Source organism: Lactuca sativa, chromosome 6 (genome assembly GCF_002870075.4).
Source record: "Lactuca sativa cultivar Salinas chromosome 6, Lsat_Salinas_v11, whole genome shotgun sequence".
Classification (NCBI taxonomy): Eukaryota; Viridiplantae; Streptophyta; class Magnoliopsida; order Asterales; family Asteraceae; genus Lactuca; species Lactuca sativa.
Window position 1 is genome coordinate 29,885,544 of NC_056628.2, and position 72,089 is coordinate 29,957,632.

Here is a 72,089-nt window from a genome sequence, read left to right on the forward strand (position 1 = left end):
AGCTTGAAGCAAAAGGGTACGAATGATGTTGTTGATGGTACGTATCATTCTTTCAGATTTGCGGTCTTGTTTTTGCGATGTGTGTGGGCATGAGTAATGAAATTGGGTTCCTTGTGTGGCAAAGTGGTCATGAAACTATTGGTTATTGTATTCTCTCCTATTGTCACATTGTATAATTTTGATGGTTTTACCGAATTGAGTTTGAGGAATTTTAGTGAATTCAAGATATTTTGTAACCCTAAAAGCTTTGGATCTATGTTTTCTCTAATTGTACATGCAATATTGTTTCCAAAGCTTTAAGCCTACAACTAATATACAATTGATAAAAACAACATAGAAATGAGTTATAGAGTTACCTCTTTGTTGTAGCTTGTAGAACTTCTTGAGTCTGGCCTTTAAGAACTTAGTGCCCCAAGTGTTGCACCTCAAACAGAATCACACAACACCACCAACAATGGAGGACTTGAGAGAGAATACATACACTCTAAAATCAGCTATAGCTATTCCAAGAACACTAGGGTGCCAATTTTAGGAGCTAATGGGTTTCTTATATAGTGTTGAAAAAGTAGGATTACACCATGTAAACCCTAATGTGCATGACCCTCCATATTCCTTAGGCTCCATGGGTTTAAACCTCCATGGATCATCCATAGGTTCTCACATGGGTTTATCCCAACCTAGGGGATCATGGATCATTGGCCCACACCATAAGAATGAATGATTTTACCAAATCAACCCCTTATATTTAATTATTCTCTTTTGATCACAAAATTAATTCTTGATCAATACTAATTAAATAATATGATTTCATATTAATATATTAGAACTTATAATATATATTAATAAATCATGAATATCCTCTTCTCAAAAGTCCATCCTTACAAATTGGTTTGGTGCAATGCAACCCAAATGGACCATGCTACTCTCTTTGGTCAAGTACATACCAATTATAGTTATGGGCTTAGAAACCTAATCCAAAACTACTGACCAGAAGGTCAGATGTGCCCTGAACCTGTGAGGTCTGGGGCAAAGGACTAGTGGAGATTGATGACTGGATCGTATTCTGATGATTAGAGAGCCGCAATTACTTGGGAGTGTTTCCGTGATATGATCCGCGCTCGCTACATTCCACGTGTCGAGTGGGAGCGACTAGCTCAAGAGTTTTTGGATTTGAGACAGGATGGTGAGACGGTGATGGAGATCATCCGCATGTTCACGAAGAGGTCGATGTTCTGCCCGAAGTTTGCTTCTGAGCAGGCTCAGATGATATGTTATTTGAGCATGCTCAAGACTAACATCTGTCAGTTTGTTGCTACTCAGCGATGTGATACTTTGTTGGAGTTACAGGAGGCCGCTAGGCGGCATGAGTTGGAGATTGAGCTGCAGTTGAGGGAGCAGGGACTCGCCTTCCAGCTTACAGCTGAGGAGGCCAGGGCAGCACCAGACATGGTTTTTGGTATGTTTATATCCCTTATCTTACTGATTATATATGTTTTATGCTTATATGGTTGTACCTGTGAATAGGTACGTTTTTAGTGAACTCCTTACCTGTTTTGGTATTATTTGACTCGGGGGTGATTCGGTCGTTTATCTCTCAGTCATTTAGTAGGGAGTTCGGTTTGCCAGTAGGAGAGTTAGAGTGTCCGTTGCGATTCTCTATCGTCAACGAACACGTGGTTTTTGCTTCTTCAATTTATCAGGGTTGTGTGTTAGATATCTTCGGGGTATCTTTTCTGATCGATTTGATTCCGATTCCCATGGGGGACGTGTGTGTGATCGTAGGTATGGATTGGCTTAGTCTCTTCGGTGTCATCATTGACTGCGAGGGTCAGCGAGTGGTAGTTCGAACCCCAAGTGGGGGAGAACTGATTGTGTATGGCGAGGGGACCAGATTGGGATCAGGGTTTTGTTCGGCTGTCAGGGCTCGTCGGTACATTCAGCACGGGTGTGCGGGTTATCTAGTGTATGTGGTGGATACGTGGGTCAAGGAACAGGGTTCAGTATTACATGTTCCAGTGGTAAGAGAGTTTGCTAGCGTGTTTCCGGAGGAGTTACACGGAGTGCCTCCGGAGAGGCAGGTCGATTTTAGAATCAACCTAGTGTCAGGTGCGGCCCCTATCGCCAAGGCGCCGTACCGATTAGCACCACCAAAGATGCAGGAATTGTCATAACAGCTGCAGGAGCTGCTGGGAAAGCAGTTTATTCGTCCGAGCAGTTCTCCATGGGGAGCACCGATACTCTTCGTCAGGGAGAAAGATCGTTCGCACCGGATGTGCATTGACTACCGGGAGTTGAACAAGTTAACGGTGAAGAACCGTTATCCACTCCCGAGGATAGATGATCTTTTCGATCAGTTTCAGGGTGCGTCATGGTTTTCCAAGATAGACTTGAGGTCTGGATATCACCAGGTTAGAGTTAGGGAGGAGGATGTGGAGAAGACCGCGTTTCGGACGCGTTACAGACATTACGAGTTCGTGTTGATGTCGTTTGGGTTCACCAATGCGCCAGTAGTGTTTATGGACCTGATGAATCGGGTCTGCAGGCCGATGGTCGATCGTTCGGTTATTGTGTTCATAGACGATATCTTGGTGTATTCCAACACCCGAGAGCATCACGAGGAACATCTATGGGAGTTACTGGGAGTTTTGAGAGGGGAACGGTTGTATGCAAAGTTCTCGAAGTGTGAATTTTGGTTACGAGAGGTCCAGTTCCTCGGACACCTCGTTAACCAGGAAGGGATTTTGGTCGATCCGGCCAAAATCGAGGCAATTATGCAATGGGAGGTTCCGAAATATCCCTCGGACATCAGGAGCTTTTTGGGATTAGCGAGATACTACCGGAGATTCATTCGGGATTTCTCCAAGATTGCGGTACCCCTCACCTGACGTGGAAGGGGGTAGATTTCCGGTGGGGACCTAAGCAGCAGAGGGCGTTTGAGATCCTCCGACAACGATTGTGCAAGGCCCCTGTCTTGACTCTGCCAGAAGGAGTCGAGGATTTTGTGGTGTTCTGTGATGCGTCTATCACGAGACTAGGGGCAGTCCTCATGCAGAGGGTACAGGTGATAGCTTATGCATCGCGGCAATTGAAGTCGCATGAGACGAGGTATCCTTCTCATGATCTGGAGTTGGGGCGGTGGTTTTCGCCCTCAAGATATGGAGACATTACCTATATGGGGTCCGTTGAACCATATACACAGACCAAAAGAGCTTGAGACATATCATGGATCAGCCGAACCTGAACATGAGGCAGCGCAGGTGGCTGGATGTAGTCAAGGACTACGATTGTGAGATCCTTTACCACCCTGGTAAAGCGAATGTGGTTGCGGATGCTTTGAGCCACAAGTCAGCTGGGTTTTCCACTCCAGCGGTATGTTTGAGGATAGCAGTGGACTCTCCGCTGGTGAGTCTAATCAGAGATGCCCAGGTTGAGGGCATGCGACCGGAGAATTGGAAGCTGCAAAGGATCAAGGATGAGAATACCCGGTTTGAGCAGGATAATCGGGGATTATTGACCCGATGTGGCCGATTTTAGGTTTCGATGTCTAGTGGGGTTAGGCAGATGGTTATGGAGGAGGCTCATAAGTCACACTTCTCTATTCACCCGGGGGCCACCAAGATGTACCCGGATTTGAGTTTGAGCTATTGGTCGTCGTGTATGAAGCGCGAGATCGCTTGGTATGTCGAGAGATTTTTGACCTGTAGGATGGTCAAGGCTGAGCATCAGAGGCCGCATGGCAAGCTGCAGCCCTTGGAGATTCCCATGTGGAAATAGGAATAGATCAGGATGGACTTTATCACAAAGCTGCCAAGGACGGCGAAGGGGTTTGATTCCATTTGGGTCATCGTGGATCGATTGACCAAGAGTGCCCATTTCTTGGCCATACGGGAGAGTTCATCGGCCGAGAAGTTGGCCGACGTGTACGTCCACGAGATCGTGGCTCGCCATGGGGTTCCGGTCTCCATTTTCTCCGACCGGGATGTTAGATTTACCTCCCATTTCTGGAAAAAGTTCCATGAGGAGCTGGGCACGCGGTTGCACTTCAGCACAACATTTCATTCGCAGACTGATGGTCAGAGCGAGTGGACCATTCAGACCCTCGAGGATAAGTTGAGGGCATGTGTCATTGATTTTGGTGGGACCTGGGATTCCCACCTACCGCTTGCAGAGTTCGCCTATAACAACAACTATCATTCCATCATTGGCGCCCCACCTGTCGAGCTGTTGTACGAGCGGAGATATCGCACCTCGATTTGTTGGGGGTGAGGTTGGCCACTGGGTGATGGGTCGGACGGAGGTAGTCTTGCAGACTACCGAGAAGATTCAGGAGATTAGGCAGCGGCTGCAGACCGCTCAGAGTCGGTAGAAAAGTTACGCCGATCGGCGCCGATCCGAGCTAGAGTTTCAGGTCAGTGACATGGTACTCCTGAAGGTCTCGCCCTGGAAGGGTGTGATCCACTTCAGGAAGAGGGGAAAATTGGATCCCCGATATATTGGGTCGTTCAGGATCATTGCCAGGGTTGGAAAGGTGGCTTACAGGTTAGAGCTGCCAGAAGAGCTTAGTCGAATACACAACACTTTCCACGTTTCGGAGCTGCGAATGTGTATCATGGATCAGAAGGTGGTGGTGTCGCTTGATGATATTAAGGTCGATGAGCGCTTGTATTACGTGGAGACAAAGGTGAAGATTCTGAGGATCAAGGAGGTACCAATGGTGAAGGTACAGTGGGAGCATCGGAGAGGGTCCGAGTGGACGTGGGAGCCAGGGGCGGAGATGCGGGAACACTACCTAGAGTTATTCGCTACAACAGACTTCGAGGACGAAATTTAAGTTAAGTGGGGGAGAATTGTAACATCCCAACCATCAGGTATCTTGATTATTCCTTTTAGATTTCATTTTTTTAACGTCTACTTGATGAGTTGACGTTGTGACTCGTCGACTAGCAGCGGGCCAGGACATGTCATTTAATGAGTGACTCATCGAGTCGGCATGGGGGACTCAACGAGTAGGAGCTGGAAGTGGAAAACCCTAAATTTCAGGGTTTTTCACCCTATATATTGGACCATTAGCGCCTCCCACTATTCTCTATCACCCCTTGAGAGCCGGAAACCCTAATTTTCGTGAGTGGGAGCTTGCAGAGTGTTTTAAGCTTTGAGAAGTGAATTTTGTGAAGGAAACTTGTATATCAAGAGGCTAGCATCAACGATTTCGTGTGGATCCAGAATCCACTCTAGCTTGGGCACGTTTTGGGAGGTAATAAGCTGTTACCTTAACCTCTTTTCTTCTATAATCATTCATATGTGGAGGCTAGGGCTTTCTTTGTTTATTCATTAAGGGATTTTGTTATGGGAGCTAGATCTTAAGCTGAAACTTCAGATCTTTTGAGTCCTAAGTCCATAAAGTTTCCAGCTCTTGCAAGGATGAGACTCTCCTAAGGTGTAAAGCTACATTAAAAACTTAGATTGGTCATTTAGAGCCCCTAGGGCCTTGCAAGCACGTAAAGTTTGCAACTTTATGTGATATACATGCCCTAGAAACTTGGATCTGCAATATGGAGCCGCTACATGGCTTAAAAAGCGTCTGTATGGATGATGGAATGAAGGGACTCAGCGAGTCGCAAGGTCGACTCGGCGACCCACATGAAGATGGCCATGTACTCGACGAGTTGGATGAACAACTCGGCGAGTCGGCTAGGGTTCCTCCCAATCCCTGGACACGTATGAATTCAACGAGTTAAAGGAGAACTCGATGAGCCAATCAAGGATTCGACTAGTCGGTAAGCTACACTCGACTAGTCGAGTCAACATGTATTGTTGACTTTGACAATGGACTTTAACTTTCACCTAGAGTTGACCAGTTGACTTCTGAGGGTATTCTGGTAATTTGGAGATTTATGAAAAAGGGGTTTTATAGTAACTATAGGTGGTGAAGTTCGTGTTTGTGATCCGAAAGTTGAGCTTTCTATTTCGGACGACAGTTGCGAGGTGAGTTATCCTCACTATACTAAGGGGTCTAAGGCACCAAGGTCGGCCCATTGGATATGTTATCCTATCAGTGTTAGATGCTGAATATGAGTTGTTGTTGCATGCTAGTGGTTATGCCAGTTAGGTAGACATGTAGGACTACCTGTGATGTTATATGATTATTGCATGTTAAGTAGTTATGTTATATGTTATGTGGGTTGGGTTGAGGTTGTACTGCTCCATTCGGTAGCCAACAAACCCTAGAGTATTCCAGATATGAGCTGAGGACCCGGTAGGCATTCCAGACTCGTACTAAGAACTCGATGGCATTCCAGATACGAGCTTAGGGCCCGGTAAGCATTGCAGACTCGTACTGAGGGCCCAGGGGTAGTCCAGCTTGTAAAGGTGTGTACCATTACATGTTGTTTCAGGTTATTATGATATGTTATTGTTGATATGGTTATGTGGACTATATGTGTATCGGTATTTTGGGGGTAACTCACTAAGCTTTCGAGCTTACAGTTTTAGTTTATTGTTTTAGGTATATCAGGGGATCGCGGCAAGGCGAAGGCGTGATCGTACAGCTCCTCATATTATGGTTATGTTTCAAGGAAAACTCTGATAATTAATATTTTGAAAACAAAGTTGTAATGTTTTGATGAACTTGACATGTTTTTAAAAGTTTAAATTGGTTTGAAATTTTGGGTGTTACACTACCAAGATGATTCAGCAAACCAGATAGCGGTTGCAAAATACACAGAGTCTCCAGAAGAGTTATGTCGACCAGCGCCGATCTTAGTTGAAATTCCAGGTTAGTGACATGGTACTCCTGAAGGTCTCATCGTGGAAGGGTGTGATTTGCTTCAGGGAAAGGGGGAAGATGGGTCCCTAATACATCGGACCATTTAGGATCATTTCCAGGGTTGGAAAGGTAGCATACATGCTATATCTTCCGAAGGAGCTTAGTCAGGTCCACAACACTTTCCATGTGTCATAGTTGCGGAAGTACATTGTAGATGTGGGGGAAGCGGTATCATTTGACGATATTCAGGTCGATGAGCGTTTGAATTACGTGGAGAGGCCAGTGACCATTCTAAAGAGGAAGATAAATGTTCTACAGAACAAGGAGGTACCTTTGGTAAAGGTACAGTGGGAGCACAGCAGGTGATCCGAGTGGACATGGGAGTCGGAGGCAAAGATGCGGGAGCACTACCCACACTTGTTCGCCGCAGCAGACGTCGAGGACGAAGTCTAATTCAAGTGGGGGGAATTGTAACACCTCGACTCCTAGGTACAAGTTTTAAGCATATTATAACATAAATATGGACCTACTCGACGAGTTGCTTGCCCCCCAACTCATCGTGTAGAGGCGGGTTAGCCCGTGTAGATTATTGGATCTACTTGACGAGCCGGACGACCCGGACTCAACGAGTAGGAACTGGGAGATGAAACCCCAATTTTTAGGGTTTGCACCGTATTTAAAAGACCTTAAGTCCCTTCCTCCAATCCTTTACCACCCCCTTGATGGCTGAGAGAAACACTAATTGATATTACCTTGTTCTTGAGTGTTTGTGAGGTTTAAAGAGTGATTTTGGTGCATTTTGTGAAGGATGTGTGAAGTATAAGAAGCTTAGGGCAGAGAAGAGCTTGTGGATCTGACACTACTTCAGCTTGGCATCATTTTGAAGGTATCAAGTCGATACCTTGGCTTATCTTTAGCTAAATCTCTTCATGTTTGGGTTTAGTCTTTAGAACATTTGGGAGTCATTTCGAGTATTGGGGTAAGATTTGAAGTTGTAACTTCAGATCTGAACTCCCCTTGGTCCCTATACCTATAAAGTTATGAGATTTGGAAAACTAAGGCCCTTCCTTTTAGGTTAAACCTTCCCTTTCACTTGGTTTTGACATTTAGGGCCATGCATGTACTTAAAGTTTGTAACTTTACATGGAAAACATGCCCTAGGAGGTTGGATCTGTAATATAGAGCTTTGGGATGGCTTAAAAACATCTGTATAAGTAATGGACTGCATGAACTCAACGAGTCGCTTAGCCGACTCGGCAAGTCGGATGAAGGTTGCCCGTATTTGACTCTACATAAAATCGGCAAGTCAGTAAGAGGACTCGACAAGTCAGTTAGGGTTTTCCCTGACTTCTAGACACGTATAGACTCGACAAGTTGCTTGGAAACTCGGTGAGTCGGTTAGGGTTTTATGACTTTCTGAGTTTTTAAGGAACTCGACGAGTTGCTAGCTACACTCGATGAGTTCGGTCAACGTGGGTTGTTGACTCTGACCGTTGACTTTGACTATGATCATGGCTTGACCAAGTTTGACTTATGGGGGATATTTTGGTAATTTGGGAATTTATGGAAGAGGATCATCGGTGGATGTAAGTGTTGGACTTAGAGCTACACTTGGTGGAGTTTGACTTTATCGATTCGAGCAACTTGTGAGGTGAGTTCTCCTCACTATATCAACTAGGTCTAAGGCACCAATGCCCGCCCTTATCAGATTTGTATCCGGGTTCATTGCATGATATGCATATTGATTTACATCTTGGTAGTTAGGATGGTGATATGCTTAGTGACCTGGTTAGGTCAATATCCTGGTATATGAGATGATGCTATGTTAGTGACCGGTTAGGTCTGTATCCTGGTTATAGGATGTTGTTATGAGTGGTGATATGTTAGGTCGGTTTCATTGTTATATATGCTAACATATGATATTTATGTGCACATGTTTGTTTGATTGGGGGTTGGGTTGAGGCAGTCCTGCTTTGTGCTGAAGCCCAACATACCTAGCGCGGTCCGGATAGATTGAAGGTCTTGCAAGGGGGTTCAGTCAAGACGAAGGCCCGGCGAGCGGTCCGGATAGGTTGTAGGACCTGCGAGGTGGTCTAGACATGCCGAAGGCTCGAAGAGCAGTCCAGATAGGCTGAAGGCTTGCGAGGATGTCCAGTCAGGCTGAATGCTCATTATGCATGTTGTTTGTTTATATGTTTATATGATATGGTTATATCTGTATGGTGTTGGTATTTTGGGGGTAACTCACTAAGCCTTCGAAATTACATTTATAGATTATTGTTTCAGGTACTTCTGATGATCGCAGGAAGGCAAAGGCATGATCGTACAGCTCCTCATATTTCATGATTTTATGATTTGATTCTGGGATACTCTGTTAATATACTATTTTGAAAACAAGTTTTGTAATAATGTTTGGTTTTGAAATGTTTTAAAAAGTTTAAATTTGGCATGATTTTTATGAACGTTACAATGTTGTCAAATACTGCCACCTCATATTTTAACATTTTATAACATGAAGGGGGGGGGGGGGGGGGTCCCATGTTATAACATGATGTTAAGAGGAGACAGAGAAAGCGAGAAAAAGATACGGAAATAATTTTATTGGGTATTGCCTCTCGTGTTCATTAGCACATTTCATAACGTCACATCTCATAACTAGAGGCGGGGGCGGTACGTGTTCCAGCCATTGTAACGACATTAAGGAGCCTCCACGTAGGCAAAAACGTCCCACCACGGGCGCGTACCGAATAGTCTTAAAGACATTATAACCCATAATAACATCCAATTATAATATTGAATAGTGGAAATAAAAGGGCATTTTTGTCCATTTATTATGAAACATTGTTATTTTGGTCTTTTTAAGTTTATATAACATTCCTTTGGTTGTGTATTATAAAGTATTGCATCTTTTTTGTTTAACTAAGTATTATTTTTATTTATGTCATTACTGTTATATTATTTATTACTTTTTTATTTAACTAAGTATTATTTTTATTTATGTCATTACTGTTATATTATTTATTACTTTATAATTTCCTGCACACACAACACATACAAGTACCATTTCTATAAGTTTTTATGATGGGTACCAAATTTGTTTTATAGAAAAAATAGGACTATAACTCTATAAAGTCGATATTTTTTATTTTCTTGTAGTAAATGACTCTTTTACCCCTAAGCTTACAGCACTATTAAAAACATTTGAACCCATAATAACATCCGATATTTTTACTGTAGTTATTAATTTTTGTTGTCTATGTAAAAAATTTAATTGTACTACCCGTGGTTTCTACGAGTGGTAATATAGTTTAATATGCATTCTAACTTTTTGTAAGCAATATTACTTCAAAGAAGAAAAAAAAAGCATCTTAACTAGTATTGGGTGGTTGTTTATTTCTTAGGTGGTAACGGCGAACACCATATTCAAATCACAGTCAAACAATATATATAGCAATATATATATTGGTCAAACATTTTTATGAAATCGTATCTTATATAAAATCTAAAAGTTATTTGGAGACGCAAAAACGACTTATATTTCCTTACACAAAGATACTCCTGATGATAAATATATGTACATATAAATGATAATCAACTCGATCCATGCATTAATTTTGAAGTGGGAGAATCTAAATTTTCATACATATGATCTAGCTAATCCATCATTTTCTCACAGTATTTATAGGAAATGAATGGAGGGGGCATGGCAAGTGTAATCAAAACACAAGATCAGAGTTACCTGCTTCAATTGATTTCAAAGAAATGGTAAGATAATTGATTGTCCATGAATGGATGCTTAAAAATGCAATACTATTCTTCAGTACTCCACCTTTTCTCGATCTGCAGGGTTTCTTGATGGTAGTCTTGTTGAGCATGTCTTGTTTATCATTTGGCTCGAAAATCACAAGTGTTGCCACCTACGATGTAACATCTTATGGTGCAAAAGGAGATGGAAATACAGTGACTCCAGTGTAATTAAATTAATAATATCTTCAAATTTTGAATCAAAAGAGATTGATGTATCATGCAAATTAAAGAACGCAAAAATCAGTTAACCTTTTTCTATGTACGTTCATTGTTGCAGGCTTTCCTTCGAGCATGGGACGATTTATGTGGAGATATGTCGCCAGAACCGACATTGATAATTCCATCAGACAAGACATTTTTGATAAACCCGGTGGCATTCAATGGTCCATGCAAATCCCAAAATGTAAATATTAAGGTAAAATGAACAGTTATCTATCTTTTCATTTGAGGCTATGATGTTAATTCATAAAAAAAAAAAAAAATATTAATCTAATATTTTTTTAAATGATGGGTAGCTGTTGGGTAACATCACTGCACCGAAGATTCTCGATGGATGGAAAGGTTGCATTAAGAATAACATTTGGATATACTTCACATCCGTGCAAGGACTCAAGATCCAAGGACCTGGTCAAATTGATGGCCAGGGATCCATTTGGTGGAAAAAGGAGGTCGAATTAATTTAATATTAAACGAAAAAAAAAAAAGTAAAAACCATCCAATTAATTCATAGTTCCTTTTTATTTGCAGGGGCAAACTAAAACCAATGCATGCAATCGCCCAACTGTAAGCCGTCTTTTTTTTTTAAAAAAATGTTAAGGACTTGAAAGAATTTAAGTTTCGTGATAACTGACATGTATACATTTGTTTAGGCTTTACACTTTAATTCTTGTAACGGCCTTCAGTTGAGTGGTACAAAACATATCAACAGCCCGAAGATACATATGAGTATCAATGGTTGTGAAGGTGTAGATGTTGGAAATATTCAAATTTTTGCTCCTGGAGTCAGCCCCAATACTGATGGGATAGACATCAGTTATTCTTCCCATGTTAATATCCATGATTCTAACATTCAAACTGGTATGAGAATAATTACATCCTAATTATTTCTTAATGAGTTATTCTATAATGTATAAAAAACCATTTATAATTCACTTCTTTTTGTGGAAACTAAAACAGGTGATGATTGTGTTGCTATAAATGGTGGCACGTATGATATTAACGTAACAAGAGTGTTCTGTGGACCTGGTCATGGCATAAGGTACTAGAAAATGATATTTATATCTCGATAATCACTTTTACACAAATTTTCCTCTACTAAATGAATGTGATTTTGCAGTATCGGAAGCCTTGGGGAAAACGGTGGTCACGACACAGTTGAACAAGTTCGTGTAGAAAATTGTAACATCTCAGGAACAACAAATGGGTTACGAATCAAAACGGTGCCGGTAAAATTAGATATAATAACTTGATGAACATCTTTGGAGTTTTTAACATAATATTCAATGGTTACTTGAAATCAATCAATTTATTATATCTTATACAGTATGGAACGGGGTATGCTAGGGGGATTGTATTTCAGGACATTCATCTGGTAAACATTGAAAATCCAATTATAATTGATCAACATTACTGCACTAATTCTGAAAATTCGGATTGCCCCGCACCGGTATGCTTATTATCCATAAAAATACTCTCATCTCACCAAATTAAGATGCAATTCCATATCTAACTTTTACTGATTTTTTTTAATGTATCAGCCAGATGCATCGGCTGTAAAAGTGAGCGATGTTACGTATACGAATATATATGGGTCATCGGCAACAAAGCAAGCTATTACTTTCAATTGCAGTGGAAAGTACAATTGTACTGAAATTGTAACAAACGAAGTTGGAATAACGGGACTTAACGAAATTTCTTACTGCCAAAACACTCAAGGAAAATTTATTGATACCACCCCTCCTATTAATTGTTATTAGATTGTTACCAGCCAGATGCTGTGTTAAAATCCATGTATTTCAACATATTCTACTGATAACCAAGCTATATATATATTACTTTCCATTTAAAACCTTAACTCTCCTCTCTCGGCTCATTAGCTAGTTACATAATATATACAAACATACATGATAACATAAATTTACTTACGCCTAAATATTTACATGATCGATATCGAGCAATACTGGGAAAATATTCTCATGTCCTTCAAACAAGGAATAGAACAAATATATATACAATTACAACAATACATGGGCCTGGAATATACACTAGGTGGGCTAAACTAATAATACAATATATTTATCCACTAACATCCACCCACAGTTTGATTGGGATGATTATGTCGGACGTTTAAATTGGTTCAAAATTATGAGAAGAGCGAAGTAGGTAGACCCTCGGTGAAGATGTCAACATACTGATCAGTTGAGGGAGTACGGAGAACTCGTATGTGGCTTATGGCGACTCTGTCTCGAACAAAATGAAGATCAATCTCTATGTGTTTGGTGCGTTAATTTTGCATAGGGTTCGAGGACATGTATATGGCGTTGATATTGTCACAATGAACAACGATGGCTTTAATTTTGAAGAGGAAAATGTAGTTCATGAAGAGGGTCACGGAGCCAGCAAGTTTTAGCGACTGCATTGGCAGCACCACGATATTTGGCCTCTGCACTAGATCGAAAGATGACACCCTATCATTTTGATTACCATTAAATGAGGTTATCTCCCATGAAGACACAATATCCAGATGTAGATTGTCGTGTGGGCAGATAAGCACCCCAATCAACATCAGAATAAGTGGTGTCAGAAGTTGTTTTGGAGGCATGTATTTGAAGACCAAGGTCAATGGTACAACAAACATCTTTGAGGATCCTTTTCAGAGCATTCAGGTGTTGATCTCGGGTGTCATACATAAAAAGACAAATATGTTGTACTGTGAAGGATATATCTAGTCGGGTGAAGCTTAGGAACTGAAGAACCCCTGCAAGACTGCGATATAGAGTCAGGTCGACAACTAGTGGACCTAAAACATCTATTTCACAAACTAGTTTAGCCGGAGTACGACATGGATTGCAATTAAGCATATTAGCTCGCCGAAGAATGTATGTCGCATATTTTGGTTGAGATAAAAACAAGCCGGATCGAACAACAGAGAATCCCAAAAGATAAATTAGAGCACCTAAATCGGTCATGGAAAACTCATAACTGAGTCGAGATATGATGTGTTGTAGGAAACTAGTATTGGAAGTTGTGAGAATGATGTCGTCAACATATGAGAGAAGATAAGTCTTAATGTTACCTAGTGTGATTCTATTGAAATCCAGTGGTGGTAGCAATTTAAGCAAACCGATGATACCAAGATCGTGGGGCTTGTTTGAGGCCAAAAAGGGAACTCTATAGAAAAAAACATGATCTGGGAAGCTATGATAACGAAAACCTGGTGGCCGATGCATCTAAACAGTCTCCTGAAGGTAGCCGTGGAGAAAACCATTCCTCACATCAAGTTGGTGGTTAAGCCACTTTTTGGATATAGCGATGCTAAGAATAGTGCGTATAGTGGTCGGTTTAACAACTAAGCTAAAAGTCTCATCACAATCAATTTCCTGCAGTTGGTTGCGACCATTAGCTAAAAGGCGAGCCTTGTAGCGAGAAAAGGATCATTCATCATAAAATTTGTGGCGAAAAGCCACGTAGATCTAACAATGTTGACCACATGAGGACGTCGTACAAATTTCTAAGTTTCATTCGATATTACAACATTATAATCGTCATGCATAGCCTGACGCCAGTCATGTAATATGATCGGGGGACAGGAGAATCGGAAGAGACATGACGGTTGAGACGAGTGACAAGTTTGAAAATGCCACTGCACGCCCAAGTGGTCATGGGGTGTGTGGGTGCAATTAAGGATGGTATGATAGGGACTATGGCAGAATGGGTGGATTTGTAATAGGGGTCCGAGAGAGAAGGAGATTATGTATTTGATGATGGGACCGGTCCAGAGAGTGAGGTTAAGGTTGGGTATGAGGATGTCTCGGTAAAGGTGGTATGTTGTTGAGTGGGTGAAATTGTTGCATAAATAAAGCTTCATCCGAATAGGTAGGGGGAATGAGGTTTATAATATCCATGGTTCTAACATTCAAACTGGTATGAGAATAATTACATCCTAATTATTTCTTAATGAGTTATTCTATAATGTATAAAAAACCGTTTATAATTCACTTCTTTTTGTGGAAACTAAAACAGGTGATGATTGTGTTGCTATAAATGGTGGCACGTATGATATTAATGTAACAAGAGTGTTCTGTGGACCTAGTCATGGCATAAGGTACTAGAACATGATATTTATATCTCGATAATCACTTTTACACAAATTTTCCTCTACTAAATGGATGTGATTTTGCAATATCGGAAGCCTTGGGGAAATCGGTGGTCACGACACAGTTGAACAAGTTCATGTAGAAAATTGTAACATCTCAGGAACAACAAATGGGTTACGAATCAAAACGATGTCGGTAAAATTATACAAAATAACTTGATGAACATCTTTGGAGTTTTTAACATAATATTCAATTGTTACTTGAAATCAATCAATTTCTTATATCTTATACAGTATGGAACGGGGTATGCTAGGTGGATTGTATTTCAGGACATTCATCTGGTAAACGTTGTAAATCCAATTATAATTGATCAACATTACCGCACTAATTCTGAAAATACGGATTGCCCCGCACCGGTATGCTTATTATCCATAAAAATACTCTCATCTCACCAAATTAAGATGCAATTCCATATCTAACATTTACAGATTTTTTTTAATGTATCAGCCAGATGCATCAGCTGTAAAAGTGAGCGATGTTACGTATACGAATATATATGGGTCATCGGCAACAAAGCAAGTTATTACTTTCAATTGCAGTGGAAAGTACAACTATACTGAAATTGCAACAAACGAAGTTGGAATAACGGAACTTGACGAAACTTCTTACTGCCAAAACACTCAAGGAAAATTTATTGATACCAACCCTCCTATTAATTGTTATTAGATTAGCCATCCCGATGATGGTGTTAAAATCCATGTATTTCAACATATTCTACTGATAACGAAGCTATATGTATTACTTTCCATTTGAAAGCTTAACTCTCCTCTCTCGGCTCATTAGCGAGTTACAAATTAAATACATACAAACATACATGATAACATGAATTTACTTACGCCTGAATATTTACATAATCGATGTTGAGCAATATTTGGAAAATATTCTCATGTCCTTCAAACGAGGTATACAACAAATATATATTCAATTACAACAATACATGGGCTTGGAATAGACACTAGGTGGGCTAAGCTAATAATACAATATATTGATACACTAACATCCCCCCATAGTTTGATCGGAAGGATTATGTCAGACAATCAAACTAGTTCAAAATTATGAGAGGAGCGAAGTACTAGTAGGTAGACCCTTGGTGAAGAAGTCAACATACTGATCAGTTGAGGGAATATGGAGAACTCGTATGTGGCTCATGGCAACTCTGTCTCGAACAAAATGAAGATCAATCTCTATGTTTTTGGTGCGTTGATGTTGCATCGGGTTCGAGGACATGTATCCGGCATAGATATTGTCGCAGTAAACAACAATCGCTTTAATTTTGAAGAGGAAAATGTAGTTCATGAAGAGGGTCATGGAGCCAGCAAGTTTCAGCGACTGCATTGGCAATACCACGATATTCGACCTCTGCACTGGATCGTGAGATGACACCCTGTCATTTTTATTACCATAAACTGAGGTTATCTCCCATGAAGACTCAATATCCAAATTTCGATTGTCGTGAGGTCAGATAACCACCCCAGTCAGCATCAGAATAATGATGAATAAGTGGTGTCAGAAGTTGTTTTGGAGGCATGGATTTGAAGACCAAGGTCAATGGTACAACAAACATCTTTGAGGATCCTTTTCAGAGCATTCAGGTGTTGATCTCGGGTGTCATACATAAAAAGACAAATATGTTGTACTGTGAAGGATATATCTAGTCGGGTGAAGCTTAGGAACTGAAGAACCCCTGCAAGACTGCGATATAGAGTCAGGTCGACAACTGGTGGACCTAAAACATATATTTCACATACTAGTTTAGCTGGAGTATGACATGGATTGCAATTAAGCATATTAGCTCGCCGAAGAATGTATGTCGCATATTTTGGTTGAGATAAAAACAAGCCGGATCGAAGAACAGAGAATCCCAAAAGATACATTAGAGCACCTAAATTGGTCATGGAAAACTCATAACTGAGTCGAGATATGATGTGTTGTAGGAAACTAGTAGTGGAAGTTGTGAGAATGATGTCGTCAACATATGAGAGAAGATAAGTCTTGATGTTACCTAGTGTGATTCTATTGAAATCCAGTGGTGGTAGCATGTTGAGCAAACCGATGATACCAAGATCGTGGGGCTTGTTTGAGGCCAAAAAGGGAACTCTATAGAAAAAAACATGATCTGGGAAGTTATGATAACGAAAACCTAGTGGCGGATGCATCTAACAGTCTCCTGAAGGTAGCCGTGGAGAAAATCATTCCTCACATCAAGTTGGTGGATAAGCCACTTTCTGGATATAGCGATGCTATGAGTAGTACGTATATTGGTCGGTTTAACAACTAAGCTAAAAGTCTCATCACAATCAATTTCCTGCAGTTGGTTGCGACCATTAGCTAAAAGGCAAGCCTTGTAGCGAGACAAATATCAATCATCATGAAATTTGTGGCTAAAAACCCATGTACATCTAAGAATGTTGACCACATGAGGACGTCGTACAAATTTCATAGTATCATTCTATATTACAATATTATAATCATCATGCGTAGCCTGACGCCAGTCAAGTAATGTGATCCTGGGACAGAAGAATCGGAAGAGACATGCCACTACTCGCATGAGTGGTCATGGGGTGTGTGGGTGCAATTGAGGATGGTATGAAAGGGACCGTGGCAGAACGGGTGGGTATGTAAGAGGGGTCCGAGAGAGAAGGAGCTTATGTAGTTGATGAATGGTTCGGTCCAGAGAGTGAGGTTAAGGTTGGGTATGAGGATGTCTCGATAAAGGTGGTATGTTGTTGAGTTGGTGAAATTGTTTCATGAAGGTGGGAGCAAATTATTAGGGAAATTTCCTCTACGTTATCAAGAAATGAATATGAAGGTGGGTCATTGGTTGTAACAGATCGAAAACGGAATGAGTTTTTGTCAAAAACGACATGACCAGGTGTGATAAAAATATGCAAGGTGAGGTGTGAGGGGATAATTTATGAAGTGTGAAAATATGTGGGAAACACACACACAACCGAATACTTGTAGGTGATTGTAGGTGGGATGAGCTTTATGGAGGCGATAGTGGGGTGTTTCAATTTTATGGATGTAGAGGGAATGAGGTTTAGTAGGTGGATGGTCATGTATAATGCTTCATCCCAATAGGTAGGGGGCATGTGAGCTTGAAGCAAAAGGGTACGAATGATGTTGTTGATGGTACGTATCATTCTTTCAGATTTGCGGTCTTGTTTTTGCGATGTGTGTGGGCATGAGTAATGAAATTGGGTTCCTTGTGTGGCAAAGTGGTCATGAAACTATTGGTTATTGTATTCTCTCCTATTGTCACATTGTATAATTTTGATGGTTTTACCGAATTGAGTTTGAGGAATTTTAGTGAATTCAAGATATTTTGTAACCCTAAAAGCTTTGGATCTATGTTTTCTCTAATTGTACATGCAATATTGTTTCCAAAGCTTTAAGCCTACAACTAATATACAATTGATAAAAACAACATAGAAATGAGTTATAGAGTTACCTCTTTGTTGTAGCTTGTAGAACTTCTTGAGTCTGGCCTTTAAGAACTTAGTGCCCCAAGTGTTGCACCTCAAACAGAATCACACAACACCACCAACAATGGAGGACTTGAGAGAGAATACATACACTCTAAAATCAGCTATAGCTATTCCAAGAACACTAGGGTGCCAATTTTAGGAGCTAATGGGTTTCTTATATAGTGTTGAAAAAGTAGGATTACACCATGTAAACCCTAATGTGCATGACCCTCCATATTCCTTAGGCTCCATGGGTTTAAACCTCCATGGATCATCCATAGGTTCTCACATGGGTTTATCCCAACCTAGGGGATCATGGATCATTGGCCCACACCATAAGAATGAATGATTTTACCAAATCAACCCCTTATATTTAATTATTCTCTTTTGATCACAAAATTAATTCTTGATCAATACTAATTAAATAATATGATTTCATATTAATATATTAGAACTTATAATATATATTAATAAATCATGAATATCCTCTTCTCAAAAGTCCATCCTTACAAATTGGTTTGGTGCAATGCAACCCAAATGGACCATGCTACTCTCTTTGGTCAAGTACATACCAATTATAGTTATGGGCTTAGAAACCTAATCCAAAACTACTGACCAGAAGGTCAGATGTGCCCTGAACCTGTGAGGTCTGGGGCAAAGGACTAGTGGAGATTGATGACTGGATCGTATTCTGATGATTAGAGAGCCGCAATTACTTGGGAGTGTTTCCGTGATATGATCCGCGCTCGCTACATTCCACGTGTCGAGTGGGAGCGACTAGCTCAAGAGTTTTTGGATTTGAGACAGGATGGTGAGACGGTGATGGAGATCATCCGCATGTTCACGAAGAGGTCGATGTTCTGCCCGAAGTTTGCTTCTGAGCAGGCTCAGATGATATGTTATTTGAGCATGCTCAAGACTAACATCTGTCAGTTTGTTGCTACTCAGCGATGTGATACTTTGTTGGAGTTACAGGAGGCCGCTAGGCGGCATGAGTTGGAGATTGAGCTGCAGTTGAGGGAGCAGGGACTCGCCTTCCAGCTTACAGCTGAGGAGGCCAGGGCAGCACCAGACATGGTTTTTGGTATGTTTATATCCCTTATCTTACTGATTATATATGTTTTATGCTTATATGGTTGTACCTGTGAATAGGTACGTTTTTAGTGAACTCCTTACCTGTTTTGGTATTATTTGACTCGGGGGTGATTCGGTCGTTTATCTCTCAGTCATTTAGTAGGGAGTTCGGTTTGCCAGTAGGAGAGTTAGAGTGTCCGTTGCGATTCTCTATCGTCAACGAACACGTGGTTTTTGCTTCTTCAATTTATCAGGGTTGTGTGTTAGATATCTTCGGGGTATCTTTTCTGATCGATTTGATTCCGATTCCCATGGGGGACGTGTGTGTGATCGTAGGTATGGATTGGCTTAGTCTCTTCGGTGTCATCATTGACTGCGAGGGTCAGCGAGTGGTAGTTCGAACCCCAAGTGGGGGAGAACTGATTGTGTATGGCGAGGGGACCAGATTGGGATCAGGGTTTTGTTCGGCTGTCAGGGCTCGTCGGTACATTCAGCACGGGTGTGCGGGTTATCTAGTGTATGTGGTGGATACGTGGGTCAAGGAACAGGGTTCAGTATTACATGTTCCAGTGGTAAGAGAGTTTGCTAGCGTGTTTCCGGAGGAGTTACACGGAGTGCCTCCGGAGAGGCAGGTCGATTTTAGAATCAACCTAGTGTCAGGTGCGGCCCCTATCGCCAAGGCGCCGTACCGATTAGCACCACCAAAGATGCAGGAATTGTCATAACAGCTGCAGGAGCTGCTGGGAAAGCAGTTCATTCGTCCGAGCAGTTCTCCATGGGGAGCACCGATACTCTTCGTCAGGGAGAAAGATCGTTCGCACCGGATGTGCATTGACTACCGGGAGTTGAACAAGTTAACGGTGAAGAACCGTTATCCACTCCCGAGGATAGATGATCTTTTCGATCAGTTTCAGGGTGCGTCATGGTTTTCCAAGATAGACTTGAGGTCTGGATATCACCAGGTTAGAGTTAGGGAGGAGGATGTGGAGAAGACCGCGTTTCGGACGCGTTACAGACATTACGAGTTCGTGTTGATGTCGTTTGGGTTCACCAATGCGCCAGTAGTGTTTATGGACCTGATGAATCGGGTCTGCAGGCCGATGGTCGATCGTTCGGTTATTGTGTTCATAGACGATATCTTGGTGTATTCCAACACCCGAGAGCATCACGAGGAACATCTATGGGAGTTACTGGGAGTTCTGAGAGGGGAACGGTTGTATGCAAAGTTCTCGAAGTGTGAATTTTGGTTACGAGAGGTCCAGTTCCTCGGACACCTCGTTAACCAGGAAGGGATTTTGGTCGATCCGGCCAAAATCGAGGCAATTATGCAATGGGAGGTTCCGAAATATCCCTCGGACATCAGGAGCTTTTTGGGATTAGCGAGATACTACCGGAGATTCATTCGGGATTTCTCCAAGATTGCGGTACCCCTCACCTGACGTGGAAGGGGGTAGATTTCCGGTGGGGACCTAAGCAGCAGAGGGCGTTTGAGATCCTCCGACAACGATTGTGCAAGGCCCCTGTCTTGACTCTGCCAGAAGGAGTCGAGGATTTTGTGGTGTTCTGTGATGCGTCTATCACGAGACTAGGGGCAGTCCTCATGCAGAGGGTACAGGTGATAGCTTATGCATCGCGGCAATTGAAGTCGCATGAGACGAGGTATCCTTCTCATGATCTGGAGTTGGGGCGGTGGTTTTCGCCCTCAAGATATGGAGACATTACCTATATGGGGTCCGTTGAACCATATACACAGACCAAAAGAGCTTGAGACATATCATGGATCAGCCGAACCTGAACATGAGGCAGCGCAGGTGGCTGGATGTAGTCAAGGACTACGATTGTGAGATCCTTTACCACCCTGGTAAAGCGAATGTGGTTGCGGATGCTTTGAGCCACAAGTCAGCTGGGTTTTCCACTCCAGCGGTATGTTTGAGGATAGCAGTGGACTCTCCGCTGGTGAGTCTAATCAGAGATGCCCAGGTTGAGGGCATGCGACCGGAGAATTGGAAGCTGCAAAGGATCAAGGATGAGAATACCCGGTTTGAGCAGGATAATCGGGGATTATTGACCCGATGTGGCCGATTTTAGGTTTCGATGTCTAGTTGGGTTAGGCAGATGGTTATGGAGGAGGCTCATAAGTCACACTTCTCTATTCACCCGGGGGCCACCAAGATGTACCCGGATTTGAGTTTGAGCTATTGGTCGTCGTGTATGAAGCGCGAGATCGCTTGGTATGTCGAGAGATTTTTGACCTGTAGGATGGTCAAGGCTGAGCATCAGAGGCCGCATGGCAAGCTGCAGCCCTTGGAGATTCCCATGTGGAAATAGGAATAGATCAGGATGGACTTTATCACAAAGCTGCCAAGGACGGCGAAGGGGTTTGATTCCATTTGGGTCATCGTGGATCGATTGACCAAGAGTGCCCATTTCTTGGCCATACGGGAGAGTTCATCGGCCGAGAAGTTGGCCGACGTGTACGTCCACGAGATCGTGGCTCGCCATGGGGTTCCGGTCTCCATTTTCTCCGACCGGGATGTTAGATTTACCTCCCATTTCTGGAAAAAGTTCCATGAGGAGCTGGGCACGCGGTTGCACTTCAGCACAACATTTCATTCGCAGACTGATGGTCAGAGCGAGTGGACCATTCAGACCCTCGAGGATAAGTTGAGGGCATGTGTCATTGATTTTGGTGGGACCTGGGATTCCCACCTACCGCTTGCAGAGTTCGCCTATAACAACAACTATCATTCCATCATTGGCGCCCCACCTGTCGAGCTGTTGTACGAGCGGAGATATCGCACCTCGATTTGTTGGGGGTGAGGTTGGCCACTGGGTGATGGGTCGGACGGAGGTAGTCTTGCAGACTACCGAGAAGATTCAGGAGATTAGGCAGCGGCTGCAGACCGCTCAGAGTCGGTAGAAAAGTTACGCCGATCGGCGCCGATCCGAGCTAGAGTTTCAGGTCAGTGACATGGTACTCCTGAAGGTCTCGCCCTGGAAGGGTGTGATCCACTTCAGGAAGAGGGGAAAATTGGATCCCCGATATATTGGGTCGTTCAGGATCATTGCCAGGGTTGGAAAGGTGGCTTACAGGTTAGAGCTGCCAGAAGAGCTTAGTCGAATACACAACACTTTCCACGTTTCGGAGCTGCGAATGTGTATCATGGATCAGAAGGTGGTGGTGTCGCTTGATGATATTAAGGTCGATGAGCGCTTGTATTACGTGGAGACAAAGGTGAAGATTCTGAGGATCAAGGAGGTACCAATGGTGAAGGTACAGTGGGAGCATCGGAGAGGGTCCGAGTGGACGTGGGAGCCAGGGGCGGAGATGCGGGAACACTACCTAGAGTTATTCGCTACAACAGACTTCGAGGACGAAATTTAAGTTAAGTGGGGGAGAATTGTAACATCCCAACCATCAGGTATCTTGATTATTCCTTTTAGATTTCATTTTTTTAACGTCTACTTGATGAGTTGACGTTGTGACTCGTCGACTAGCAGCGGGCCAGGACATGTCATTTAATGAGTGACTCATCGAGTCGGCATGGGGGACTCAACGAGTAGGAGCTGGAAGTGGAAAACCCTAAATTTCAGGGTTTTTCACCCTATATATTGGACCATTAGCGCCTCCCACTATTCTCTATCACCCCTTGAGAGCCGGAAACCCTAATTTTCGTGAGTGGGAGCTTGCAGAGTGTTTTAAGCTTTGAGAAGTGAATTTTGTGAAGGAAACTTGTATATCAAGAGGCTAGCATCAACGATTTCGTGTGGATCCAGAATCCACTCTAGCTTGGGCACGTTTTGGGAGGTAATAAGCTGTTACCTTAACCTCTTTTCTTCTATAATCATTCATATGTGGAGGCTAGGGCTTTCTTTGTTTATTCATTAAGGGATTTTGTTATGGGAGCTAGATCTTAAGCTGAAACTTCAGATCTTTTGAGTCCTAAGTCCATAAAGTTTCCAGCTCTTGCAAGGATGAGACTCTCCTAAGGTGTAAAGCTACATTAAAAACTTAGATTGGTCATTTAGAGCCCCTAGGGCCTTGCAAGCACGTAAAGTTTGCAACTTTATGTGATATACATGCCCTAGAAACTTGGATCTGCAATATGGAGCCGCTACATGGCTTAAAAAGCGTCTGTATGGATGATGGAATGAAGGGACTCAGCGAGTCGCAAGGTCGACTCGGCGACCCACATGAAGATGGCCATGTACTCGACGAGTTGGATGAACAACTCGGCGAGTCGGCTAGGGTTCCTCCCAATCCCTGGACACGTATGAATTCAACGAGTTAAAGGAGAACTCGATGAGCCAATCAAGGATTCGACTAGTCGGTAAGCTACACTCGACTAGTCGAGTCAACATGTATTGTTGACTTTGACAATGGACTTTAACTTTCACCTAGAGTTGACCAGTTGACTTCTGAGGGTATTCTGGTAATTTGGAGATTTATGAAAAAGGGGTTTTATAGTAACTATAGGTGGTGAAGTTCGTGTTTGTGATCCGAAAGTTGAGCTTTCTATTTCGGACGATAGTTGCGAGGTGAGTTATCCTCACTATACTAAGGGGTCTAAGGCACCAAGGTCGGCCCATTGGATATGTTATCCTATCAGTGTTAGATGCTGAATATGAGTTGTTGTTGCATGCTAGTGGTTATGCCAGTTAGGTAGACATGTAGGACTACCTGTGATGTTATATGATTATTGCATGTTAAGTAGTTATGTTATATGTTATGTGGGTTGGGTTGAGGTTGTACTGCTCCATTCGGTAGCCAACAAACCCTAGAGTATTCCAGATATGAGCTGAGGACCCGGTAGGCATTCCAGACTCGTACTAAGAACTCGATGGCATTCCAGATACGAGCTTAGGGCCCGGTAAGCATTGCAGACTCGTACTGAGGGCCCAGGGGTAGTCCAGCTTGTAAAGGTGTGTACCATTACATGTTGTTTCAGGTTATTATGATATGTTATTGTTGATATGGTTATGTGGACTATATGTGTATCGGTATTTTGGGGGTAACTCACTAAGCTTTCGAGCTTACAGTTTTAGTTTATTGTTTTAGGTATATCAGGGGATCGCGGCAAGGCGAAGGCGTGATCGTACAGCTCCTCATATTATGGTTATGTTTCAAGGAAAACTCTGATAATTAATATTTTGAAAACAAAGTTGTAATGTTTTGATGAACTTGACATGTTTTTAAAAGTTTAAATTGGTTTGAAATTTTGGGTGTTACACTACCAAGATGATTCAGCAAACCAGATAGCGGTTGCAAAATACACAGAGTCTCCAGAAGAGTTATGTCGACCAGCGCCGATCTTAGTTGAAATTCCAGGTTAGTGACATGGTACTCCTGAAGGTCTCATCGTGGAAGGGTGTGATTTGCTTCAGGGAAAGGGGGAAGATGGGTCCCTAATACATCGGACCATTTAGGATCATTTCCAGGGTTGGAAAGGTAGCATACATGCTATATCTTCCGAAGGAGCTTAGTCAGGTCCACAACACTTTCCATGTGTCATAGTTGCGGAAGTACATTGTAGATGTGGGGGAAGCGGTATCATTTGACGATATTCAGGTCGATGAGCGTTTGAATTACGTGGAGAGGCCAGTGACCATTCTAAAGAGGAAGATAAATGTTCTACAGAACAAGGAGGTACCTTTGGTAAAGGTACAGTGGGAGCACAGCAGGTGATCCGAGTGGACATGGGAGTCGGAGGCAAAGATGCGGGAGCACTACCCACACTTGTTCGCCGCAGCAGACGTCGAGGACGAAGTCTAATTCAAGTGGGGGGAATTGTAACACCTCGACTCCTAGGTACAAGTTTTAAGCATATTATAACATAAATATGGACCTACTCGACGAGTTGCTTGCCCCCCAACTCATCGTGTAGAGGCGGGTTAGCCCGTGTAGATTATTGGATCTACTTGACGAGCCGGACGACCCGGACTCAACGAGTAGGAACTGGGAGATGAAACCCCAATTTTTAGGGTTTGCACCGTATTTAAAAGACCTTAAGTCCCTTCCTCCAATCCTTTACCACCCCCTTGATGGCTGAGAGAAACACTAATTGATATTACCTTGTTCTTGAGTGTTTGTGAGGTTTAAAGAGTGATTTTGGTGCATTTTGTGAAGGATGTGTGAAGTATAAGAAGCTTAGGGCAGAGAAGAGCTTGTGGATCTGACACTACTTCAGCTTGGCATCATTTTGAAGGTATCAAGTCGATACCTTGGCTTATCTTTAGCTAAATCTCTTCATGTTTGGGTTTAGTCTTTAGAACATTTGGGAGTCATTTCGAGTATTGGGGTAAGATTTGAAGTTGTAACTTCAGATCTGAACTCCCCTTGGTCCCTATACCTATAAAGTTATGAGATTTGGAAAACTAAGGCCCTTCCTTTTAGGTTAAACCTTCCCTTTCACTTGGTTTTGACATTTAGGGCCATGCATGTACTTAAAGTTTGTAACTTTACATGGAAAACATGCCCTAGGAGGTTGGATCTGTAATATAGAGCTTTGGGATGGCTTAAAAACATCTGTATAAGTAATGGACTGCATGAACTCAACGAGTCGCTTAGCCGACTCGGCAAGTCGGATGAAGGTTGCCCGTATTTGACTCTACATAAAATCGGCAAGTCGGTAAGAGGACTCGACAAGTCAGTTAGGGTTTTCCCTGACTTCTAGACACGTATAGACTCGACAAGTTGCTTGGAAACTCGGTGAGTCGGTTAGGGTTTTATGACTTTCTGAGTTTTTAAGGAACTCGACGAGTTGCTAGCTACACTCGATGAGTTCGGTCAACGTGGGTTGTTGACTCTGACCGTTGACTTTGACTATGATCATGGCTTGACCAAGTTTGACTTATGGGGGATATTTTGGTAATTTGGGAATTTATGGAAGAGGATCATCGGTGGATGTAAGTGTTGGACTTAGAGCTACACTTGGTGGAGTTTGACTTTATCGATTCGAGCAACTTGTGAGGTGAGTTCTCCTCACTATATCAACTAGGTCTAAGGCACCAATGCCCGCCCTTATCAGATTTGTATCCGGGTTCATTGCATGATATGCATATTGATTTACATCTTGGTAGTTAGGATGGTGATATGCTTAGTGACCTGGTTAGGTCAATATCCTGGTATATGAGATGATGCTATGTTAGTGACCGGTTAGGTCTGTATCCTGGTTATAGGATGTTGTTATGAGTGGTGATATGTTAGGTCGGTTTCATTGTTATATATGCTAACATATGATATTTATGTGCACATGTTTGTTTGATTGGGGGTTGGGTTGAGGCAGTCCTGCTTTGTGCTGAAGCCCAACATACCTAGCGCGGTCCGGATAGATTGAAGGTCTTGCAAGGGGGTTCAGTCAAGACGAAGGCCCGGCGAGCGGTCCGGATAGGTTGTAGGACCTGCGAGGTGGTCTAGACATGCCGAAGGCTCGAAGAGCAGTCCAGATAGGCTGAAGGCTTGCGAGGATGTCCAGTCAGGCTGAATGCTCATTATGCATGTTGTTTGTTTATATGTTTATATGATATGGTTATATCTGTATGGTGTTGGTATTTTGGGGGTAACTCACTAAGCCTTCGAAATTACATTTATAGATTATTGTTTCAGGTACTTCTGATGATCGCAGGAAGGCAAAGGCATGATCGTACAGCTCCTCATATTTCATGATTTTATGATTTGATTCTGGGATACTCTGTTAATATACTATTTTGAAAACAAGTTTTGTAATAATGTTTGGTTTTGAAATGTTTTAAAAAGTTTAAATTTGGCATGATTTTTATGAACGTTACAATGTTGTCAAATACTGCCACCTCATATTTTAACATTTTATAACATGAAGGGGGGGGGGGGGTCCCATGTTATAACATGATGTTAAGAGGAGACAGAGAAAGAGAGAAAAAGATACGGAAATAATTTTATTGGGTATTGCCTCTCGTGTTCATTAGCACATTTCATAACGTCACATCTCATAACTAGAGGCGGGGGCGGTACGTGTTCCAGCCATTGTAACGACATTAAGGAGCCTCCACGTAGGCAAAAACGTCCCACCACGGGCGCGTACCGAATAGTCTTAAAGACATTATAACCCATAATAACATCCAATTATAATATTGAATAGTGGAAATAAAAGGGCATTTTTGTCCATTTATTATGAAACATTGTTATTTTGGTCTTTTTAAGTTTATATAACATTCCTTTGGTTGTGTATTATAAAGGATTGCATCTTTTTTGTTTAACTAAGTATTATTTTTATTTATGTCATTACTGTTATATTATTTATTACTTTTTTATTTAACTAAGTATTATTTTTATTTATGTCATTACTGTTATATTATTTATTACTTTATAATTTCCTGCACACACAACACATACAAGTACCATTTCTATAAGTTTTTATGATGGGTACCAAATTTGTTTTATAGAAAAAATAGGACTATAACTCTATAAAGTCGATATTTTTTATTTTCTTGTAGTAAATGACTCTTTTACCCCTAAGCTTACAGCACTATTAAAAACATTTGAACCCATAATAACATCCGATATTTTTACTGTAGTTATTAATTTTTGTTGTCTATGTAAAAAATTTAATTGTACTACCCGTGGTTTCTACGAGTGGTAATATAGTTTAATATGCATTCTAACTTTTTGTAAGCAATATTACTTCAAAGAAGAAAAAAAAAGCATCTTAACTAGTATTGGGTGGTTGTTTATTTCTTAGGTGGTAACGGCGAACACCATATTCAAATCACAGTCAAACAATATATATAGCAATATATATATTGGTCAAACATTTTTATGAAATCGTATCTTATATAAAATCTAAAAGTTATTTGGAGACGCAAAAACGACTTATATTTCCTTACACAAAGATACTCCTGATGATAAATATATGTACATATAAATGATAATCAACTCGATCCATGCATTAATTTTGAAGTGGGAGAATCTAAATTTTCATACATATGATCTAGCTAATCCATCATTTTCTCACAGTATTTATAGGAAATGAATGGAGGGGGCATGGCAAGTGTAATCAAAACACAAGATCAGAGTTACCTGCTTCAATTGATTTCAAAGAAATGGTAAGATAATTGATTGTCCATGAATGGATGCTTAAAAATGCAATACTATTCTTCAGTACTCCACCTTTTCTCGATCTGCAGGGTTTCTTGATGGTAGTCTTGTTGAGCATGTCTTGTTTATCATTTGGCTCGAAAATCACAAGTGTTGCCACCTACGATGTAACATCTTATGGTGCAAAAGGAGATGGAAATACAGATGACTCCAGTGTAATTAAATTAATAATATCTTCAAATTTTGAATCAAAAGAGATTGATGTATCATGCAAATTAAAGAACGCAAAAATCAGTTAACCTTTTTCTATGTACGTTCATTGTTGCAGGCTTTCCTTCGAGCATGGGACGATTTATGTGGAGATATGTCGCCAGAACCGACATTGATAATTCCATCAGACAAGACATTTTTGATAAACCCGGTGGCATTCAATGGTCCATGCAAATCCCAAAATGTAAATATTAAGGTAAAATGAACAGTTATCTATCTTTTCATTTGAGGCTATGATGTTAATTCATAAAAAAAAAAAAAAATATTAATCTAATATTTTTTTAAATGATGGGTAGCTGTTGGGTAACATCACTGCACCGAAGATTCTCGATGGATGGAAAGGTTGCATTAAGAATAACATTTGGATATACTTCACATCCGTGCAAGGACTCAAGATCCAAGGACCTGGTCAAATTGATGGCCAGGGATCCATTTGGTGGAAAAAGGAGGTCGAATTAATTTAATATTAAACGAAAAAAAAAAAAGTAAAAACCATCCAATTAATTCATAGTTCCTTTTTATTTGCAGGGGCAAACTAAAACCAATGCATGCAATCGCCCAACTGTAAGCCGTCTTTTTTTTTTAAAAAAATGTTAAGGACTTGAAAGAATTTAAGTTTCGTGATAACTGACATGTATACATTTGTTTAGGCTTTACACTTTAATTCTTGTAACGGCCTTCAGTTGAGTGGTACAAAACATATCAACAGCCCGAAGATACATATGAGTATCAATGGTTGTGAAGGTGTAGATGTTGGAAATATTCAAATTTTTGCTCCTGGAGTCAGCCCCAATACTGATGGGATAGACATCAGTTATTCTTCCCATGTTAATATCCATGATTCTAACATTCAAACTGGTATGAGAATAATTACATCCTAATTATTTCTTAATGAGTTATTCTATAATGTATAAAAAACCATTTATAATTCACTTCTTTTTGTGGAAACTAAAACAGATGATGATTGTGTTGCTATAAATGGTGGCACGTATGATATTAACGTAACAAGAGTGTTCTGTGGACCTGGTCATGGCATAAGGTACTAGAAAATGATATTTATATCTCGATAATCACTTTTACACAAATTTTCCTCTACTAAATGAATGTGATTTTGCAGTATCGGAAGCCTTGGGGAAAACGGTGGTCACGACACAGTTGAACAAGTTCGTGTAGAAAATTGTAACATCTCAGGAACAACAAATGGGTTACGAATCAAAACGGTGCCGGTAAAATTAGATATAATAACTTGATGAACATCTTTGGAGTTTTTAACATAATATTCAATGGTTACTTGAAATCAATCAATTTATTATATCTTATACAGTATGGAACGGGGTATGCTAGGGGGATTGTATTTCAGGACATTCATCTGGTAAACATTGAAAATCCAATTATAATTGATCAACATTACTGCACTAATTCTGAAAATTCGGATTGCCCCGCACCGGTATGCTTATTATCCATAAAAATACTCTCATCTCACCAAATTAAGATGCAATTCCATATCTAACTTTTACTGATTTTTTTTAATGTATCAGCCAGATGCATCGGCTGTAAAAGTGAGCGATGTTACGTATACGAATATATATGGGTCATCGGCAACAAAGCAAGCTATTACTTTCAATTGCAGTGGAAAGTACAATTGTACTGAAATTGTAACAAACGAAGTTGGAATAACGGGACTTAACGAAATTTCTTACTGCCAAAACACTCAAGGAAAATTTATTGATACCACCCCTCCTATTAATTGTTATTAGATTGTTACCAGCCAGATGCTGTGTTAAAATCCATGTATTTCAACATATTCTACTGATAACCAAGCTATATATATATTACTTTCCATTTAAAACCTTAACTCTCCTCTCTCGGCTCATTAGCTAGTTACATAATATATACAAACATACATGATAACATAAATTTACTTACGCCTAAATATTTACATGATCGATATCGAGCAATACTGGGAAAATATTCTCATGTCCTTCAAACAAGGAATAGAACAAATATATATACAATTACAACAATACATGGGCCTGGAATATACACTAGGTGGGCTAAACTAATAATACAATATATTTATCCACTAACATCCACCCACAGTTTGATTGGGATGATTATGTCGGACGTTTAAATTGGTTCAAAATTATGAGAAGAGCGAAGTAGGTAGACCCTCGGTGAAGATGTCAACATACTGATCAGTTGAGGGAGTACGGAGAACTCGTATGTGGCTTATGGCGACTCTGTCTCGAACAAAATGAAGATCAATCTCTATGTGTTTGGTGCGTTAATTTTGCATAGGGTTCGAGGACATGTATATGGCGTTGATATTGTCACAATGAACAACGATGGCTTTAATTTTGAAGAGGAAAATGTAGTTCATGAAGAGGGTCACGGAGCCAGCAAGTTTTAGCGACTGCATTGGCAGCACCACGATATTTGGCCTCTGCACTAGATCGAAAGATGACACCCTATCATTTTGATTACCATTAAATGAGGTTATCTCCCATGAAGACACAATATCCAGATGTAGATTGTCGTGTGGGCAGATAAGCACCCCAATCAACATCAGAATAAGTGGTGTCAGAAGTTGTTTTGGAGGCATGTATTTGAAGACCAAGGTCAATGGTACAACAAACATCTTTGAGGATCCTTTTCAGAGCATTCAGGTGTTGATCTCGGGTGTCATACATAAAAAGACAAATATGTTGTACTGTGAAGGATATATCTAGTCGGGTGAAGCTTAGGAACTGAAGAACCCCTGCAAGACTGCGATATAGAGTCAGGTCGACAACTAGTGGACCTAAAACATCTATTTCACAAACTAGTTTAGCCGGAGTACGACATGGATTGCAATTAAGCATATTAGCTCGCCGAAGAATGTATGTCGCATATTTTGGTTGAGATAAAAACAAGCCGGATCGAACAACAGAGAATCCCAAAAGATAAATTAGAGCACCTAAATCGGTCATGGAAAACTCATAACTGAGTCGAGATATGATGTGTTGTAGGAAACTAGTATTGGAAGTTGTGAGAATGATGTCGTCAACATATGAGAGAAGATAAGTCTTAATGTTACCTAGTGTGATTCTATTGAAATCCAGTGGTGGTAGCAATTTAAGCAAACCGATGATACCAAGATCGTGGGGCTTGTTTGAGGCCAAAAAGGGAACTCTATAGAAAAAAACATGATCTGGGAAGCTATGATAACGAAAACCTGGTGGCCGATGCATCTAAACAGTCTCCTGAAGGTAGCCGTGGAGAAAACCATTCCTCACATCAAGTTGGTGGTTAAGCCACTTTTTGGATATAGCGATGCTAAGAATAGTGCGTATAGTGGTCGGTTTAACAACTAAGCTAAAAGTCTCATCACAATCAATTTCCTGCAGTTGGTTGCGACCATTAGCTAAAAGGCGAGCCTTGTAGCGAGAAAAGGATCATTCATCATAAAATTTGTGGCGAAAAGCCACGTAGATCTAACAATGTTGACCACATGAGGACGTCGTACAAATTTCTAAGTTTCATTCGATATTACAACATTATAATCGTCATGCATAGCCTGACGCCAGTCATGTAATATGATCGGGGGACAGGAGAATCGGAAGAGACATGACGGTTGAGACGAGTGACAAGTTTGAAAATGCCACTGCACGCCCAAGTGGTCATGGGGTGTGTGGGTGCAATTAAGGATGGTATGATAGGGACTATGGCAGAATGGGTGGATTTGTAATAGGGGTCCGAGAGAGAAGGAGATTATGTATTTGATGATGGGACCGGTCCAGAGAGTGAGGTTAAGGTTGGGTATGAGGATGTCTCGGTAAAGGTGGTATGTTGTTGAGTGGGTGAAATTGTTGCATAAATAAAGCTTCATCCGAATAGGTAGGGGGAATGAGGTTTATAATATCCATGGTTCTAACATTCAAACTGGTATGAGAATAATTACATCCTAATTATTTCTTAATGAGTTATTCTATAATGTATAAAAAACCGTTTATAATTCACTTCTTTTTGTGGAAACTAAAACAGGTGATGATTGTGTTGCTATAAATGGTGGCACGTATGATATTAATGTAACAAGAGTGTTCTGTGGACCTAGTCATGGCATAAGGTACTAGAACATGATATTTATATCTCGATAATCACTTTTACACAAATTTTCCTCTACTAAATGGATGTGATTTTGCAATATCGGAAGCCTTGGGGAAATCGGTGGTCACGACACAGTTGAACAAGTTCATGTAGAAAATTGTAACATCTCAGGAACAACAAATGGGTTACGAATCAAAACGATGTCGGTAAAATTATACAAAATAACTTGATGAACATCTTTGGAGTTTTTAACATAATATTCAATTGTTACTTGAAATCAATCAATTTCTTATATCTTATACAGTATGGAACGGGGTATGCTAGGTGGATTGTATTTCAGGACATTCATCTGGTAAACGTTGTAAATCCAATTATAATTGATCAACATTACCGCACTAATTCTGAAAATACGGATTGCCCCGCACCGGTATGCTTATTATCCATAAAAATACTCTCATCTCACCAAATTAAGATGCAATTCCATATCTAACATTTACAGATTTTTTTTAATGTATCAGCCAGATGCATCAGCTGTAAAAGTGAGCGATGTTACGTATACGAATATATATGGGTCATCGGCAACAAAGCAAGTTATTACTTTCAATTGCAGTGGAAAGTACAACTATACTGAAATTGCAACAAACGAAGTTGGAATAACGGAACTTGACGAAACTTCTTACTGCCAAAACACTCAAGGAAAATTTATTGATACCAACCCTCCTATTAATTGTTATTAGATTAGCCATCCCGATGATGGTGTTAAAATCCATGTATTTCAACATATTCTACTGATAACGAAGCTATATGTATTACTTTCCATTTGAAAGCTTAACTCTCCTCTCTCGGCTCATTAGCGAGTTACAAATTAAATACATACAAACATACATGATAACATGAATTTACTTACGCCTGAATATTTACATAATCGATATTGAGCAATATTTGGAAAATATTCTCATGTCCTTCAAACGAGGTATACAACAAATATATATTCAATTACAACAATACATGGGCTTGGAATAGACACTAGGTGGGCTAAGCTAATAATACAATATATTGATACACTAACATCCCCCCATAGTTTGATCGGAAGGATTATGTCAGACAATCAAACTAGTTCAAAATTATGAGAGGAGCGAAGTACTAGTAGGTAGACCCTTGGTGAAGAAGTCAACATACTGATCAGTTGAGGGAATATGGAGAACTCGTATGTGGCTCATGGCAACTCTGTCTCGAACAAAATGAAGATCAATCTCTATGTTTTTGGTGCGTTGATGTTGCATCGGGTTCGAGGACATGTATCCGGCATAGATATTGTCGCAGTAAACAACAATCGCTTTAATTTTGAAGAGGAAAATGTAGTTCATGAAGAGGGTCATGGAGCCAGCAAGTTTCAGCGACTGCATTGGCAATACCACGATATTCGACCTCTGCACTGGATCGTGAGATGACACCCTGTCATTTTTATTACCATAAACTGAGGTTATCTCCCATGAAGACTCAATATCCAAATTTCGATTGTCGTGAGGTCAGATAACCACCCCAGTCAGCATCAGAATAATGATGAATAAGTGGTGTCAGAAGTTGTTTTGGAGGCATGGATTTGAAGACCAAGGTCAATGGTACAACAAACATCTTTGAGGATCCTTTTCAGAGCATTCAGGTGTTGATCTCGGGTGTCATACATAAAAAGACAAATATGTTGTACTGTGAAGGATATATCTAGTCGGGTGAAGCTTAGGAACTGAAGAACCCCTGCAAGACTGCGATATAGAGTCAGGTCGACAACTGGTGGACCTAAAACATATATTTCACATACTAGTTTAGCTGGAGTATGACATGGATTGCAATTAAGCATATTAGCTCGCCGAAGAATGTATGTCGCATATTTTGGTTGAGATAAAAACAAGCCGGATCGAACAACAGAGAATCCCAAAAGATACATTAGAGCACCTAAATTGGTCATGGAAAACTCATAACTGAGTCGAGATATGATGTGTTGTAGGAAACTAGTAGTGGAAGTTGTGAGAATGATGTCGTCAACATATGAGAGAAGATAAGTCTTGATGTTACCTAGTGTGATTCTATTGAAATCCAGTGGTGGTAGCATGTTGAGCAAACCGATGATACCAAGATCGTGGGGCTTGTTTGAGGCCAAAAAGGGAACTCTATAGAAAAAAACATGATCTGGGAAGTTATGATAACGAAAACCTAGTGGCGGATGCATCTAACAGTCTCCTGAAGGTAGCCGTGGAGAAAATCATTCCTCACATCAAGTTGGTGGATAAGCCACTTTCTGGATATAGCGATGCTATGAGTAGTACGTATATTGGTCGGTTTAACAACTAAGCTAAAAGTCTCATCACAATCAATTTCCTGCAGTTGGTTGCGACCATTAGCTAAAAGGCAAGCCTTGTAGCGAGACAAATATCAATCATCATGAAATTTGTGGCTAAAAACCCATGTACATCTAAGAATGTTGACCACATGAGGACGTCGTACAAATTTCATAGTATCATTCTATATTACAATATTATAATCATCATGCGTAGCCTGACGCCAGTCAAGTAATGTGATCCTGGGACAGAAGAATCGGAAGAGACATGCCACTACTCGCATGAGTGGTCATGGGGTGTGTGGGTGCAATTGAGGATGGTATGAAAGGGACCGTGGCAGAACGGGTGGGTATGTAAGAGGGGTCCGAGAGAGAAGGAGCTTATGTAGTTGATGAATGGTTCGGTCCAGAGAGTGAGGTTAAGGTTGGGTATGAGGATGTCTCGATAAAGGTGGTATGTTGTTGAGTTGGTGAAATTGTTTCATGAAGGTGGGAGCAAATTATTAGGGAAATTTCCTCTACGTTATCAAGAAATGAATATGAAGGTGGGTCATTGGTTGTAACAGATCGAAAACGGAATGAGTTTTTGTCAAAAACGACATGACCAGGTGTGATAAAAATATGCAAGGTGAGGTGTGAGGGGATAATTTATGAAGTGTGAAAATATGTGGGAAACACACACACAACCGAATACTTGTAGGTGATTGTAGGTGGGATGAGCTTTATGGAGGCGATACTGGGGTGTTTCAATTTTATGGATGTAGAGGGAATGAGGTTTAGTAGGTGGATGGTCATGTATAATGCTTCATCCCAATAGGTAGGGGGCATGTGAGCTTGAAGCAAAAGGGTACGAATGATGTTGTTGATGGTACGTATCATTCTTTCAGATTTGCGGTCTTGTTTTTGCAATGTGTGTGGGCATGAGTAATGAAATTGGGTTCCTTGTGTGGCAAAGTGGTCATGAAACTATTGGTTATTGTATTCTCTCCTATTGTCACATTGTATAATTTTGATGGTTTTACCGAATTGAGTTTGAGGAATTTTAGTGAATTCAAGATATTTTGTAACCCTAAAAGCTTTGGATCTATGTTTTCTCTAATTGTACATGCAATATTGTTTCCAAAGCTTTAAGCCTACAACTAATATACAATTGATAAAAACAACATAGAAATGAGTTATAGAGTTACCTCTTTGTTGTAGCTTGTAGAACTTCTTGAGTCTGGCCTTTAAGAACTTAGTGCCCCAAGTGTTGCACCTCAAACAGAATCACACAACACCACCAACAATGGAGGACTTGAGAGAGAATACATACACTCTAAAATCAGCTATAGCTATTCCAAGAACACTAGGGTGCCAATTTTAGGAGCTAATGGGTTTCTTATATAGTGTTGAAAAAGTAGGATTACACCATGTAAACCCTAATGTGCATGACCCTCCATATTCCTTAGGCTCCATGGGTTTAAACCTCCATGGATCATCCATAGGTTCTCACATGGGTTTATCCCAACCTAGGGGATCATGGATCATTGGCCCACACCATAAGAATGAATGATTTTACCAAATCAACCCCTTATATTTAATTATTCTCTTTTGATCACAAAATTAATTCTTGATCAATACTAATTAAATAATATGATTTCATATTAATATATTAGAACTTATAATATATATTAATAAATCATGAATATCCTCTTCTCAAAAGTCCATCCTTACAAATTGGTTTGGTGCAATGCAACCCAAATGGACCATGCTACTCTCTTTGGTCAAGTACATACCAATTATAGTTATGGGCTTAGAAACCTAATCCAAAACTACTGACCAGAAGGTCAGATGTGCCCTGAACCTGTGAGGTCTGGGGCAAAGGACTAGTGGAGATTGATGACTGGATCGTATTCTGATGATTAGAGAGCCGCAATTACTTGGGAGTGTTTCCGTGATATGATCCGCGCTCGCTACATTCCACGTGTCGAGTGGGAGCGACTAGCTCAAGAGTTTTTGGATTTGAGACAGGATGGTGAGACGGTGATGGAGATCATCCGCATGTTCACGAAGAGGCCGATGTTCTGCCCGAAGTTTGCTTCTGAGCAGGCTCAGATGATATGTTATTTGAGCATGCTCAAGACTAACATCTGTCAGTTTGTTGCTACTCAGCGATGTGATACTTTGTTGGAGTTACAGGAGGCCGCTAGGCGGCATGAGTTGGAGATTGAGCTGCAGTTGAGGGAGCAGGGACTCGCCTTCCAGCTTACAGCTGAGGAGGCCAGGGCAGCACCAGACATGGTTTTTGGTATGTTTATATCCCTTATCTTACTGATTATATATGTTTTATGCTTATATGGTTGTACCTGTGAATAGGTACGTTTTTAGTGAACTCCTTACCTGTTTTGGTATTATTTGACTCGGGGGTGATTCGGTCGTTTGTCTCTCAGTCATTTAGTAGGGAGTTCGGTTTGCCAGTAGGAGAGTTAGAGTGTCCGTTGCGATTCTCTATCGTCAACGAACACGGGGTTTTTGCTTCTTCAATTTATCAGGGTTGTGTGTTAGATATCTTCGGGGTATCTTTTCTGATCGATTTGATTCCGATTCCCATGGGGGACGTGTGTGTGATCGTAGGTATGGATTGGCTTAGTCTCTTCGGTGTCATCGTTGACTGCGAGGGTCAGCGAGTGGTAGTTCGAACCCCAAGTGGGGGAGAACTGATTGTGTATGGCGAGGGGACCAGATTGGGATCAGGGTTTTGTTCGGCTGTCAGGGCTCGTCGGTACATTCAGCACGGGTGTGCGGGTTATCTAGTGTATGTGGTGGATACGTGGGTCAAGGAACAGGGTTCAGTATTAGATGTTCCAGTGGTAAGAGATTTCGCTAGCGTGTTTCCGGAGGAGTTACACGGAGTGCCTCCGGAGAGGCAGGTCGATTTTAGAATCAACCTAGTGCCAGGTGCGGCCCCTATCGCCAAGGCGCCGTACCGATTAGCACCACCAAAGATGCAGGAATTGTCATAACAGCTGCAGGAGCTGCTGGGAAAGCAGTTCATTCGTCCGAGCAGTTCTCCATGGGGAGCACCGATACTCTTCGTCAGGAAGAAAGATCGTTCGCACCGGATGTGCATTGACTACCGGGAGTTGAACAAGTTAACGGTGAAGAACCGTTATCCACTCCCGAGGATAGATGATCTTTTCGATCAGTTTCAGGGTGCGTCATGGTTTTCCAAGATAGACTTGAGGTCTGGATATCACCAGGTTAGAGTTAGGGAGGAGGATGTGGAGAAGACCGCGTTTCGGACGCGTTACAGACATTACGAGTTCGTGTTGATGTCGTTTGGGTTCACCAATGCGCCAGTAGTGTTTATGGACCTGATGAATCGGGTCTGCAGGCCGATGGTCGATCGTTCGGTTATTGTGTTCATAGACGATATCTTGGTGTATTCCAACACCCGAGAGCATCACGAGGAACATCTATGGGAGTTACTGGGAGTTCTGAGAGGGGAACGGTTGTATGCAAAGTTCTCGAAGTGTGAATTTTGGTTACGAGAGGTCCAGTTCCTCGGACACCTCGTTAACCAGGAAGGGATTTTGGTCGATCCGGCCAAAATCGAGGCAATTATGCAATGGGAGGTTCCGAAATATCCCTCGGACATCAGGAGCTTTTTGGGATTAGCGAGATACTACCGGAGATTCATTCGGGATTTCTCCAAGATTGCGGTACCCCTCACCTGACGTGGAAGGGGGTAGATTTCCGGTGGGGACCTAAGCAGCAGAGGGCGTTTGAGATCCTTCGACAACGATTGTGCAAGGCCCCTGTCTTGACTCTGCCAGAAGGACTCGAGGATTTTGTGGTGTTCTGTGATGCGTCTATCACGAGACTAGGGGCAGTCCTCATGCAGAGGGTACAGGTGATAGCTTATGCATCGCGGCAATTGAAGTCGCATGAGACGAGGTATCCTTCTCATGATCTGGAGTTGGGGCGGTGGTTTTCGCCCTCAAGATATGGAGACATTACCTATATGGGGTCCGTTGAACCATATACACAGACCAAAAGAGCTTGAGACATATCATGGATCAGCCGAACCTGAACATGAGGCAGCGCAGGTGGCTGGATGTAGTCAAGGACTACGATTGTGAGATCCTTTACCACCCTGGTAAAGCGAATGTGGTTGCGGATGCTTTGAGCCACAAGTCAGCTGGGTCTTCCACTCCAGCGGTATGTTTGAGGATAGCAGTGGACTCTCCGCTGGTGAGTCTAATCAGAGATGCCCAGGTTGAGGGCATGCGACCGGAGAATTGGAAGTTGCAAAGGATCAAGGATGAGAATACCCGGTTTGAGCAGGATAATCGGGGATTATTGACCCGATGTGGCCGATTTTAGGTTTCGATGTCTAGTGGGGTTAGGCAGATGGTTATGGAGGAGGCTCATAAGTCACACTTCTCTATTCACCCGGGGGCCACCAAGATGTACCCGGATTTGAGTTTGAGCTATTGGTCGTCGTGTATGAAGCGCGAGATCGCTTGGTATGTCGAGAGATGCTTGACCTGTAGGATGGTCAAGGCTAAGCATCAGAGGCCGCATGGCAAGCTGCAGCCCTTGGAGATTCCCATGTGGAAATAGGAATAGATCAGGATGGACTTTATCACAAAGCTGCCAAGGACGGCGAAGGGGTTTGATTCCATTTGGGTCATCGTGGATCGATTGACCAAGAGTGCCCATTTCTTGGCCATACGGGAGAGTTCATCGGCCGAGAAGTTGGCCGACGTGTACATCCACGAGATCGTGGCTAGCCATGGGGTTCCGGTCTCCATTTTCTCCGACCGGGATGTTAGATTTACCTCCCGTTTCTGGAAAAAGTTCCATGAGGAGCTGGGCACGCGGTTGCACTTCAGCACAACATTTCATTCGCAGACTGATGGTCAGAGCGAGTGGACCATTCAGACCCTCGAGGATAAGTTGAGGGCATGTGTCATTGATTTTGGTGGGACCTGGGATTCCCACCTACCGCTTGCAGAGTTCGCCTATAACAACAACTATCATTCCATCATTGGCGCCCCACCAGTCGAGCTGTTGTACGAGCGGAGATATCGCACCTCGATTTGTTGGGGTGAGGTTGGCCACTAGGTGATGGGTCGGACGGAGGTAGTCTTGCAGACTACCGAGAAGATTCAGGAGATTAGGCAGCGGCTGCAGACAGCTCAGAGTCGGTAGAAAAGTTACGCCGATCGGCGCCGATCCGAGCTAGAGTTTCAGGTCAGTGACATGGTACTCCTGAAGGTCTCGCCCTGGAAGGGTGTGATCCTCTTCAGGAAGAGGGGAAAATTGGATCCCCGATATATTGGGTCGTTCAGGATCATTGCCAGGGTTGGAAAGGTGGCTTACAGGTTAGAGCTGCCGGAAGAGCTTAGTCGAATACACAACACTTTCCACGTTTCGGAGCTGCGAAAGTGCATCATGGATCAGAAGGTGGTGGTGTCGCTTGATGATATTAAGGTCGATGAGCGCTTGTATTACGTGGAGACAAAGGTGAAGATTCTGAGGATCAAGGAGGTACCAATGGTGAAGGTACAGTGGGAGCATCGGAGAGGGTCCGAGTGGACGTGGGAGCCAGAGGCGGAGATGCGGGAACACTACCTAGAGTTATTCGCTACAACAGACTTCGAGGACAAAATTTAAGTTAAGTGGGGGAGAATTGTAACATCCCAACCATCAGGTATCTTGATTATTCCTTTTAGATTTCATTTTTTTAACGTCTACTTGACGAGTTGACGTTGTGACTCGTCGACTAGCAGCGGGCCAGGACATGTCATTTAATGAGTGACTCGTCGAGTCGGCATGGGGGACTCAACGAGTAGGAGCTGGAAGTGGAAAACCCTAAATTTCAGGGTTTTTCACCCTATATATTGGACCATTAGCGCCTCCCACTATTCTCTATCACCCCTTGAGAGCCGGAAACCCTAATTTTCGTGAGTGGGAGCTTGCAGAGTGTTTTAAGCTTTGAGAAGTGAATTTTGTGAAGGAAACTTGTATATCAAGAGGCTAGCATCAACGATTTCGTGTGGATCCAGAATCCACTCTAGCTTGGGCACGTTTTGGGAGGTAATAAGCTGTTACCTTAACCTCTTTTCTTCTATAATCATTCATATGTGGAGGCTAGGGCTTTCTTTGTTTATTCATTAAGGGATTTTGTTATGGGAGCTAGATCTTAAGCTGAAACTTCAGATCTTTTGAGTCCTAAGTCCATAAAGTTTCCAGCTCTTGCAAGGATGAGACTCTCCTAAGGTGTAAAGCTACATTAAAAACTTAGATTGGTCATTTAGAGCCCCTAGGGCCTTGCAAGCACGTAAAGTTTGCAACTTTATGTGATATACATGCCCTAGAAACTTGGATCTGCAATATGGAGCCGCTACATGGCTTAAAAAGCGTCTGTATGGATGATGGAATGAAGGGACTCAGCGAGTCGCAAGGTCGACTCGGCGACCCACATGAAGATGGCCATGTACTCGACGAGTTGGATGAACAACTCGGCGAGTCGGCTAGGGTTCCTCCCAATCCCTGGACACGTATGAATTCAACGAGTTAAAGGAGAACTCGATGAGCCAATCAAGGATTCGACTAGTCGGTAAGCTACACTCGACTAGTCGAGTCAACATGTATTGTTGACTTTGACAATGGACTTTAACTTTCACCTAGAGTTGACTAGTTGACTTCTGAGGGTATTCTGGTAATTTGGAGATTTATGAAAAAGGGGTTTTATAGTAACTATAGGTGGTGAAGTTCGTGTTTGTGATCCGAAAGTTGAGCTTTCTATTTCGGACGACAGTTGCGAGGTGAGTTATCCTCACTATACTAAGGGGTCTAAGGCACCAAGGTCGGCCCATTGGATATGTTATCCTATCAGTGTTAGATGCTGAATATGAGTTGTTGTTGCATGCTAGTGGTTATGCCAGTTAGGTAGACCTGTAGGACTACCTGTGATGTTATATGATTATTGCATGTTAAGTAGTTATGTTATATGTTATGTGGGTTGGGTTGAGGTTGTACTGCTCCATTCGGTAGCCAACAAACCCTAGAGTATTCCAGATATGAGCTGAGGACCCGGTAGGCATTCCAGACTCGTACTAAGAACTCGATGGCATTCCAGATACGAGCTAAGGGCCCGGTAAGCATTGCAGACTCGTACTAAGGGCCCAGGGGTAGTCCAGCTTGTAAAGGTGTGTACCATTACATGTTGTTTCAGGTTATTATGATATGTTATTGTTGATATGGTTATGTGGACTATATGTGTATCGGTATTTTGGGGGTAACTCACTAAGCTTTCGAGCTTACAGTTTTAGTTTATTGTTTTAGGTACATCAGGGGATCGCGGCAAGGCGAAGGCGTGATCGTACAGCTCCTCATATTATGGTTATGTTTCAAGGAAAACTCTGATAATTAATATTTTGAAAACAAAGTTGTAATGTTTTGATGAACTTGACATGTTTTTAAAAGTTTAAATTGGTTTGAAATTTTGGGTGTTACACTACCAAGATGATTCAGCAAACCAGATAGCGGTTGCAAAATACACAGAGTCTCCAGAAGAGTTATGTCGACCAGCGCCGATCTTAGTTGAAATTCCAGGTTAGTGACATGGTACTCCTGAAGGTCTCATCGTGGAAGGGTGTGATTTGCTTCAGGGAAAGGGGGAAGATGGGTCCCTAATACATCGGACCATTTAGGATCATTTCCAGGGTTGGAAAGGTAGCATACATGCTATATCTTCCGAAGGAGCTTAGTCAGGTCCACAACACTTTCCATGTGTCATAGTTGCGGAAGTACATTGTAGATGTGGGGGAAGCGGTATCATTTGACGATATTCAGGTCGATGAGCGTTTGAATTACGTGGAGAGGCCAGTGACCATTCTAAAGAGGAAGATAAATGTTCTACAGAACAAGGAGGTACCTTTGGTAAAGGTACAGTGGGAGCACAGCAGGTGATCCAAGTGGACATGGGAGTCGGAGGCAAAGATGCGGGAGCACTACCCACACTTGTTCGCCGCAGCAGACGTCGAGGACGAAGTCTAATTCAAGTGGGGGGAATTGTAACACCTCGACTCCTAGGTACAAGTTTTAAGCATATTATAACATAAATATGGACCTACTCGACGAGTTGCTTGCCCCCCAACTCATCGTGTAGAGGCGGGTTAGCCCGTGTAGATTATTGGATCTACTTGACGAGCCGGACGACCCGGACTCAACGAGTAGGAACTGGGAGATGAAACCCCAATTTTTAGGGTTTGCACCGTATTTAAAAGACCTTAAGTCCCTTCCTCCAATCCTTTACCACCCCCTTGATGGCTGAGAGAAACACTAATTGATATTACCTTGTTCTTGAGTGTTTGTGAGGTTTAAAGAGTGATTTTGGTGCATTTTGTGAAGGATGTGTGAAGTATAAGAAGCTTGGGGCAGAGAAGAGCTTGTGGATCTGACACTACTTCAGCTTGGCATCATTTTGAAGGTATCAAGTCGATACCTTGGCTTATCTTTAGCTAAATCTCTTCATGTTTGGGTTTAGTCTTTAGAACATTTGGGAGTCATTTCGAGTATTGGGGTAAGATTTGAAGTTGTAACTTCAGATCTGAACTCCCCTTGGTCCCTATACCTATAAAGTTATGAGATTTGGAAAGCTAAGGCCCTTCCTTTTAGGTTAAACCTTCCCTTTCACTTGGTTTTGACATTTAGGGCCATGCATGTACTTAAAGTTTGTAACTTTACATGGAAAACATGCCCTAGGAGGTTGGATCTGTAATATAGAGCTTTGGGATGGCTTAAAAACATCTGTATAAGTAATGGACTGCATGAACTCAACGAGTCGCTTAGCCGACTCGGCAAGTCGGATGAAGGTTGCCCGTATTTGACTCTACATAAAATCGGCAAGTCAGTAAGAGGACTCGACAAGTCAGTTAGGGTTTTCCCTGACTTCTAGACACGTATAGACTCGACAAGTTGCTTGGAAACTCGGTGAGTCGGTTAGGGTTTTATGACTTTCTGAGTTTTTAAGGAACTCGACGAGTTGCTAGCTACACTCGATGAGTTCGGTCAACGTGGGTTGTTGACTCTGACCGTTGACTTTGACTATGATCATGGCTTGACCAAGTTTGACTTATGGGGGATATTTTGGTAATTTGGGAATTTATGGAAGAGGATCATCGGTGGATGTAAGTGTTGGACTTGGAGCTACACTTGGTGGAGTTTGACTTTATCGATTCGAGCAACTTGTGAGGTGAGTTCTCCTCACTATATCAACTAGGTCTAAGGCACCAATGCCCGCCCTTATCAGATTTGTATCCGGGTTCATTGCATGATATGCATATTGATTTACATCTTGGTAGTTAGGATGGTGATATGCTTAGTGACCTGGTTAGGTCAATATCCTGGTATATGAGATGATGCTATGTTAGTGACCGGTTAGGTCTGTATCCTGGTTATAGGATGTTGTTATGAGTGGTGATATGTTAGGTCGGTTTCATTGTTATATATGCTAACATATGATATTTATGTGCACATGTTTGTTTGATTGGGGGTTGGGTTGAGGCAGTCCTGCTTTGTGCTGAAGCCCAACATACCTAGCGCGGTCCGGATAGATTGAAGGTCTTGCAAGGGGGTTCAGTCAAGACGAAGGCCCGGCGAGCGGTCCGGATAGGTTGTAGGACCTGCGAGGTGGTCTAGACATGCCGAAGGCTCGAAGAGCAGTCCAGATAGGCTGAAGGCTTGCGAGGATGTCCAGTCAGGCTGAATGCTCATTATGCATGTTGTTTGTTTATATGTTTATATGATATGGTTATATCTGTATGGTGTTGGTATTTTGGGGGTAACTCACTAACCCTTCGAAATTACATTTATAGATTATTGTTTCAGGTACTTCTGATGATCGCAGGAAGGCAAAGGCATGATCGTACAGCTCCTCATATTTCATGATTTTATGATTTGATTCTGGGATACTCTGTTAATATACTATTTTGAAAACAAGTTTTGTAATAATGTTTGGTTTTGAAATGTTTTAAAAAGTTTAAATTTGGCATGATTTTTATGAACGTTACAATGTTGTCAAATACTGCCACCTCATATTTTAACATTTTATAACATGAAGGGGGGGGGGGGGGGGGGTCCCATGTTATAACATGATGTTAAGAGGAGACAGAGAAAGAGAGAAAAAGATACGGAAATAATTTTATTGGGTATTGCCTCTCGTGTTCATTAGCACATTTCATAACGTCACATCTCATAACTAGAGGCGGGGGCGGTACGTGTTCCAGCCATTGTAACGACATTAAGGAGCCTCCACGTAGGCAAAAACGTCCCACCACGGGCGCGTACCGAATAGTCTTAAAGACATTATAACCCATAATAACATCCAATTATAATATTGAATAGTGGAAATAAAAGGGCATTTTTGTCCATTTATTATGAAACATTGTTATTTTGGTCTTTTTAAGTTTATATAACATTCCTTTGGTTGTGTATTATAAAGTATTGCATCTTTTTTGTTTAACTAAGTATTATTTTTATTTATGTCATTACTGTTATATTATTTATTACTTTTTTATTTAACTAAGTATTATTTTTATTTATGTCATTACTGTTATATTATTTATTACTTTATAATTTCCTGCACACACAACACATACAAGTACCATTTCTATAAGTTTTTATGATGGGTACCAAATTTGTTTTATAGAAAAAATAGGACTATAACTCTATAAAGTCGATATTTTTTATTTTCTTGTAGTAAATGACTCTTTTACCCCTAAGCTTACAGCACTATTAAAAACATTTGAACCCATAATAACATCCGATGTTTTTACTGTAGTTATTAATTTTTGTTGTCTATGTAAAAAATTTAATTGTACTACCCGTGGTTTCTACGAGTGGTAATATAGTTTAATATGCATTCTAACTTTTTGTAAGCAATATTACTTCAAAGAAGAAAAAAAAAGCATCTTAACTAGTATTGGGTGGTTGTTTATTTCTTAGGTGGTAACGGCGAACACCATATTCAAATCACAGTCAAACAATATATATAGCAATATATATATTGGTCAAACATTTTTATGAAATCGTATCTTATATAAAATCTAAAAGTTATTTGGAGACGCAAAAACGACTTATATTTCCTTACACAAAGATACTCCTGATGATAAATATATGTACATATAAATGATAATCAACTCGATCCATGCATTAATTTTGAAGTGGGAGAATCTAAATTTTCATACATATGATCTAGCTAATCCATCATTTTCTCACAGTATTTATAGGAAATGAATGGAGGGGGCATGGCAAGTGTAATCAAAACACAAGATCAGAGTTACCTGCTTCAATTGATTTCAAAGAAATGGTAAGATAATTGATTGTCCATGAATGGATGCTTAAAAATGCAATACTATTCTTCAGTACTCCACCTTTTCTCGATCTGCAGGGTTTCTTGATGGTAGTCTTGTTGAGCATGTCTTGTTTATCATTTGGCTCGAAAATCACAAGTGTTGCCACCTACGATGTAACATCTTATGGTGCAAAAGGAGATGGAAATACAGATGACTCCAGTGTAATTAAATTAATAATATCTTCAAATTTTGAATCAAAAGAGATTGATGTATCATGCAAATTAAAGAACGCAAAAATCAGTTAACCTTTTTCTATGTACGTTCATTGTTGCAGGCTTTCCTTCGAGCATGGGACGATTTATGTGGAGATATGTCGCCAGAACCGACATTGATAATTCCATCAGACAAGACATTTTTGATAAACCCGGTGGCATTCAATGGTCCATGCAAATCCCAAAATGTAAATATTAAGGTAAAATGAACAGTTATCTATCTTTTCATTTGAGGCTATGATGTTAATTCATAAAAAAAAAAAAAAATATTAATCTAATATTTTTTTAAATGATGGGTAGCTGTTGGGTAACATCACTGCACCGAAGATTCTCGATGGATGGAAAGGTTGCATTAAGAATAACATTTGGATATACTTCACATCCGTGCAAGGACTCAAGATCCAAGGACCTGGTCAAATTGATGGCCAGGGATCCATTTGGTGGAAAAAGGAGGTCGAATTAATTTAATATTAAACGAAAAAAAAAAAAGTAAAAACCATCCAATTAATTCATAGTTCCTTTTTATTTGCAGGGGCAAACTAAAACCAATGCATGCAATCGCCCAACTGTAAGCCGTCTTTTTTTTTTAAAAAAATGTTAAGGACTTGAAAGAATTTAAGTTTCGTGATAACTGACATGTATACATTTGTTTAGGCTTTACACTTTAATTCTTGTAACGGCCTTCAGTTGAGTGGTACAAAACATATCAACAGCCCGAAGATACATATGAGTATCAATGGTTGTGAAGGTGTAGATGTTGGAAATATTCAAATTTTTGCTCCTGGAGTCAGCCCCAATACTGATGGGATAGACATCAGTTATTCTTTCCATGTTAATATCCATGATTCTAACATTCAAACTGGTATGAGAATAATTACATCCTAATTATTTCTTAATGAGTTATTCTATAATGTATAAAAAACCATTTATAATTCACTTCTTTTTGTGGAAACTAAAACAGGTGATGATTGTGTTGCTATAAATGGTGGCACGTATGATATTAACGTAACAAGAGTGTTCTGTGGACCTGGTCATGGCATAAGGTACTAGAAAATGATATTTATATCTCGATAATCACTTTTACACAAATTTTCCTCTACTAAATGAATGTGATTTTGCAGTATCGGAAGCCTTGGGGAAAACGGTGGTCACGACACAGTTCAACAAGTTCGTGTAGAAAATTGTAACATCTCAGGAACAACAAATGGGTTATGAATCAAAACGGTGCCGGTAAAATTAGATATAATAACTTGATGAACATCTTTGGAGTTTTTAACATAATATTCAATGGTTATTTGAAATCAATCAATTTATTATATCTTATACAGTATGGAACGGGGTATGCTAGGGGGATTGTATTTCAGGACATTCATCTGGTAAACGTTGAAAATCCAATTATAATTGATCAACATTACTGCACTAATTCTGAAAATTCGGATTGCCCCGCACCGGTATGCTTATTATCCATAAAAATACTCTCATCTCACCAAATTAAGATGCAATTCCATATCTAACTTTTACTGATTTTTTTTAATGTATCAGCCAGATGCATCAGCTGTAAAAGTGAGCGATGTTACGTATACGAATATATATGGGTCATCGGCAACAAAGCAAGCTATTACTTTCAATTGCAGTGGAAAGTACAATTGTACTGAAATTGTAACAAACGAAGTTGGAATAACGGGACATAACGAAATTTCTTACTGCCAAAACACTCAAGGAAAATTTATTGATACCACCCCTCCTATTAATTGTTATTAGATTGTTACCAGCCAGATGTTGTGTTAAAATCCATGTATTTCAACATATTCTACTGATAACCAAGCTATATATATTACTTTCCATTTAAAACCTTAACTCTCCTCTCTCGGCTCATTAGCTAGTTACATAATATATACAAACATACATGATAACATAAATTTACTTAGGCCTAAATATTTACATGATCGATATCGAGCAATACTGGGAAAATATTCTCATGTCCTTCAAACAAGGAATAGAACAAATATATATACAATTACAACAATACATGGGCCTGGAATATACACTAGGTGGGCTAAACTAATAATACAATATATTTATCCACTAACATCCACCCACAGTTTGATTGGGATGATTATGTCGGACGTTTAAATTGGTTCAAAATTATGAGAAGAGCGAATTAGGTAGACCCTCGGTGAAGATGTCAACATACTGATCAGTTGAGGGAATATGGAGAACTCGTATGTGGCTTATGGCGACTCTGTCTCGAACAAAATGAAGATCAATCTCTATGTGTTTGGTGCGTTAATTTTGCATAGGGTTCGAGGACATGTATATGGCGTTGATATTGTCACAATGAACAACGATGGCTTTAATTTTGAAGAGGAAAATGTAGTTCATGAAGAGGGTCACGGAGCCAGCAAGTTTTAGCGACTGCATTGGCAGCACCACGATATTTGGCCTCTGCACTAGATCGAAAGATGACACCCTATCATTTTGATTACCATTAAATGAGGTTATCTCCCATGAAGACACAATATCCAGATGTAGATTGTCGTGTGGGCAGATAAGCACCCCAATCAACATCAGAATAAGTGGTGTCAGAAGTTGTTTTGGAGGCATGTATTTGAAGACCAAGGTCAATGGTACAACAAACATCTTTGAGGATCCTTTTGAGAGCACTCAGGTGTTGATCTCGGGTGTCATACATAAATAGACAAATATGTTGTACTGTGAAGGATATATCTAGTCGGGTGAAGCTTAGGAACTGAAGAACCCCTGCAAGACTGCGATATAGAGTCAGGTCGACAACTAGTGGACCTAAAACATCTATTTCACAAACTAGTTTAGCTGGAGTACGACATGGATTGCAATTAAGCATATTAGCTCGCCGAAGAATGTATGTCGCATATTTTGGTTGAGATAAAAACAAGCCGGATCGAACAACAGAGAATCCCAAAAGATAAATTAGAGCACCTAAATCGGTCATGGAAAACTCATAACTGAGTCGAGATATGATGTGTTGTAGGAAACTAGTATTGGAAGTTGTGAGAATGATGTCGTCAACATATGAGAGAAGATAAGTCTTAATGTTACCTAGTGTGATTCTATTGAAATCCAGTGGTGGTAGCAAGTTAAGCAAACCGATGATACCAAGATCGTGGGGCTTGTTTGAGGCCAAAAAGGGAACTCTAAAGAAAAAAACATGATCTGGGAAGTTATGATAACGAAAACCTAGTGGCGGATGCATCTAACAGTCTCCTGAAGGTAGCCATGGAGAAAATCATTCCTCACATCAAGTTGGTGGATAAGCCACTTTCTGGATATAGTGATGCTAAGAATAGTACGTATAGTGGTCGGTTTAACAACTAATCTAAAAGTCTCATCACAATCAATTTCCTGCAGTTGGTTGCGACCATTAGCTAATAGGCGAGCCTTGTAGCGAGAAAAGGATCATTCATCATGAAATTTGTGGTGAAAAGCCACGTAGATCTAACAACGTTAACCACATGAGGACGTCGTATAAATTTCTAAGTTTCATTCGATATTACAACATTATAATCGTCATGCATAGCCTGACGCCAGTCATGTAATATGATCTTGGGACAGGAGAATCGGAAGAGACATGACGGTTGAGACGAGTGACAAGTTTGAAAATGCCACTGCACGCCCAATTGGTCATGGGGTGTGTGGTTGCAATTAAGGATGGTATGATAGGGACCATGGCAGAATGGGTGGGTATGTAATAGGGGTCCGAGAGAGAAGGAGATTATGTAGTTGATGATGGGACCAGTCCAGAGAGTGAGGTTAAGGTTGGGTATGAGGATGTCTCGGTAAAGGTGGTATGTTGTTGAGTGGGTGAAATTGTTGCATAAATAAAGTTTCATCCGAATAGGTAGGGGGAATGAGGTTTAGTATGTGGATGGCCATGTACAAAGCTTCATCCCAATAGGTAGGGGGCATGTGAGCTTGAAGCAAAAGGGTACGAATGATGTTGATGGTACGTATCATTCTTTTAGATTTACGGTCTTTTTTTTGCATTGTGTGTGGGAATGAGAAATGAAATTAGGTACCTTGTGTGGCAAAGTTGTCATGAAACTGTTTGTTATTATATTCCCTCTTATTGGCACATTGTATAATTTTGATGGTTTTATAGAATTGAGTTTAAACAATTTTAGTAAATTTAAGATATTTTGCAAAGACATCAGCTTTTTGTTTTACTAGATAAGGCTAGAGACTGTGTGTGTGTGTGTGTGTTTATGTGTGTTTGTGTATGTGCATGTGATGATCTAGAAAATAATGTAATATCGTAAACCACCAACATTATAAAAGGGAGAGGTCCAAAGATTAGAGTGCATAATATCAATAGCATTTGCCACAATTGAATCAGAATTAGTAAATGGAAATTTAATGCGTTTGCCAAGTTGACAAGCTTGACACTGTTCATGCAATTGATTGTTATTACAAGAAGTTGAATTTATTGAAATTAAGGAATCAAAAACTTTATTTTCGAGGTGACCGAGACGCTGGTGCCAAATAGTTGAAATAGAGGAGACATAGGCGTGAGGTAGGGATGGAAGAACTGAGTAAAGAGGGTTGTCACTATCACATCATATTATAGGTTGACAGGTCTAATAATCCTTGACTGTGATCGGTGGCGCCAGTGTCCATTATCCACTACCATGGTTGTGGATCTTGAAGAGACATGCTACAAAAAAATTTCCGAAGAGCAATAAGTTGATACGAATGGAACCAGTTCCAAGGAAGTAAGATAGAGCCACCACTAGGACGTCCAACAGATGAGCCCACATTCATATTTGCCAGAGGTTGTTGATTTCACTGTTGTGGAGCCAGACCAAGGAGGTCATTGGACTATTGTTATAGGCGAGCTATTAAAGAGGCCCATTGTGGTCGTTATTGATTTGTTCCAGAATTCCAATGGATCTGAGGAGGGGTCGGTGGTGGAGGATTAATGGACAAAACCATACGACTGAGACGGAGGTCGACAAGAGGATGCAGTTGTTATCGACTGTCAGCAGCCTGCTGCCTGTCAAATCGCCAACTGCATGTCGATAATTCCTCTGATCATGGCACTGAAAATTTTTGTTATTGGTTCGTTGATTTTCAACAGTCCTGATGTGAAGAATGGCTAGAGACGAAGTATGGCTAGTATGTGCTGAAAAATATTAAGGATGAGTAGTGACTAGGTGTTGTTCTTCTAGTGAGATCATAGAGCAACATTCCAAGAAGTTGTCCAAGGGAGATCTATGACGTATGAGGGTTGCAAAATGTGCATACTAGGGAGATAACCTATTAATGGTATAAATTACTAGGTGTTTGTCTTGAACCTTGGATTAAGCATCAAGATTTTACAAGAGGTCAACAAGATGTTGAATATTAGAATAGTAGGTTGTTACGGTGGAGTCCCTTTTGGTGAAGTTGTGGAGTTCCGTATCGATTTGCATTGTTATATCTTCTTTTTTGTCTCGAAATAGTCTTTCCAAGTGAAGCCATACATCCTTTGCGTAGGATTTTTTTAGAACCATTTAAATAAGAGTTTGGGACATTGTGGTGTATATCCACATCAACACAATAGCGTCGACATTCTTCTAAACATCATCCATAGGTTTGGCTATAGGAGCATCATGAGTAGCATCAACATGATCAATAGCATCATGTGCTTGATAGTGTGTGAGGAAGAGAGCCCTCCAAGAATCATAGTTTATGCGCTCTAAATCAAGTACGGGTGGGATATGAGACTTAATGTTTGTGGTTGTAAATACTTTGTGGGGGGGGGGGGGGAAGAGGTGGAGTATTAGCAGACATGTTGCCATGATAATATGAAGGAGATAGGTGGTGGGAGTAGGGTTCTAGTGATGCAAGGGAGGATATGTCCCTGTTCTGAATGGAAAGGATATGGAGTAGGAGAAAAAAGAGGAGAATTTACTTTGATACCATATTGAGCAAGACTAGGAAAATATTCTCGTGTCCTTCAAGCGAGGTATACAATAGATATAAATACAATTACAATAATACATGGGCTTGGCGTATACACTAGGGGGGCTAAGCTAATAATACAATATATTGATACACTAACAATGGATTAAATCTGAACAGTAGCTATGAGATACGAAATCAATTACGAATGTTAACCAACTGTGTTATCGGACTTAATCTAGAACCATTTAATCAATAAATTACTGATACATGTAGGAATTAGGAAAATGTTGTATTTTTATTAGTTTAGCAGCTGGTGATTCGTTTTATAATCAAGACCCTCTCATCCGTGATTTTTTCCATGATTTGTAAGTCCATGAGTTGTTTGCATATTTCTGTTGTTTATGGACTTCTTTTTTTTTGTTGCTGAATGCTTTATAAATTTATGCATTTGAAAAATGTTCAATTGCTTTTACCTAATTACCATGTGACGTACCTTGGGGGTCGTGGTGGGGGTTAATGCTCTAGGGATATCTGCAAGCCCTCCGACCCTAATAAAATGATTACTCGTTGTAATTTTCCGGTATCTATAACATTTTTGTACATACGCATCAATGCCCTGCAACAACTTAGCACTCTGGGGATCCAAGCAAACCGGATCCCAATCAAAATTTCTCTACAAATACAAAAAAATTAGTTAATTAAATACCAATCACAATTAAACTTAAAATATTATCATATAAATAATTTACCTTTCGATGTGTGAATGTGTCTTTCCTTATACAGACATATACACTATACATTATGTAACTTCCCCCTTTGGCATGTACCACAATATTGTCCGCTTTAGGCTCCCATCACGAAAACTTCCTGAGGGGTCACCCATCCCTAAATTGTTTCCACCCGGGCTCGAAATGATCCTCCTTTATACTCATGACCAACCCGATGATATTCTACCTCAAATTGGTGAATGCTACGATCCCATCACAGACTTACAGCACTTATATTCTATATGTCAATCCAGTGAATGCAACGGCCATCCCGCAGTCTTAAAACATGTCTAACCAGCCATGGTTACCACCCATGGTCTTACCACACCTATACCTTTGAGTTGAACCCGCATCCGACTGAATTCCAAGCAGGTATGCGGGTCATGCTTCGAACCCCAAAGCCTTCAATAAAAACAAAGAGGAAGTGAGGCTCTAACACAACCCTCAACCTGGATCCACCCACAAGCCTACTATACATCACAAAGAAGACATCGACCAACTGTTGGAAGTTTCTTGAACTCCCGACTTACACAACTACAATCCAGATGGCCACTTGAGTCATATCTCCTCCTGACTGGGATGTGAAACTTATCCTAGTTCCACACCCGATCCATCTCCCGGATTTCTGAATGATTCTCCCCTACTTGGATTTGTCAAAGACCATAACCCTTGCTTTGAACTGTCGAATCTTCACCCCAACTCCCCATCCTCCCCAACATTTCTAAATTTTAGCCATCACCAACCCTTACGATAGTAAAATTCCCCTGGTACTTCCAATGGCCAAACAAGCTCATGTGGCTGCCACATTTATCTTCTTGCTACTGTTCCTTCCCTAGCAACGGTAGTGATTGGATCCTAAGGTCCTGCCGTAGATGAATGCCAATTCCACTTGAACGATGCTATCACACCCGCACTCTGACTTTGCTGAAAAACTAATCCTTCTTACTCCACTAAAGATCTCTCAATCAAAACCCCTGAACTGATCCCAACAAAGAACCAGAATGATCACCCAAAAAACAAAATCCCACTTAGCAAGATACGACCCACGAATGACTCTTGGCATACAAAATGGCACATAACAATCATTGATGGTACACCCAGACAAAAAACAAAAAACTAACCTAGAGATACTACTTACCCTACCCACAAGATACAAAAGTAATATAACTACTGATTATATTTAAGAGGAATGCAATGGATAACATACCCGTGATAGCATCTACATAAATCTCGACCTCCTCTTCCTGTCGAAATACCTGCGATGGAACCTGAGCTGCTCCAACCACTAAGCGTGGGCAATTCGCCCTTATATGACATGGCTAATGACACAATTCTACCTCCAGGGTGCATTCTTGGTGGTTGTGGCCCATCCATTCGCACCTGCCACACTTAGACTTTTTGTGCACATACTCATGTTCCCCTTTATCCTTCATGCCACCATGACGACCCATGGGGTCTTTAATACTAGCCAAGGAAACGTCCAACTGCTTAGATTTATGAGTCGTACCTTGAGTCCGCTTCGTCTTCCCCAGTTGCCTATCCGAACCAATCTATTGCTCGTGGGTTACCCCGACTATCCCATCAACCGTCTGAACAGCCAAGGTCCTACCCTCAAACCTGGCGACCAATCTACCAATGACACACCCAATGATGTCGGGTAACTCTTCGTGTAAGGCTTGCGAAACTTATGTTGCAATCCAATCATGTGATTGATCCCCCTGAAAATATGGTGCATAACTCACCTCTGATCCCAAATGAAAAGAACTAGCAATAGGATCCTCCTTCCTAAACGATCGATTCTAGGGCTCCACAAGCTTTGGGCTCCAGATGAGCCCCCAACTGCCTCGCTACAATCTAGGTCTAAAAAGCCCTGAGATGACCATTCAAGAGCTTCAAAATCCCCTCCTTGACTAAACCAAAGATCACAGAAATCCATTCCAAAATACAGTGGGTAACCTCTGATAAGATGAACTCCCGCATGCGCTCATCAATCGGCCCAATACCTGCACCTAAGCCTGAATCTGAACCCGAACCTTCTTCCCCCGTGCTTATAACCAATATGAAGAACAACCATATAATTGATCAGAACATATCTAAGAATCCTTATCTCACAGGCTTCCTAGATTCTCCCAGACCCTACTCGATTCGAGTACGGATCATGTGATTCCAATAGTATGGGCCCAATACTACCTTCCACACCTACCCATACTTTCCTCCAGAATCATCCTGAATCCTCTAAGTCACCTTCTAAATCGATACTACAATGCTCTCAAAACAGCGCAACTAAACCCAACGAAACACTACCTAAGCTTTCCTAAGTTTCTGACTACACCCTGCCATCAGCTGCTGAAGAACTCCTCATAATGTCAGTTACCTACCTCATGAATACAATCACATGCAACAAAGCTTAGATAATCCTTCGAGTAAAAGACTCGTCCTTAAAACGGTGAGACTCAAACGAGAGCTATGCAATAGGATCAAATCCATCACTCTGAGATTATCCAACTTTTGTCACATGTGACTTGACATATTCACTTAATAGCTAACTCATATCACTTATGAGTTCCACAAAGTACAAAACAAGAATCATTCGTGTAGTAACATTCCAATCCATAGAATAACCAAGAACATCCAATCCCATATACTACAACTCATGCTAGGAACTTCCACTCTCAAGGTCAGTTGCCTTATGCATGCAAATTATACACAATACAGGATCAAATAGATTGTCGAATAAAAGATTCTACCCTAGGAGCAGAACCAAATGAAGAACAGGAAATAAGTCCAAATCAATATTTTTTTGGGCTATACAATCCTAACCATACACTACTAGAAAAACATCCTTTTACAACACGCGAACCATGACACGCGTTGTTTTATGATACGCAATAGTTTGTGCCCTAAAAATAATGTCTACTCTCGGAAAATTAGAAGGATTTAGGGCACGCATTTTCACGCGTGCTAAAATAAGTGCCACATTGAAAAAAAATAAAAACACGGAGGGCACATAACTTAAAATGCACGTCCTCTATGTATGTCGCTTTATATTTTTTTAATGAAACGCGGGGTCAGTTGTTTTGGGGGAAATGAAATTCCGAAAAGTTTGAAAGGCCTGCCATGAAGGGACGGTTCTACTTCTTTTTTCAAAAACCCTATTCAACATATGCTGACTCTCACACGCACAAACTTATCACTATCTCTATCTCTATCTCTCTCTCTCAAACACACACACAAAATTGAAGGGACGATTCTAGGGCTTTTTTCAAGAACCATTCAAAACGCAATGGAGTCCTCTCTACAATAGGTTGGCGACATCGTCTCACCTCACTTCGTCGGCGACTATGACTCCTTGAAGATTTGGGGTTGTGCTCGGTGTTGTACTCGGTGATTCAGCAACTAACTGAGGTCTAAGGTTACATGGTTTTGTTTGGTACTAATGGAAATAGAGAATATATTGTTTTTACAATCAGATAAGCCTTCTTCTAACCGGTATGCCCCCTCTTCTCTCTTTAATTCGATCACAACTTCGTCCTTACCCTTGCTCTTCTTATTATTTTTTGGCTGATGTTTTACCTTGAGGAATATACTGTGGAGGCGATGTCGGGGGCAAAGAAGGAATTTTAGCAGTGGAACTTATTCCATCTGATGGAGGAGATGCTTGAGGAGGGGCATTTTCAGGGGCATTTTCAGAAATATGAAGTTTTTCCCATATATCAGAACAGTTAGTCTTCCAAAAATTCATAGAGGTACTTCCATTTGGCATTCTTTTTTATGATCTTTTACCATTTATTAGGGTCCTCATGGATGTATATCGCATGGGCAATCTTGGTGTTGTTTTCGATGTGCCAAGGCAATGGGACTTTTGACACCAAAAAGCATTGGAAGATCTTGTGATGTCCCTCATTTTACCTGTGTATGTGTTGTTGTGCCCCTCATTTGAGCCCGACTACTTTGTAGGTTGGCTATCTGTTGTCTAAGCCTGATCAATTGGCGTGCTAAAATCTTTGTTGCTGCCTGATCAAACCACATGTTACTACTCATTAATAGTTAGACGTAATCAAAAAACTTAGGAATCCTAATTTAAGTAGATCTTTATTGCACACCAATTGTTTGATGATATGCCTTAGTGACAATGTGTATGATTTTTTTCTTTTTATATGATAATTAGCAATCTTGCTGCTATAAGAGAGATGATCTGATGGCTAAAGGTAATTAAGAGACATGATTAATCATAGAATGTTGAAATAGGACAAGAAGAAGAAAATGTTCTACATTCCTAATGCTTTATGTATGTTCTAGTTGATTCTCAATTTGGGATCCCATTAATGGATCTCAATTATAATTAGATAGTGGTCATTGCAAAATGTTTTTAGAATAAGAGGAATCGGAAAGCTTGATAATTATTATTCTCATGTTTGTGTGTATGTATACGTCATGAATCATGATTTATTATTTTTCCTATATTTCTTATGCATTAATTAACAAGTCTGACTTGTCAACATCTGTAGAATGCAAATGATCCTACAATAGGATTCTTGTTTGATAGAATGGACCATCTTTGCTAACTAGTATGAAAATACATTGCAGGTGAAGCTTTAAAGGTTTAACTACCCTTTTTCCCTTGACAATCGTTAGGTAATTATACTAAACAATCGTTGGGGAATTATAATCATCAATCGCCATGTGGTTAAACCAAAATTGATGACATTCATTATCTGAACATGTTTTAATCTAAATCTTTTCGTGATATGCATTTGATAGAGGTTTCTGTTTGATGCTTGTAGTGATACAACATTGATCATTTCAATGGTAGCTGTTGCTGCTTCTTTAGCACTTGGTATTAAAACAGAGGTTAGTGAATCAACAAGTTGATCAGAAACTAAAAACACAAGCATTGGTTATTGGAGAGGTAATAAAAATAAATGTTTCTTACATTTTTTTTCCAAAAATTTATATATGTAGTTCGTTCACTCATTGAGATGGGAATTTAACATAAATTCCTGAAACATGATTTCCTTCTCGATAAATTATCTCTTCAAACTCCAATTTATATCATAACTGAAGGAAGTGAGCCATAGTATTTCACACGTTTCTTCACATGGTATTCAACCAAATCTTAAGTAAGTTGTTTTATTATATATAGTTTTTAACGAGTTTAATCTGTTAAAGCCATAAATATGTAAATATTTAACGAATTGTATCTGTTAATATGATTGCAGATGCACTGAAACTCGTTCCAAAGGAAACTGTCTATAATAAAAAAATGGAGGTTGTCCAACCTTGAATAATGTAAGACACAAATTCCGTATTTATTTCTTCAAGACTGTTTGTTAAAAATGATGAATATTAATGGAAGGATAAAATGGTGATTTGGTGTGATTAATAAGAAGATGTTTTATGTTTATAATTTTATGATTAGAAACCAAAAAGGCGAGCACCTGTGTCATCACATGGAGGAAGGTCTGTAGCAACAGAAAAACCACAATGTTCTAGAAGCGTGTCATTTAGCCCAGATCGAGTTCGTGTGAGAGGCAGATCTCCAGCCTTTAATGCTCTTGCTTCCACATTTGAGAATGCAAATGCAAGAAATCTGTCAACTCCTCCACCCCTTGTGAGAAAACCGTATCCAAAATCCGGTGCTACCGATTCCCCTAATGTCGTCGTGCGATCCACCGCTATAACATCACTAACCGCCACTTTTGAACAACCGCCGCCACGAGAACCTCTCATGCCTCGTTCTGTGAAACGTAAGATTTCTTTCATTGTCTTAACTAGAGATGGGAACCTCAAGTAAATTACATTTTTGGTCCCAATAAGTTTTCTCTTTAAATTTTGGTCCTTGTGATATTTACTAAATGATCATTTTAAACTGATTAAATAAATAAAGTTAGTGAAAGTTGTTATAATGCATGGCCCATGAGCCTATTCTTTTTGAAGATATTTTGTGTCAAATAGTCGACATGATTGGACCAAAGGCAATAAATAAACTACTGTTAATTTTGTTTGCATGAGTATTTTAATACTAATAGCATGGTTTGGTTTTTATTTGGTGTTGTAAGATGAAGGGTATTTTACACTAGGTGACATGAAAGGAAGCAAACTTGCAGGAAGTGTTTTCAATATCAAGGGCAAAATTGCAGGAACTTCATATAGAAATAGGACTAATTTTGGAAAATGAAGGAATTTCTATTGGTATTGTGACTGCTATTACAGCTCCTGCAAGCATTAGAGTTGATTTTGGAGGAAATGGAGGCCATGCGGGAGCTACTTTAATGCCACAAAGGTAATAAAATAAACAATTCTTTATAAATTTTGTTTATTATTATTATCTTTTTTGTATGACATATTTGAGTCTTATACATAATTTTGGAATAGAAATGATGCAGGTTTGGCTGCTGCTGAGCAGGCACTAACTGTGGAAAAACATGTTCTTGAATCTGGATCCATAGACACTGTTGGTAATCTTTTTTTCTCAAAATCACTTTCATTATCATTTATCCTTAAAATGTTGTTTTTGTTGAAGGTATATTGGAGTTGCATCTTGGAGCAATCAACAGCATCCCTAGAAAAGCACACATGGAAATATGTGCACTTATTATAATACACCACAAAAATTCAAAAACTAAAGGGTAGTTTTTCTTTTATCTCATTTCTTATGATTTACAAAAAAGTATTGATTCAGAACAATTTCAAGATCATCATTCAGTTGAGGTAATAATATCATCTGTTTTACAATTTTACTTATTTAGTTTCATGTTTTTTTCTCTTTTATCTCATTTCTTATGACTTACAGGTAAGTTGGGTTGGCTGGATCTAACGATGATTGGAACATTGGGATGCTTGAAGAGTTGTCTGATAATCAGAATATATATCTATGCTTTCTGGACAAGTAAGTGATTATTATAAATATGTTGATGTATATGATATAATGATTTTCCCCCTTTCTTTTATGTTTGGTTTATGTGGAGCTGAGTGGGTATGAACACCAAGTGTTCGATGAATCAGGAACTTTGTATCCATGTAGTCAATTACAGTTTCTTTCAATCGGTAAATGACATGATCCACAACTTATTTTCCTTAATGAGATTCAAAGGCCACGAAATTAGGGTTTTCAGATTTACCCTAGTATCATTTCATTTACATGTGTAACTTGTTACAGGGAACGAAGTGCTCAAAGTTTCTCAATTGAATTAGTGACTTAATGAGATGCACTATACATAAAGGAACTTCCACTGTAGTGCACAAAATTCAGAACATGTAAAGAAGAGTTAAACTTCTACTTTTATTTTTGTTTTTTTATATAGACCTGGTCATGTTTAGTTACATTTGGTAGAGTGTTAGCCACATAATTAAGAGTCATGTGGGAAGATGCTTTAAAAAATTGTAAACCACACTACACGTTAAGGTCCAATTACATCTCCATCATATGAGGTGTTAGCCACAGGTTGGTTTATGAAATCCTTCATTTATTTTCATGATATTATCCAAATAATTTAATTTCCAATTCCAAAAATTTATTTCTTGCTAACTTATTTACCAATTGTTCTTCCTCATTCTCAAGGAATTGGGCCCACACAAGGTTGGAGCACTTATATAGTAAGGTTAATTCATGTAAATTTTAAGTTTTTGTTTTATGATTTTCAAGGTTCTATTCGTTACATTTTTATTTTTGATTTAAATAGTGTGTCTGATATGGTGTTTGTTTGGTTTTGGGTTTTGGTCAGGGAAGTTTGAGCTCGGTAAGTTTGGGCATCATCTATGGTGGCCCGGGCAGCATCTATTTCAATATTGATTGTGTGAAAGTCATCTACTAAAGCAAGGTTGGTGTAAGAGTTGATGATGAGAACATTGTTCCAAGACCTTCAGTGAGTTATGATGATGTCCCTTAATAGCAATGTAGTATTAGGTTATATAGTTAGCGATGATTATTTGTATTTGACATTTTAGTGCAACGAATTATCTTTCTTATTTATTGTATTTTATTATGTATTTTGTATGACATTAACTTTTGTGCAATGGATTGTATTTTTTGTATATGGTATTTTATTTTCTATTATGAGACAAGAAATGCAAATTTAATTTGAAAATTAGTAAATCTATAAATATTTTTTTTTAAAAAATAAAAATAAAAATTACGATACGCAAAAATGTGTGTCATCTTCATTTATGACATGGCCTTTCTTGACAGCGGCTTTAATGATACGCATTGCGTGTCATAAATGCGCGTCGTCTCTCTTTATGACAGGGTCTTCCTTGACGCGCATTTGCGCGTCGTCTGAGCGTTTTATGACACGCAATGAGCGTCGTAAAAGGCCTTTTTTCTAGTAGTGGTATATAACTTTTAAAGCAAACACTTAGCAATCCCTGATACCAATACATATTCCCACTCTAGTATCCCATGCTTCCTAGGCTACAAGGCATCACATATCAAGCCAATCTACCACTGACTGATCAGAACTAGCATACAGTCTACAAGCTCATACAACATGCATACAAGGCATCTCTCCTAGCATTCTATCATCCAAACATTGAGCATATCTTTAGCCATAACTAGCATGCGATTCACAGATTCATTATGCAAAATCATATCAGATAACATTTATGGGTATTTTAGGAAAAACTTACTTGAGCCTGGTCGATTGCATTCACCACACCCTTTCTGGTATTATAAAAACCTTTTCCTTAAAAAACATTTCTTTTTGAAAAATTTTACCAAACCCTCAGTTTGAGTTCAGACACACCCGAGAGTTTGTCTGAATCCCTCAAACCAAGGCTCCGATACCAACGTGTAACATCCCCCTTTGGCACGTATCACAATATTGTACGCTTTGGGATCTTAGCACAAGAACTTCCTAGGGGCACCCATCCCTGAATTGTTCTCGCCCGGGCATGAGCCGATCCTTATTTATACTCACGACCACCCCAACGATAGTCTACCTCAAATTAGTGAATGCTACGATCCCATCGCAAACTTACAACACTTCCATCTTATCTACCAATACAGTGAATGCTACGGCCATCCCACAGTCTTACAGCACATCTAACTAGCCATCGTTACCACCCATGGTCTTACCACACCTATACCAGCTCAACCCCAATCATCCCGAGTCGAACCCGCATCCGACTGAATTCTAATCAGGTATTCGGGTCATGCTTTGAACCTCAAAGCCTTCATCAAACAAGAACAGGAAGTGAGTCTCTAGCATAACACTCATCCTAGATCCATCCACAAGTCTGCTATACATCACGAAGAAGACACCGACCAGCTGTTGGAAGTTTTCTGAACTGCTAACTTACACAACTCCAATCCAGAAGGCCACTTGACTCATATTTCCTCCTGATTGGGATGTGAAACTTATCCTAGTTCCAGACCCGATCCATCTCCCAGAATTCTGAATGATTCTCCCCCACTTGGATTCATCGAAGCTCTCCCATCCCACAAAAAATTGATGGATTCCCAACCCACCTTACCTTTATATAACCTGAACCGACGATCACCTGTGCTTACCAATATTAGCATTCCATTACTAGCCAATCTTGATGATCGCCCAACTCTTGAAATCCAGATGAATACTCCCCGAACTCTTAGCAAGTCCGGTAACCCCATGGACCTCCTATGATATCGCACCAAATCCTTAAGTCCTTTATGCTGGCGACAAAGACCATAACCCTTCCTTTGAACTGTTGAATCTTCACCCCAACTCCCCATCCTCTGCAGAATCTCCATTTCCATCTCCATCTCTCTCAATCTAACTGTATATCCCCATTTTCACAATTTTCTTTTTATTTTGCCTCAGAAACTCACATCCAAAATTATTGCATCCTGCACCAACATCACCGAAAATAAACCCACTTTAGTGGTCTTCAAGAGAGAAGAAGCTAATTTTGATGAGACGCTGAAAGAAATAAACCTTTATCACTAATCAACGTCTTTATCTCTATGTCTGTCATATGGATGATGAGTTTGAGGATGTCACCATCTCAATCTTAACACGGCCTTTAACTATTCCCCATATATCGCCCATTCCCTCTCTTTTTACAGTGATAGTTGAATTGATCAACCCAATCAAGTGTATAACTAACTAATAATAAAACACCGATCCAATCACCAACATCCACAAAATCTAGCCATCAGTACCACAAACCTTTCCTGACCACCATGACATTCACCATCACCTTTCAACTCATCTGCCTGCAACTCTCAAGCCTAACAATTAGCAACGCCCATTATCCTCTATGTTTTTTCTATAAGAAGGTAAATTGTTATGATGAATAGTTTTTCATTTGCTTTTATTCCGTTTCTCATGTTGTCGGTAACTTTTACGACTTTCCCTCATCGTGCATCCCTATATCTTTCATGATTTCATGATTTCAGTTCTCTTCTTTCTACGATCTTGATGATTCTATGATTTTCGTAGGTTTTCAAAATTTTGAATGTATTTTAGTTTGTTTCCTTTCATGAGGAATTCATCTAAGTGCCTAAATCGAAATAGAAAAGGGAGCATCAATCGACAATGGAAGGTATAATGCTGGAAAAACCATAAAAAGCCAAAATTTGTGGTTGACACAACTACCCATTGGCATATACTGATCTTGGTGATGGTTTTGCATCTATTTTAATCAAGAGAAGAAGATTGAGCAGAATTAGGTAGGTTAAAACAAAACCAAGAGAAAAAACCAAAATTAGTGTTTATATTGATCTATGGCTAATGATTTTGGTATCATTATTTAACAATCCTTGTGTTTATATTTGTAATTAATTTACCCTTGTGTTTCTCTTTCATGACTATATTATAGCAAATAAATCTATTCTTTTATCAGACCCACATTTTCTTCTTATGCACACATCATTTTCCTTCAAGTAGTTTTTATACTAAGTTGGCTTCCATATATCCATATTCTTTCACATGATTTGCTAGCAAGGTTTGTTAATGCCAAGGTTGTAGAACTCGTTACTCGGTACCTGTTCGGCCAACTACTGAGTAGCGAGTACTTAGGAGTACTCGAGAGTACTCGGGGAGTACTCGGATTTGGTAATTCATGCATAAATATTTTTAGGGAACTTATATATGTCAAAACCATAAGCTAAAATCTTGAGTTGATTGAAATATATAACAAAATTAGATGCATGTAAATACATAAAAACTAAAAAACATATAATGGTCTCACTTCATCAACAATTACTGAAAATTGAAGATATGTATGTAGTAATAATCGCATGTGTGTGTTAAATAATAAATGGTTAAGTATATTATACGTATTAATCACCGAGTTGACAGGTTTTACAACAATACTAACTTCAGTAAGGGGCCGATCAGGGAGTACTCGGGATTCTGTAACTTGCCTCGGCAAGGGGCCGAGTAGCGAGTACTCGGGGAAGTAATCGGCCAACTCAGGGAGTTTTACAACACTGGTTAATGCTTTTAGTTTGTAATGTTTTGGATATATATAATATCTCTCTTATGTTACTTTTTACTTTTTACAGCATTAGGCTGGTATGATTCACAATGGACTAGCTTGGGAAGTATGCAAATCATTTTGTTACCTCACGTCAATAAATCTTACCCAAATTCACTTTTTTCTCTTTTATTTTTAATTAGGGAATGTATGTTGATGCATTCTATTTTCGTTTTCAGGTTGCTGATCACTTAGGAAGTATATAGATCTAACTTTTCCAAAGGGAGATGATTTGTACACAACAAATTTTGATGATCATTAAGTTATGTTTTATCCTCCTATTATTAGTAACGTATCTTTTATTGTTAAATTGATGGCCATTAATTTTTGTTTTATCATGCCCATGTTTTACAAATTTATTGTGTTAATTTGTATTGTAGACTGATAATATAAACACATCAAATCCAAATTTCATTGGAACTTCTTTTATGGCCATTAATTTTTGTTTAATATGGAGCAAATGTATCTTCTATTATTCTTGTGATAGATAAATCTGTTAACATGTATTTTGTTTTATTATCATGTATTTGACAAGATTGTATGGACTTGATATGCTAAAAACCGTCATGAAGATAACCAATCTTTTAAAACAACTTAGTATTTAGCAGGTGATTTAGTATAAGTTTGATAATTTTGTTTTTAAATTTTTAGTTATATCATTGTTTATTTTCTATAATTGTTTTCACTTCTTTATAGAAATTTATGTTTGTTTTACGGATCTATTTGCATGAACTACCAGTTGGGATGGTTCTTTTGGCTAGTTCCTGAATGAGGGCAATATTGTTACAGTGCGGTCTGAACATATAAAACAACATTTCCTTACCTTATTATATTATTACATGATTTATTTATCAACTATTAACTGAAAAAGAAATAGCTTTATATTTCAATACGTTTTAAGTTTTGTCTATAGTTGTCCATTTAGTTAGATAGAAAATAAAATAAATAAGATAAATAGATTTAAGTCATTGGACACCACATGTTTTTTTAAGGAATGGATACATTGGAACTTTGGAAGAAATACATTGGAACAGTTTTATAATACAGGTTACCAAATAGCAATGAGTCGAATGCGATTTAAGGTAGTTAGGTTCCTCTATTTTTTTTCTTACTGGTCTCTGACAGACCTGTTACTATCTTTTCATAGTATAATTAATTAAGTTGCTACAAAAATGATTTTTTTAAAGTTTGATTGTATAAAATATAATTTTCATAAAAATCACAGTTGCTTTATACGTCTATTCTTTATACATCTATACACGTTACTGACTTTATAGAAGAAAATTTGACTGAAGTTCTGAGAGATATATTTTATTATTTGGCATATTTAAAATCTTAGTTAAAATGGTTTCTTATGGTAACCATTCACTTTATAAAGGAATTTGCACTATCCTATTAAATTAAATTATTTAATTTATAATGTATGTAGATGGAGGTTTAGGGCATTCAAGTATAGATATGGTTGTTGTTGCTAGTTTATACTGTTATTTACCTTATGTGAACCAGAAAAGAAAAAAATTATAAAATCTAAAAATATCATACATTTAGTATCTTAAGAAAACAAATTTCAAGAGTATGAATGTATAAAAGTAAAATAGTATGCCTCTATGTTTTTCGTGTTTTGTGAAAAATATATTAACGGTTAAAAGAATCAAAAAAATATTTATAGGAACAAAAGCATACTACTTTTATAAAACATATTTTGGTGTTTTATGAAACATATATTAGAATTTAAAGAAACTAATTTTAATAGTTGAAAATCATCTTAAACACACATCGGTTGGAATTAGTGGTAGGAGATGTTAGTTGCATGACTTTATGAAAAAATAAACTATTTGTTTTTTTCGTACGAAAATGACAAAATTATAATTTTTGTTGTCTAATATTTTTATTCATATATAGATTCATATTTTAACACAAAAACTATGTAAATATAAAATTTAATAAAGTATATTCATAGTTTAGTACACAATATTCACAATTCAAATACAATCATAATATCACTAATTCACCAATTTAAAAGAGTCAAACTCAAACTCTACCACTACCATCAACTACTACATGTCAGTACCAACCATCCATCTCAACGCCGCAACCATGGTTCATTTCAAACCAAATTTGTATACAAAATCATGCATTATTAGTTAAATATTATATTCACAGTTTAATAAACTTATTAATATATTAATTTAGAGTTTAATGCAACAGTTATAAAAACTAATACATTCTTACATATTTACTGCATAAAAAATACTCACAAGAAAATTAATATAAATATTCATATTTTAACATAAAATTCATTTAAAAAATCACAATTTAATACAATTAATTCACAGTTTAATACAGTCAATTTACAATTTAATATACAAAATTAACAGCTTAGTATATTAAATTCACAGTATAATACACAAAAAACTATACATTCACGTCAATATTTTATACTTAAAACTTATATTTATACATTCAGATATGTAGGCTAGTGTTTCTTTCAAATTTTAATTTACATAATATTCACAATTTAACTTTAACATATTTTATTAAAAATTAAAGAAAAAAATCTATATATAATGCTTCTTTGATCTTATATTTTAGAAGCAAACATAAAATTCATAAAAAAATAAAAATAAAAAATTAACAGCTTAATATACTCAATTTACAACTTAGTACATTTAATTCAAAATTTAATACACAAATTCACAGTTTAATAAAATATATTTACAGGTTAAAAATTACATCTGATTATGTTTGGAGCCTTGGAAGTTGTATTAGATAGCAGTTCACACACTCATTACAATTCACAACTTAAAAAACCTAAATACATATTATTTAAGAAAACACTAATATAATAAAAAAACATTTAAATTCAAATTAAAACTTATGAATATATATATATATATATATATATATATATATATATATATATATATATATATATATATATATATATATATATATATATTGCTTAAAATTTATAAAAATTCATTTATTCACAACTAAAACTGATGAAAAAAATTCATGTATTCACAACTTAATACTTCCAAAAAATGGTGCAATCATAACTTAATACTTATAAAAAATCATGCATTTATAGCTTAAATTTTTTTTTAATTGAAATAGTCATATATGTATAAAATCCATGCACTAATAACTTAGTAATGATTAAAAAAAAAAACAAAAAACAAAAAAAAAACACTTATTCACAACTTAAGAAACTAGTCTACACTTTCATTTACGACATGACAAACTAGTTTAGAAACTTATTCATATTATTCAAAGTTTAAAAACTTAGCTTGTTTTGAGTGAAACATTTCATCAAACACATTTAATGCATGTACATTTGATATAATAGAAGATGAAAATGGATTCTTGTGTTATACTTTAATAAAAATGATTTTTAAATGGTTCTTAACCTTGAGTGGTTCTTATTTGATCTTTTCTCTCTTTCTCTCTCTCTCTCTCTCTCTCTCTCTCTCTCTCTCTATATATATATATATATATATATATATATATATATATATATATATATATATATATATATATATATATATATATACTAGCCGTTTACCCACGCCAAGCGACAGGTGTGACAATAGTAGTTGAATGCTGAAAGATGAATTAAACCCTAGAAATGGAAACGTCAGCGATATATATCTAAGATTTGTAAACAGAAATTACGAGATTTGAGGAAATACGGAGATAAGGAATAAACCGGGTCAAAATAATCTAAGAATAGGGAATAAGAGATTTGACATTTTCAATTGTTGACAATATGTACTCTACTCTTTTTGTAATGCACAAACTGATTGTACAAATGTATTGTATGTTTGTACGACTTAAAATTCAGCATTTGATCAAAAATGTTATATATATATATATATATATATATATATATATATATATATATATATATATATATATATATATAAGTTTGTTGAAAAATATAAATGAATTTGTATGTGTGAACATGAAGAATTAGGTTGGATTCTATACGTATATAAAATAAATGCCTTTGTTTAAAAGTAAATGAAATAAATGATGAAGGTACTATAAATGTTAACGTTATAAATATTTTTATACATACATATAAAATACATTTATTTATAAATGTATAAATATTTAATTTGAAAAGAATAAAAAGTTGAGTTGCATTGAGAACCAAAAAAAATTTACAACATGAGTTTTTTTTATTAATATTTTCAAAAAATAAAATATAGAAAAACCCTAATAAATTTTGTAGAATGATCAGAATTAAACAAATTCTTTTTTTGTACGTGAATATTGTTATTCTATATCTGATTTGTATCTAGTATTTTTACACGTAAAATTATTTCACTTGAAAGTGATTATTGTATGCATACTTTTTAATAATTCTTTATCATTCATATGTAAATTTGATAAAATTCACTTGTAATTTTAGTAAAATTTGTTTATGTATGATTAAAATGTTAAAACATTAAAAGAAAAAAAAAAATCAAATGAATTTACTCTGATTACTATTAGAAATCAGTCACATTCATATGTGAATTTGGCCGGATTGAAATGTATATATGAATATTTATCCAAATTCATGTCTAAATTCAGTATGTATAGATTTATCATTCAGATAATCACATATATTCTTAAAATTCATATTGATCATTGAATGACAATTATCCAAACTAAGAAATAGATAGATATTGTATGATTTTTTATTCGGTACTGTTCAGATTGAATCTGAACCGAAATTTTTTAAGAGACCATATTGTTCTTTATATTTTCACGATAATGACAAAAGTTTGCAAGTTTTTTTTTGTTTTACCCTTTTGTGGATTTTAGGTTCATTAAAATTTAATATATGCAATTTTTTTCGATTTTACCCTCTACATTTTAACGTCCTCATGTTTGGCAAAAATATTTGTTTATACCATTTTGTCTAGTTCATAACATCCTTTAAGTTTAGTTTCTGGTTCATTAAAATTCTTAAATTTGTTAAAAAAAAATTGTTTTGTCGGATAAATTTGCAAAAATGATAAAATTGAAAAAAAAAATACAAATTTGAAAATATTAATGGACCTAACATTTGACTTTTTGTAAAACCGATAGAAACTTGCAAAAATAACGGTTTTTATGGGATTTTCTATGATATATATACATAAAAAATTATGAATTTCCTTATATTCCAGATTTTTGGATAAAATTAAACCTAAAAATAATAATAAAAAAAGTTTTTTTTTTATTTTTTTGTTTTGGTACACACCCATCCATAAGTAAAATAAATATATGGATGAAATTGGTTTTTTGGGTTCAATTTTTTTTTTTTTTTTTTTTTTTTGCTCTATTAAACTTTTGTCTATATAAATGTAGGAGACTGTGACTTGTAGGTTAAATCAAATTACAAGAGTCGAGAGGTGCAATCACTTTGAGTGCGATGGTAAGATATATAACAAGATCTACATCTGAAGTGTCCATGGAGACAAGTTTATCAGTGGGTCAAATTTTGTTTGCTATGATATTAGATATGTTTTATATTTAAATGATCGAGTGAATAAAGTTTGATTTATTCAACCAACGAATTTCTACTGAGAAATTTTTTATTCTACATAAAACTATCATATGTATGATTTACCGTATATCGTCTCTCAGCCCTCGATCCCGTAATTTGACGGCAATTTTTTTTAATAAATTAACTATATTATTACCTGACTACAAGTTTTTTTTTTTTTTTATACGGCATCCTTTCAACAAGAACAACTTTTACAAAAAATGATTAAGTTGAGACATTTATAAAATAATGTCAAATGTTGTAAAACCTGTCCATTATATTAAGATGTGGCAACAATATCTTTTCTATAAAAGTTTATTAACCTTTTATGGTATGAACCTTTTTACAAAATACAAATTTACTTCATGATCGACCACCAGTGCTTTACTAAACCCAAGTGTTTTACTCCAATTAATATGTAAATGTGCTTTGTTTTATGTAATGCATAGAAATTTCTAAAGATAAACGATGGAAAAACATCTTAAACAGCGAGTAGTTTTATAACCAAATTAATTTTAGAATGTGACTATTTCTTGACAACAAACCTTTTAAAGTATAAATTGTTCATTAATTACATATGTTCTTAAGTCCAAAGAGTAAAAAAAGTTAATGGATCCAAAAGGGTCTTGAAAAATCTTCTTCGATTAATCAGGTCATTGTCATATCATCAGATTATCAATGAATTCAGACCAAATCCCGACCCATTGACTATCTATACTTATATGAATATTTCAAACTTAATTAACAGATTCACTACACTTGGATTACTCAACCTTGCAGGATCTCTTGATGTTTGTCATGGTGAGCTTGTGTTGCTTCTCACTTTGCACAACAATGGCGAATGCCAGGATCTTTGATGTAACATCTTATGGTGCAATAGGAGATGGGGATACAGATGATTCTCAAGTAAGCCATGCATGATTACAACTTTTATTCTGAAAAAAATATATATATATGGTTCCATGCAAAGTTTTCTAATTATCTTCACCATTGCAGGCGTTTCTTCGAACCTGGGAAGATTTATGTGGAGATGATTCGCCAGATCCAACCATGATCATACCAAAGAAGACCTTTTTGATAGGACCCGTGTCATTCAGTGGTCCATGCAATTACCATGTGGTACATGTTCAGGTAAAATTAATCAGACTCAAACTAAATTTCATTAATCTTTCCAAAATTTTATAATTAATGTTGTTATAATTTGTATTTTGATGGGTAGCTTTTGGGCAACATCACTGCACCGAAGACATTCGATGGATGGAAAGGTTGTGTAGAAAAAAGAAATTGGATAGATTTCGCATCAGTGCACCGACTCAGCATTCATGGACCTGGTCAAATTGATGGTCAAGGCTCGCTCTGGTGGGGAAATGAGGTTAAGCTTCTTCATTAATCTTGAAATTAATTAATACCAAAAATGAAAAAACTTGGGACTCATATATCCTTTTCGCAGGTGGCAGCCAAAATTTGTTATGTCCCATCGGTAAGATATATATATATATATATATATATATATATATATATATATATATATATATATATATATATATA

General features: G+C 38.8%; 5 protein-coding genes and 1 pseudogene across 5 annotated transcripts; all 6 read left to right on the top strand.

Moving 5' to 3' along the window:
• The first annotated feature begins 10,477 nt into the window (after positions 1–10,477).
• On the top strand, positions 10,478–12,549 carry LOC128126589 (probable polygalacturonase At3g15720). The gene is made up of 9 exons (XM_052764434.1): positions 10,478–10,735; positions 10,851–10,988; positions 11,089–11,241; positions 11,321–11,356; positions 11,443–11,650; positions 11,750–11,831; positions 11,910–12,018; positions 12,117–12,239; positions 12,331–12,549. Exons 1-9 carry the CDS (start codon positions 10,559–10,561, stop codon positions 12,547–12,549), a joined length of 1,245 nt encoding a protein of 414 aa, XP_052620394.1. The 5' UTR covers positions 10,478–10,558.
• A 1,904-nt stretch (positions 12,550–14,453) lies between these two features.
• On the top strand, positions 14,454–15,615 carry LOC128126763 (probable polygalacturonase At3g15720). The gene is made up of 5 exons (XM_052764870.1): positions 14,454–14,481; positions 14,816–14,897; positions 14,985–15,084; positions 15,183–15,305; positions 15,397–15,615. The coding sequence occupies exons 1-5, from the start codon at positions 14,454–14,456 to the stop codon at positions 15,613–15,615; spliced, it is 552 nt and encodes a 183-aa protein (XP_052620830.1).
• Positions 15,616–28,517: 12,902 nt separating this feature from the next.
• LOC128126590 (probable polygalacturonase At3g15720) lies at positions 28,518–30,590 on the top strand. The gene is made up of 9 exons (XM_052764435.1): positions 28,518–28,778; positions 28,892–29,029; positions 29,130–29,282; positions 29,362–29,397; positions 29,484–29,691; positions 29,791–29,872; positions 29,951–30,059; positions 30,158–30,280; positions 30,372–30,590. Exons 1-9 carry the CDS (start codon positions 28,599–28,601, stop codon positions 30,588–30,590), a joined length of 1,248 nt encoding a protein of 415 aa, XP_052620395.1. The 5' UTR covers positions 28,518–28,598.
• A 1,904-nt stretch (positions 30,591–32,494) lies between these two features.
• On the top strand, positions 32,495–33,656 carry LOC128126764 (probable polygalacturonase At3g15720). The gene is made up of 5 exons (XM_052764871.1): positions 32,495–32,522; positions 32,857–32,938; positions 33,026–33,125; positions 33,224–33,346; positions 33,438–33,656. The coding sequence occupies exons 1-5, from the start codon at positions 32,495–32,497 to the stop codon at positions 33,654–33,656; spliced, it is 552 nt and encodes a 183-aa protein (XP_052620831.1).
• A 12,906-nt stretch (positions 33,657–46,562) lies between these two features.
• Positions 46,563–48,635, top strand: LOC111883176 (probable polygalacturonase At3g15720). The gene is given in 9 exon segments (XM_042896030.2): positions 46,563–46,823; positions 46,937–47,074; positions 47,175–47,327; positions 47,407–47,442; positions 47,529–47,736; positions 47,836–47,917; positions 47,996–48,104; positions 48,203–48,325; positions 48,417–48,635. Coding segments are annotated over 9 exon segments (1,248 nt in total). The 5' UTR covers positions 46,563–46,643.
• Positions 48,636–71,375: 22,740 nt separating this feature from the next.
• The window catches only part of LOC111883175 (probable polygalacturonase At3g15720), a 1,931-nt pseudogene continuing 1,217 nt past the window's right edge, over positions 71,376–72,089 (top strand).

Bases quoted from the DNA above. Each gene is read 5' to 3' on its own strand.
- LOC128126589 (XM_052764434.1), top strand. From the start codon at position 10,559: ATGCTTAAAAATGCAATACTATTCTTCAGTACTCCACCTTTTCTCGAT. The intron at 10,736-10,850 runs GTGTAATTAAAT...TCATTGTTGCAG, and splicing joins ATGGAAATACAGTGACTCCA to GCTTTCCTTCGAGCATGGGA. The intron at 11,357-11,442 runs GTAAGCCGTCTT...ACATTTGTTTAG, and splicing joins ATGCATGCAATCGCCCAACT to GCTTTACACTTTAATTCTTG.
- LOC128126763 (XM_052764870.1), top strand. From the start codon at position 14,454: ATGGGGTGTGTGGGTGCAATTAAGGATG. The intron at 14,482-14,815 runs GTATGATAGGGA...AAACTAAAACAG, and splicing joins TGTGGGTGCAATTAAGGATG to GTGATGATTGTGTTGCTATA. The intron at 15,306-15,396 runs GTATGCTTATTA...TTAATGTATCAG, and splicing joins ATACGGATTGCCCCGCACCG to CCAGATGCATCAGCTGTAAA.
- LOC128126590 (XM_052764435.1), top strand. From the start codon at position 28,599: ATGCTTAAAAATGCAATACTATTCTTCAGTACTCCACCTTTTCTCGAT. The intron at 29,692-29,790 runs GTATGAGAATAA...AAACTAAAACAG, and splicing joins TGATTCTAACATTCAAACTG to ATGATGATTGTGTTGCTATA. The intron at 29,873-29,950 runs GTACTAGAAAAT...GTGATTTTGCAG, and splicing joins GGACCTGGTCATGGCATAAG to TATCGGAAGCCTTGGGGAAA.
- LOC128126764 (XM_052764871.1), top strand. From the start codon at position 32,495: ATGGGGTGTGTGGGTGCAATTAAGGATG. The intron at 33,126-33,223 runs GTAAAATTATAC...TATCTTATACAG, and splicing joins TACGAATCAAAACGATGTCG to TATGGAACGGGGTATGCTAG. The intron at 33,347-33,437 runs GTATGCTTATTA...TTAATGTATCAG, and splicing joins ATACGGATTGCCCCGCACCG to CCAGATGCATCAGCTGTAAA.